The following is a 70,733-nucleotide window of genomic DNA, read 5'->3' as shown; positions in this document are numbered from 1 at the left end:
GAAGTACAGCTACCTATTTTTCTTCTGTAATAATATTCACAACCATAAATTCACAATATAACTGTTGTGGCATAGGAATCCTAACTTGGGGGTAAGACTGCTTTGTTTAAGGCAGTAGCACTCCCAAGGGTGTGTGACTGAGTAAGTCTTACACCATCTAGAAGCTGTCAGCCTGACTTCGTCAGCTAGCTAGCAGCCCCTTACCCAAACCTAGAAAGTAAAGGTGAATTGTGGCAGCTTAGAAACATGACAATCTCGCTCCTCAGGGAAGTCATGGTGGAGAAGTTCATACCTCTTTCTTTCATTACACAAAGTCTAACACATGACGAGGGAGACAATGAGATGAAGGATGAGTTGTAATATATTTATTGAAGTGATTGCATCCAATGATAAAAAGCATGAGCTGCGATTATTAGGCTGTTGAAACATAACACAGTGATGGCTGTGAACATTAGAGTAACACATTTAAACAGTGAGTGCCACCATCCAGATCTAATCATAAGATCTAGTGTTTCCTACCTACACCCTAATGTGTAAACCTGAGAGCTTGGTGGTGTTAGTCCTTCTGCCTGTCCCGCTCTATGGAAGGAGCCCTGACCCCATACCTAAAAGGCAGGCATTGTTCTGCCTGTTGACTGTTGGCAATCTTTCTGGTTGGCTGAAAGATGAGGCCAGGATCTGTGGAGCTGTCAATAGAATGATGCACTTTCCCAAGTGGCCATGGATGGAATGCCTTACACCCTCCTTAGACCTATGCAATGTTTATATAAGGAAACATATTGTGTTCTAAAAACATGCCTGGGGTGATGATATGTCTGTGTTTGGGGTTTGACTCTTGAAGTTACAATACTGGGTAAACTATTGTGTACAAAACATGAGAGCCTTAATCAGGGCACAGAGTGAAATGTGTGCAAATAACTGATAAATGTAGAACACGAACAACAAAGCTTTCTCAGAAAGGCAACTGATTAAAATATAAAACAGCCAAACTAAAAAGCAAGCTGTGCTAACATACAATAAAATGAATAAAATAAATAAAAGGATTTACTAAAAACAGAAAAATGCAATGCAGCAAGGGAATATGCTGTGCTCCGTTGTGTGACAAGGAGAGAGCAGAAATGTGTTATATTTTCTAAGATCAGACATATTTCTGCTCTCTCCTAGTACTGGTGCACTATGTGTTGCGTAGTGCCAATGCAGGCACCCTCACACAATGGTTATGAGTAGGATTGTTTTTCTGAAGGAAGGGATACCTTAATAAAAAAAAACAATCCTTAAAGGCATGTACCTCTTTGTTTGTGTGCTGCACAATGCAGCATACATACATAGGGGAAGTAATGAGGAGAAATAAAGATATTTCTCCTTGTCATGCCTGGGTCTGGGAGGCGCACCACTTTGACAATCCCAGGTTCACTGACCCTAGCAAATCTGGGATTGTGTCAAAACCCATGGGTAGATGGATGTGAACACCTATAATCCAACCATGAACTACCTGCTTTAAGCAGGGTTTGCAAGGCTGCAATATGAACTGCATTGCATTATTCTGGATTTACTAAATCACACCAGGTCACACAAGGTGGATTTGCGTGGCTAAGTAAATCCTATTGAAGGGATTGCATTGCCCGTTGTCTTGCATGACCAAAGGCAATGCAAGCCCTTAGTCAATCTTGCCCTTTTAAGGTAAAACTCTTAGAAATTAAGAGCCACATTTTTCAACATTTGGCGCAACGTAGAAAGACAACATGCTACACTGCATCAAATTGAGAGAGCAGGAATGAGCCTTAATTACTAACATATCTCACATTCCTGCTCACAAGAGTAGCAACAGGAATTCTCACTACAGCTTTATTAAAACCATCATTGTTTTAAATTACATGTTAGCATGCATGCCCTAAACATTGCTCCGTTTCCCACACAGTTCTCGTATTTTTAAGACATTCTAAAATATGAAATCAGTAGATTAAACACTACACATGTTTTTCAGTTTTACTGCCTTTAAGGTGGTAAAATATAGTGGTGGGCAGGGCTCACTGAGTTCTACTAATTAGAATTCCACAGAGCTGGGTAAAAACATAGTGGAATTCTGTGGAGTTCTGCATGTGGTGGAGTGCAACATGCCCTACTGTCCTGGCACTGAATTCACCCGATCTCAGAAGTACTAAGCAGGGTTGGACCCTGACCCCATACCTACTAATCAGGCCTGACCCTGCTTAGCACTTACAAGATTGGGCACATTAGGGCCAGGGTATGCCAAAACTGCAGTGAAAGCTGCTATTTCAGGCCTTTTGTGCAGACACAGCCTACTGGCCTGGAGCCTGCTGCTCTCAACCCCACCTGCTAACTTCCCTTCACCATCTGCCCTCCTTCACAAACTTGCTTCAAAGGGCCAAGCACATCCCTTATCTTGCACCATCCTTGTTATCGCTTCGTCTGCACTTACACTCAGTCTCAGTCCACCCTTTTTTTTTTACAGCCCAGCATTAGCAGCAGCAAACCAGCTCACCACCAGCAGCCTGGTATTTACACAAAGTGCCTAGCCTGCCTTGCCACTGGGCTCTAAGGCACTCTCTCAGGCCACACACATCTCTCTCTGGCAGGGGCTGCTGGACTACCACGCGGCAGCTAATACTCCCCAGTCTCCAGCTCTCCTTGCTGGCCTGAGCACGATATCCCAGAACACCACTTTCTTTCCCAGGGACTCTGGGGAGACAGGTTCTTTTCAAGTGGAGCTCTGACTGCAAGTTTCCTTTTTTCCAATCACAGACACCTCCACCCCCCCATGTGGAAATACTGTCCATCCCCAGTGCGGGTCCCCATGTGGACATAGAAGAGAAAGCAAAACAAGGGTCCTACCTGGGTCCAAGACTCCAGGTTCCCCGTTGCCACTTCCCAGTGGCCTGACTCTCTGCCTCTTTCTGCTCCCTTCTCCTGGGCTACTGCTGAGTGAGGACAGTGAAAGGAGGGAGGCCTGGATCCAATGTTGGCACCAGCTCAGCCCCTCACCAGCAGCTTGCAGCCACGCCACTCCCGGCCACTGCCCAAGCATGCACTACAGCCCAGTTATGGGCAACACAGCACAATCACAGACTGTCTGCACCGGAGCTAGCGTAGTTTTTTTGGCTGGATTCCATGCTCAAAGTGGACTGGGAAAAACTCTGTTAACTTCGCCAGCGTAGCAGGGCTCACAGCCCACCCCTAGTAAAATACCACTGCACTAGAAATACCCACAGACATGGCAGTGAGCTTTTGGGACAAAAACACAGTGGTGAGAAGTTGACCTTGGGACACCCAGAGACTTCAAAGAAGAAATGATCAGAGAAACTGAGAATAACATTCAAGGATGAATAGTAGAGAGGCACGGCAGGACTGCACTGATTTGCCTCAGCCTGTACAGCCCCCGTTGCACTTCAATCTGTATGACAAATGCCAGAAGTGTGCTGTATAAATGTCATGTAAAATAATATTATGTAAATCACAAAAAACTCCCTCCTGTTATTTTCTTTTTGTGGGGTGAGGATTTAACTCTCCACTCCACAGACAATTATTCTAGCACTTCAAGCTCTTAATGCAGAATTTCATCCTAGCAGTGGATTATCTGTTTTTGGACCCTAGAAACAATGTTTTTCTTCTCTTTTTTTCTGAATGATCTTCACCCAAAAGACTGTTTCAGTCTTGGGAAGGTGGAGACAAGTAATCTTTCCATGTTATCCCATCATTGTCATTGTAATTGCCGTTATAGAGCACCTGGTAACCCTGATTTGGTGTTAAAGCACTTTACCATGATTAGCAAGCAACTCTAGAACGTAGGTTAGTCGTTAAAACAGTGACCATTGGTTATTGCTAACTATTGTGATTAGTCATGTGGTCTCAGGAAACCTTCCCATGACAGACGTGACTGAGAGAAGGATATACACAGAAAGAGGTATCAAGCAGTTCAGTAAAGTAAGATTGCTTATATATGTGAGTCCAAGTGTACATATTCATTTATTAAGAACTTGTTGTGTGTTAAGCCTATGAAAGCCCATTTTAACACATATGGAGTATCTCAGACTTGGTGCAGGGTCTTTAATGGTGCATAATCCTTAGTTATGAAAAGTCTCACTTAATGATCTTCCCTCGCTGTTCTAACATCATCGTACTAAAGGTTGTTTCACTCACTGAAAATGTGTTATTGGCACTGGTTGAGAGCATCTTGCAAACACAAACTCAGGTTTATATTCAGTTATCTAATACCATTCTAGTTTATTTCTACAGTGGAGGAACTATAAATATGGAAGGTACCTAGTGCTAACCTCCCAAACATTTGTTGTATGTGTGTGTGTGTGGCCTGTGTGGTACATGCATTGTATATATGAGTGGCACAGAGTAATGGAGGCCTGCAGGTTCCAATTGGGAGTGTCTGAGCTGTTCCTGCGTACTCAATAGATGTGTTTGTTCTCCCAGAGACTGGAAGTGCATTGCTGACATTTCAGAACTGGAGGTAGAAGAACTAGACACTGAAGTGACAGCAGAGGTTACAGGGCTCCTTTAGAAACTCAAATAAACCCCTTAGTGAGATGAGATGATGATTAATCTTCTGTTTTGTGGATGGGCGTGATGATTGGGATTGCAATTCCTGTTGCCTGTATATGAATGATTATTCAGAAAAATGTCTGCCTTTTGTCTGTTTTCTGCTCGTTGTTAGTGTGGCTGTTGGTGAGACAGGAGAAGACAGCTCACACCTCTTTGCGCCTCTGCTCTCGGAACTTTATGTTAGAGATTACTTCACTGTGAGGAGTTTCACTCTACACAAAGGCTATGTCTGCAGAACAGCCTAGAGAGGACACATGAAGAACCACCCGAACGCTTCTGCATATCTAAAATATAATCATTTTTATCTTTATCTGTGTCCATACCATTTGAAATATTAATTTGTATTGACTGAAACAAAACTGAATATTTATAAGCACAATGTTGGACATGGCCCTTTTGACAGGGTTATCCCCAAACCTTTTGCCTCCTTCCTCCTATTTTTTCTGACCTGTTGTTGTTGGCTTTTGAACTCTGAGCACTTTACCACTGCTAACCAGAGTTAAAGTGCATATGCTCTCTGTGTAAATTGTACTGTTGATTGGTTTATCCATGATTGGCATATTTTATTTACTTATAAGTCCCTAGTAATGTGCACTGTATGTGCCTCTGGCCTGTAGATTAAATGCTACTAGTGGGCCTGCAGCACTGGTTGTGCCACCCACTTAAGTAGCCCTTAACCTTGTCTCAGGCCTGCCCTTGCAAGGCCTGTGTGTGCAGTTTCACCACCACTTCGACTTGGCATTTAAAAGTACTTGCTAAGCCTAAAACTCCCCTTTTTCTACTTATAAGTCACCCCTAATGTGTGCCCTAGGTAACCCCTAGAGCAGGGTGCTGTGTGGGTAAAAGGCAGGACATGCACCTGTGTAGTTTACATGTCCTGGTAGTGTAAGACTCCCAAATTCATTTTTAGACTACTGTGAGGCCTACTCCCTTCATAGGGTACCATTGGGGCTGCCTTCATACATTATTGAAGTGGCAGCTGCAGATCTGAAAGGAGTAGGAAGGTCATATTTAGTATGGCCAGCCTGGTAATACAAAATCCTGCTGATTGGTGAAGTTGGATTTAATATTACTATTCTAGAAATGCCACTTTTAGAAAGTGAGCATTTCTTTGCACTTAAATCTTTCTGTGCCTTACAATCCACGTCTGGCTGGGTTTAGTTGACAGCTCCTTGTGCATTCACTCAGACACACCCCAAACACAGGGTACTCAGCCTCACTTGCATACATCTGCATTATGAATGGGTCTTCCTGGGCTGGAAGGGTGGAGGGTCTGCTCTCACACAAAGGACTGCCACACCCCCTACTGGGACCCTGGCAGACAGGATTGAACTGAAACGGGGCCTGGTGCACTTCTTAGCCACTCTTTGAAGTCTCCCCCACTTCAAAGGCACATTTGGGTATAAAACAGGGCTTCTGCCCTACCACCTCAGACACTTGCTGGAGAAGAAACCTGAACCAGAACCTGCATCCTGCCAAGAAGAACTGCCTGGCTGCCTAAAGGACTCACCTGACTGCTTTCTATGGAGGACTGCTGCCTTGCTGTTGCCCTGCTGCCCTGCTGTACTCTTGCTGCAGAAGTGCTCTCCAAGGGCTTGGATAGAGCTTGCCTCCTGTTCCCTGAAGTCTCAGGACCAAAAAGACTTCTATGTTTCAACTGGAATCCTTGTGCGCCGAAAAATTTGACGCACAGCTTGCTCCGCAGTGAAAAATTCACTGCACGCCGATCTGGAAAGACGCTGCTCGACCCCGCAAGGAAAAGATCGACGCAACGCCTGCGGGTGACCGGAACTTTGATGCATGGCCCGTCTGGACAACGCCGCCCGACTTCCAGAGAGGAAATCAATGCAGCGCCTGCCGTGAGGAAGAAGATTTCATGCACAGCCCACTGGAACAATGCGCAGCCGGACTACAAGCCTAGGATTCCACGCACAGACCCCGGGCCGTCTGAAAACGACTCGACCCACAGAGGAGGAAATCAACACATGTCTTCCCCGTGTGGAAAATAACGACGCAAGTCCGTGTGTGAAGGGGCGAAACCGACGCACACAGCATTTTTCCACGCATCTCCTCATCTGCGGCCCTTTGCGGAGAATTTTCACTCCAAACCAGGTACGTGGTGCTTGAAAGAGACTTTGTTTGCTTTTTAAAGACTTAAGACACTTTGGGGGTCATTCTGACCTTGGCGGTCCATGACCGCCATGGCGGAGGGCGGCGGAAGCACCGCCAACAGGCTGGCGGTGCTTCCTGGGCGATTCTGACGGCGGCGGTAAAGCCGCGGTCAGAAAAGGGGAGCCGGCGGTTTCCCGCCGGTTTCCCGCTGGCCCAGGGAATCCGCCATGGCGGCGCTGCTTGCAGCACCGCCATGGGCATTCCGACCGCCTTCCCGCCAGCCTGTTTCTGGCGGTGTCCACCGCCAGAACCAGGATGGCGGGAACGGGTGCTGTGGGGCCCCTGGGGGCCCCTGCAAGGCCCATGCCACTGGCATGGGCAGTGCAGGGGCCCCCTAACAGGGCCCCACAAAGATTTTGTGAAAATCGCGATGGGTGCCACTGCACCCGTCGCACCCCTTCAACTCCGCCGGCTCCATTCCGAGCCGGCTTCATTGTTGAAGGGGCTGTCCCGCTGGGCCGGCCGGCGGTCTTCTGGCGGTCGCCCGCCGGCCCAGCGGGAAAGCCGGAATGGCCGCTGCGGTCTTTCTGCGGGAACCGCTTGGCGGGCGGTGACCGCCGACCGCCGCGGTCAGAATGACCGCCTTTATTTAACTTTCTAGTGATATCTTTACAATTTCTTATTGCATCTTTTATCGTTTTGACCTGCAAATATCCAGATAAATATTATATATGTTTCTAAACACTGTGTGGTGTATTTTTGTGGTGCTATATTGTGTTATTGTATGATTTATTGCACAAATACTTTACACATTGCCTTCTAAGTTAAGCCTGACTACTCAGTGCCAAGCTACCAGAGGGTGGGCACAGGATAATATGGATTGTGTGTGACTTACCCTGACTAGAGTGAGGGTCCTGGCTTGGACGGGGGTAACCTGACTGCCAGCCAAAGACCCCATTTCTAACACACATATATCCGAAGTCACAGAATCAAGTTACCTGTAGTCCCAGAAGATTGTAATCAAGCTAATTCAGAACCAAAAGGAAGTAACTGGAGAGTAATCTTACAAGTCGTCAGTCTGTTTCAGTGAGTTAGGTAGGAAATGGGCACAGTGAAAAAAACATTCTCTTTGCTTTGATTGGCTCTAGGGCTTGTTTGCATTGGGACCCACACAGAGCATCCAGGAGAACAGAATACAACAGCAGGAGATTCCAACTCCCAGAACCAATGCAGAAAAAGCACAGTCAACACCAGCACAAAGTCTGCAGCAGTACATGATGGGCCTCAGCCTCCGAGCCGGGCTGGAGGACCAATAAGGACTGATTTCAAAATCACCTTTCCTTATTAAAATGCAACAGAAAAATGTGCGGTATGTCAATGCCATTATATTACTGATGGTTACCATAGAAAACAAGCCTTTGGGGGTTCCTACAGGCCCCATTTTGTCTCCATCTTACTGCATTCCTTGTCCCTAGAAGGTCCTGTACAGTGTAAACACATTAGTCCCACAGAGTTATCTAGAATACTTTCAACAAAGCTATGCTTCCCACCCAGGTCTATTAAAAGGCCATACAAGCCCAAGCAAAATCAGGACTCTATCTTACCACATTATGGTCATGGTAGCACTTAAAAAACACGAACAGACACAAATGTATGCACACACGCACACACACACTTGTGGTTTCTTGATGCTCAATTGTAGCAACAGAACTCTGACAGACTTGAGTTTTTCAGAACCCTCCATTCACAGATGTACATAGTTTGCTTACATTGTGGAGACACTTTGGAAACTCTTGGCCCTCATGCTCGCAATGTGGTTCTGGTCCTTCCCTCTGTAACATAGTAGATGCCTTCAGCTTGTTCCACCTCAGCCTCTTCATGCCCTCTATCCTGCTGAGCAATGTCTCTCTCGTCCTAGGATACCTCCAATGCCCCTATTGAGCACTGGGTCAGCTCTCTCACTTGAAGCATGGTCTAGACAGACTCTCCTGGCAGTCTTGGTCAAAGATCCCAGGTGTGTAGTACTGAGCCTGTCAAGAGGAGTTGGCAGTAAATACCCCATCTGTCGAGCACAAGCAGTTTGTCATTGCTACTAATGTTGAGACCTGGAATTCAGGGACATTCTGGCAAACTGGCTGGAAGTTTCTCCCCTTCTTTATACTAAAGTTGGAAAGAATAGTTGTGTAACCCAACAATAAACTCTCAGACTGGTTCTGTGCAGTTCTGCTCATTTTATCAAATTCTTTGTCACAGGGTGCGATCAGGAAGATGTAGTGAAACTGGGCTTTTGGAATTTCAGGAAATACCTAAAACAAAGGAACAGATTACAGGGAGGCTTTCCTACATAGCTTCTTGTTAACTTGTGGGAGGTATCCAATTCAATGAACAAAGGTCCAGGAAATTACCGAGCAAAGTCGCTAAGGTTCAAAGGGACTCCTCTCCCCACCTTAAAGCCTGACCCACTTCAAAGGATCTCTGAATGTCCTGGGAGAGTCCTGCAATGCACATCTGCTGTCTGGACTCTCTTCAACCCTCTATTCTAATACTAACTTGGATGTAGCAAATTAAAAATGGATTCCAGTGTGGCTATAACTGTGGTAGTTTGACTCTTGCTCTAGGCAAGACTGCTGGTTTAGGGATGACAGCACTTTTGTTTGTAGGTGACTAGGCCAATCCTACAACAAGTCCCAACTGTCGGGCCAACCCTCCCGGGTCACAAGCAGTATCTCATCAAAACCCCAAAGAGTAAATGGTGATTTGTGGCAGCCTTTACACATGGACTCAAGAGTGCAACATTTCAGGGAGGTCCTGGTTAAACAGAAGTTACCCTTTTTCTCACATAAGCAACTTGTCTTAGTCACACACAGGCAATGAAGGAGATGCAGTAAAGTTTCAATAGGTTTTATTAACAAGAATGCAATCTACGAAAAAATTGCATGGCCTGCAATGATTAGGATAATGAACAATGCAAAAAACAGAATGGTAAAACCAAAAGTCATGAATACAAAGAACCCCACCATCTTGCAATAGCATGTAATGTAATGTAGATGTAAAGTATGCCCTAATACCCTAGCATGATGAACCAAATCTCTAACCTAAAGAGAGCTAGGTGTGTTAAACCGAATCTGCCAGTACCATGTCCATGAGAAGAGCTCCCAACCCTTGTTACCTTGGAAAGAGGTCTCTAGAGCAGACTCCATGGGGACATAAATGCTGGGTCAGCATCAACGTGCTGTGCAGCATGGATAGCATTGATGGCATCTGGTAGGAATCCCTCTGATTACGTTGTCTGTGTGAGATAAATACAGATCTTGTAGGACCCCTGACGCAGGTATGTTCCGAAACAATAGATAAAAAGGTATGCTTGGGGTGGCAATTATCTAACAATTCCCTGAAAAGGTACATTATGTTACTATCACACGAAAGTGGGAAACTACATGATGTAAATACCTACATACCTCATTTATCTTTGATGCTGATAGTGACGCCTTTGCAGAGTGGCACTGATAACGTGAAACTAAAACATCTTCGTAACTATAAACATAGCAGCCATCTTAGAAGAAATAATTAAATAAATGTGCTGAAACAGAGCAAACTAAGTAGATTACAAGTCATTAGGTGATGGGGACACAAGCCTGCAAGCCAGAAGGCTAAGCTAAACTCCTGATTCCGATTAAAACTAATTAGGATCCACTACATAACCACTGTCATATATGCTCCTTACTTGCATCCTCTATACATGCAAAAAGGTCATAAATGTTCCACATAAATAGGCAAAGGACCAGGTTACAGGGGACTGGTAGACCAATTAAAAAATATTATCAAGATAGCAGGCAACTCTCACTGGCAGGGACTAATAAAAAGGCCTACTTTGCCATTTTAATAATTATTGCTGACACCACTGTCAGTCCTCTCTAGGTTAGTGAGTTGGCAGTAATCATGGTTGGTGAGGAGGGTGCATGTGGTGTGCCCCTCTAAATTGAAGAGCCCCACTCAGGGCCTAAAACCCTCTCTCAAAAGCTTCTAGTGCACAGGCATGATTTTAGTGTGTCCTGGGGTAGTAGGAAAAAATCCACAGCTTGTTATGATGAACTTGTGACAAGAGTGAATACCATGTTTGGGACTTTTTTTCCATACCAACATTGGTCTAAATGCCTCCATATTAATATTTGACTAAACCAACGGAGCTTAAAATACAGATGTCACCTATGAATGCAATATATCATTTGAAGATCATCCATAATCAGGTTTTCAAAATGCTTCCCTTAGTAGAGTTTTAGAAAAGCCCAAGGCGTAAGAAGGTAGCCCATTCCAGAGAGTAGAGAATGGGTAGAACTGCAATGAAGACCATATAAAAAAGAATTTGTTTGTATGAGCCATCACTTTTAAAGACATATTTAGCTATTTGAAAAAAGTGACTTTTACGAACCTAAGTGCTATGATTTATTAAGTTAGGTTTTCTTATGTTATGTTATTGTTTATTTTAGGTTATGATATTATGCAATTTGTTACATTGCATTACATTATGTTATGTTATGTGTATTTGTAAAGCACACTATCACCACTGAGGGTGTCCTGGTGCTGGGCAGGTGTGTGTGCCTAGCCAAGCCTATGGTAGGTTGGTTAACTGAGAAGCTTGGTCCTCAGCTTTTTGCTGAGTTCAAGAAAGAGACTCATATGAAATGGGAGGTCATTCCATGCTTTAGGAGCAATATAAGAGAACGCCTCTTAGCCTGATCTGGTTCTGTGAATGCATAGGATGAGTATGAGTCATGTGCAGGGTAGGTGTCGGGGTGGAAGGAGATGCAACTGTTTAGGTACGTGGGACTTGAATTGTGTAGTGTCTGGTTTGCGTGTATGAGGAGTTTTAATTAAGCACATTTGTTTTTCATAAGCCAGTGTAGTACTCTTAGGTATGGTCTGGTGGGGTTTTTGCCTGGGTGGCTAACGATGAATCGGGCTGCTGGGTTATGGATGATTTGTAGTCTTCTAGTGGGCTGCTTTATGATTACGCTGTGAAGGATGTTACAGTAGCAGAACTTGCTGGTGTCTAGGGCATGATTGACAGTTTTTTCTAGGGTTGTTTGAGAGCCATTTGAGGATCTTTCTCAGCATCTTCTAGGTTTGGAGGCAGGAGGTAATAGCAGTGTTGCTCGCTCCATTATGTCTGGTTTGCTGTCAATCATTGTTCCTAGATTTCTGGTGTGGGTTATTTGTGGTTTTCTGAGTTTGGTTGACCACTAGTTGGAGTCTCATGGTGAGGTGTTACTACTGAAGATCACTACTTCTGTCTTGTTGGTGATAAGCCTGGCTAGAGGGATCATGTGAGCATTGAAGAGGGTGAGGCCGAGCAAAAAACCTTGAGACACTCCACAGATGAGTTTACGAGCTTCCAAGGAGTAAGGTGCCAGGGTGACAGCTTGTGTTCTATTCGTTAAAAAGGAGCAGATCTAGTGGAGAGCAGGTCCTTGCATGCCAATCTTTTGTAGGGATCTGATGAGATGGGAAATTAGACTATGCCAAATGCTTTCAGAAGTACAAGACAATGAGGACCTATGAGGACCATGCAAATGTTGTCTGTGGTAGTGGGGTGCTGTTGCTGTACTGTGGTTGGGCCTTAATCAGGACTGCAAAGTGTTAAGGAGCTGATGGTTGCTAAGGTGGGGGGTGAGGCATCAGATGGTTAGTTTTCCTGAGACCTTCATAAATCTGCCTTACGAGTTGCGTCGTGCATGCACCACATTGAGTGGTGCAAGCATGACGCAACTGGTATAGCATAAAGGCTTGAACCATGAGTTGGATTAGGAAAGTTTGACTCATGAGTAACTCAGATCTGCATGTAATCATGGTATTCTTCCTTTAACTCTATATCAATAATGCCCTGAAACCTGTGGATAAAGGTTTGGATATGTAAATTGTGCATAGGAAAAATATTACTAAAGACGTGATTGCATACAAGTAAATGAAATACATTTGTTATACCTGTTACTTAGACTGGTGCGATTATTAAAAGTCAATGAATTAGGTTTCCTATAATGAATCTCTTTTTTATATAATGATGGAATGGATTGCTAGAAATGTTCTTTCAGTATTTTTTATTAAAATGCATATTTATTGGTTTCTTTTCGTTTTTTGATTTTATAGCTCACACTGTGACATTTCCAATGAAATACATATATGTACATGTAGTACAGAAAAAAAAAATGTAGAATGTGAAGTGCATATGTTAATCATCATGTTGCGATTCTGATGTTTGTATTTATGTGTTTTTTTTTTTAGATTGAACAGCAATTGGAATTTTCACATCGCATTCATAGTGGTTTAGCTGTACATTTTGTGGAGCCCAACTACAGGTAATGTACCTTCTATTTTAACTCACAGTTTTTTTCCAGCACCTTGTCCCAGTAGTTCTTGGAGGTATTAATAACGTCTAGCTCTTGTGGCTTAAAACTGGGTCCTTACCTCATCCCTCCAGATAGAACCATCTACGTTTACACAGTCAGCATTGTGCTAAATTCCAATGTCATTTGACGAACTCGGTTTTTCCTAGGGGTTGGTGTTGTTTCACATAATTCTGTGTAGCAGATTCACGTGAAATTACCTAAAAATACAGAAAGATTACAAAAAAAACCTCTTCATTTAGCAATTGTTTCTCAGCATGAAAATGTGTATTTACATCCAAATGAAATTAGTACTAAATGCAGCAGAACATGAATAGCAGCATGAACAGCTGCTCAAACTCGCTAGACGTACACTTGAGGGTAGGATTTTTCCCCGACTTACTTCCAGCATTTAGGGCTAGTTTCTGAGTGCAAAAGGCACACTTGCATCCAAAATTGACAGAAGGATGCTTTTTATGCTACAAAAATAGTGCTTAATGTAACAAAACATAAACAGCAGCACAAGTTAAATGTGTTCTTGCAATAGGAGTTCTACACCTAACTACTCTTAATTATGTGAGTGGGCATAATCACATTATTATTGGTAATGCTGCATCAAAGAGTAATGTGGAATTACCGAAATTACTCTGATTCTTCTGGTGTCAATAAAATTACTCCCAGGCCTAGTTTTTTCCCCCAACCCAAAGATACTAATGTCAATTAAGCTGTAAGAATTTTATAACCTCTGCAGTGGTTCATGTTTTTAAGAGACAAAAATGTTGTTTAAATAAACAACCAGGAAATGTTTTTTTTTTCTAACTCCTCAAGAATACAGAGGGCAAGGTCCCTATAACACAGAGGTCAAAAGGATTGTAAGTGGTTTGGTTACATAAACAATGGACTTCTCATTTCACTCACAATTGAATTTTAAGAGTAGACCGTCTCCAAAATGTTTTTGCTCACCTCCCTCAGTTCCTCTAGAAGCATGTACCTTCAACAGCTCTTTCGACCAGTAACAGAGCCCTTGTATCATGGGCCCTTGTGCAAACAAGGAAGTACAGTCCCCTGCTCCCAGCTGCTGTTGGAATTATAAAAAGCGGCAATAATCAGTGTTGAATAGGCCCTTCCTTTCTACTGTTCAACTCATCAGACAAATGACAAGGAAGGCTGAATGAAGAATTTCTACTTAGGTCATAAGAAATATATTGGCGGGATAGATGGCTGGGCGCATTATTATTGTAATCCAAGTTCACACTGCTCTGTTCTTTGTCTTGATATGTCAAGAAAGGAGTGAGCTAATAAAGTAATATTAGTGTGAAACCTTGACATAGAGGAGACGGTTGCTAAGAAATAATATGTAAACTAATAGCTACACAGCAATGTGCAGTTAAACGAGAGCTACGCAAGGCGAGCCATGCTTTTAGTACAGTAGTGGAAGTAGGTCCAATGTCCTTACGCACAAATAAAAGTCAATAATAAGTGGCTTACCATGAACAGAGAGGGTAGACAAAATGCACTCATAACAGAAAAAAGCTTATAGTTAGAGGCTGAACTTAATCTGCTATGACATCAGAAAGCACTAAAGCAGTAAAAGTGCAGCGAAATCCAGTGTTTCCTGGTTTCATCTTGAATGAAAATATTCCCTTCGGTGGTGCTTTATTGGTTAGAATCTATTTTAATTGAAAGCTAGAAACCTTAAGTTTGTGCACATTTTGCACTTTGTAGGTGGCTCAATTGCTAATTTAAAATTACAAGACACAATTGTAGTCTAGGATCTTAGAATGCTAGTGCATAATTACACTGGCAACATCCAGTAATCTTGCCAGAGAAGCTACTTAAGCCAAACATTGTTCATGATACAAATTATGGAATGAAAACCAAGTAAGTGGTTTGTGCATTATCGCGAATCCATATTTTGCTAGCTCATCATGCCTTTCAATTAGGGAACATTTCTATATCTTAACACATTAGGAGGAATCATAAGTGCAGTCCATTTCTAAGTCACATTTTTAGATCACTACTCTGATTTAATCAAGAATAGTGAGAAAGAAGATTTGAGACCAGGAAGAGCCTTGTTGAGATGCTGAGGTCAGGGCCGGAAATGTTAATGTCTGGTTAACCAAAATGATGATGGTTGGTTTAAAAATAAGAATACAAAAACTGTTCAGACCCAGTATACTATAATGGGTGGGTTCTTGGGACGCTTCTACTAGCTCATGAGGTTCATTATTTAAAACATAACAAGATACATGATTTGTGTGTCCTTATTTCCATTCTGGGTGCAATGCTGATGTGGCTTCAAAGCAGAAGATATGTAGAGCCAGATTTATCATCACTTTGTGCCGGTTTAAAGTACCTAGAAGTGGCCCAGACCTTTGCAAAGTGTTGATTTTTTATATACTTTTCAGAGCAAAACTTGTTTTGGGCTGGGGATTTGCCTATTAGCAAAACAATGTAGTGCCTGAGATATGAGCATCTGGAAATGGTATCTGCTTCAGTGCTGAACCACAACAGGTAAAGGAGTCAGAAGTCATATTGTGACAGGAAAGTGAGCCACTGGTGTCCATTGATTTCCAACTTGGTTTCATTGTTTCAGTATGTTAACTGACTACTGGTAGGAAACTAATGGAATATAGTGTTGTAGGGGTAGTTATGAACCTTAACTGTCACTGACCACTTCAGTGTGAAGAGGTCAAGCTTGTAAACTGGATAAATGTTCTCAGTCCCTGATGAGTGCAGCTAGTATATGCTATCTGTTTAGCCACTTTCCCTGTCCCTGGTGCTGGACAGCACCCAAACCAATCATGCTAGTATCGTCAAGGAGCAGATAGGGCTTTGGTAGGTTGGCAAAGTTAAACATCAGTGCAATGGGCAAACTTTTATCAGTGTCTAAAAGTAGAGGACGATGACAGTGTTCCATCTTGATCTAAGAGCTCACAGTTGTTTCCATAATGCAATTGGGTAGAATCAATTGTTTGGTTCCCCTTTGTGAATCTTTGTTGGACTGGGTGCCTATTTCAGATCAGCAAGAATATTGCCAATCATTGTGAATCCTGGCACAAAGCATTATATTGAGGAATTTAAAAAAAGGTACATTTGCTTCAGGATACCGTAAAGGCATCTCATCTTGGGTGTGAATGTTGTTCCGCTGGCTTGCTTACGTTTTCAGTAATCGTCTCTGTTGACCCTTCTATGTTTTCTGTATTGAATATTGTTGGAAATGGCCTTTCTGCAGGGTCACCCCCAAACATTTTGCCTTCCTCTTTCTCTTTTTCTGACCTCATTTTTGCTGGCTTTAGGACTCTGCACACTTTACCACTGCTAATCAGTGCTAAAGTGCATATGCTCTCTCCTTAAAACATAATGACATTGGCTTATACCCAATTGGCTTGTTTAATTTACTTGTAAGTTCCTAGTCAAGTGCACTACATGTGCCCAGGGCCTGTAAATTAAATGCTGCTAGTGGGCTGAATCACTGGTTGTGCCACCGACATACGTAGCCCCCAACCATGTCTCAGGCCAGCCACTGCAGTACCTGTGTGTGCAGTTTCACTGCCACTTTGACTTGGCATTTAAAAGTAATTGCCAAGCCTTAAACCCCCCTTTTTCTACATATAAGTCACCCCTGGGTAGGCCCCAGGTAGCCCAAAGGGCAGGGTGCTATGTAGGTAAAGGGCAGGACAAGAACATGTGTGTTCTAAATGTCCTGATGGTGTAAAACTCCTAAATTCGTTTTACACTGCTGTGAGGCCTGCTCCTTTCATAGGATAGCATTAGGGCTACCCTCATATACTGTTTGAGTGGTAGATCCTGATCTGAAAGGAGTAGCCAGGTCATATTTAGGCCCATATTTATACTTTTTTAGCGCCACATTTGTGTCATTTTTTAACGCGAAAGCGGCGCAGACTTACAAAATACAGTTGTATTTTGTAAGTTTGCGCCACTTTTGCATCAAAAAGCAACGTAAATGCGGCGCTAAGAAAGTATAAATATGGGCCTTAGTATGGCCAGAATGTCGATACAAAATCCTGCTTAATGGTGAAGTTGGATTTAATATTGCTAATCTAGAAATGCCACTTTTAGAAAGTCAGCATTTCTCTACACTTAAATCCTTCTGTGCCTTACAATCCACGTCTGGCTAGGTTTAGTTGACAGCTCCCTTGTACATTCACTCAGACAAATCCGAAACACAGGATACTCAGTCACACTTGCATACATCTGCATATTGAATGGGTCTTCCTGGGCTGGGAGGGTGAAGGGCCTGACACTTACATGTCAAAAGGCAGTAGCCTGCCCTCACACAAAGGACTGCCACATCACCTACTGGGACACTGGCAGACAGGATGGAACTGAAAGGGGACCTTGTGCACTTCTAAAACATTCTTTGAAGTCTCCCCCACTTCAAAGGCACATTTGGATATTTAAGCAGGGCCTCTGACCCTACCAATTCTGAAGTAGACACTTCTACTTCCAGACACTTCTACTTCACAGACACTTCCTGGATAATAGAACCTGAACCAGAACCTGCAACCTGCCAAGAAGAACTGGCTGACTCCCCAAAGAACTCACCTGACTGCTTTCTGAGAAGGACTGCTGCCTTGCTGTTGTCCTGCTGCTTTGCTGCTCTCTGGCTGTGCTGAGAAGTGCTCTCCAAGGGCTTGGATAGAGCTTGCCTCGTGTTCCCTGAACTCTCAGGAGCAAAAAGACTTCATTTCTGCAAGAAGAACTCACTGTGCAGCGGAAATTGACACACAGCCAGCAGAAAACAAGGCACAGCCTGCATCGCAGTGAAAAAATCACTGCATGCCAAACCGGAATGACGCAGCCCGACTTTGCAAGGAGAAGATCAACGCAACGTCAGTGTAATGACCAGAAATTTGATGCACGGCCCACTGGATCGACGCAAAGCTGAGCCAGAACAACGCAGCCTGACTTCCTGAGAGGAATCGACGCAGCACCTGCCGTGCGGTAGAATTTTCCACGCAACTCCCACCAGATCGATGCAGCCCCTGTGACTTCGTCCTGCCAGTGCCGGATTTCAACGCATCGTCCCTGGGGCATCCAAAAACCCCACAACCTGAAGAGGATCCAAGACCGAGCTCCGGAAATCGATGCAAAGCCTTCCCTGTGTGAAAAATAAATGACGCATCGCCAAGCGCAGCCTGAAAAATTGAAGCACACCTCCCTGTTTTCCACCCATCTCCTCCTCTGTGGTTTCTTGCAGAGATTTTGAACGCAAACCATGTACTTTGTGCTTGCAAGAGACATTTGTTGCTTTCAAGAGACTGAAGACAATTTCTATAATTTCTACAGTGATATTTTCAACATATACTTATTGCATCTTAGGGCCGGATGTAGGTAGGTAAAATTTTGCGAATCGAAAATAGCGACTCCATGCGAATCAGTATTTCCGACTCGCAAAACCAAATTCAAGAAAGACTTGCGATACCAATTTGCGAGTCGCAGAGGTGTCGCACCGCATTTTGCGACCTTCGCTTTCAGCGAGGTTGCAATTTGCGACCTTGCTAAAAGCGAGATCGCAATTTGTGAGAAGGGTGTTGCAAATTGCGACTGACTCACAAATTGCCTGCAGGTGCACCACAACAGTTGGGAAACCCACTTCCTGGCTCTTGGTGATAACATCAGAACCAGGAAGTCATCAAATAGACCTGGGAGGAGGGAGGACCACACCCATTTCAAACTGCTGAGCCACACCCAGGGGAGAGGAGCTGCAGCAACCATGGAGGAGACAGGCAGTGCTGGCAGAAGGAGGACAATTAAATTTTCTGACAAGGAGTTGGAGGTGCTGACAGAAGAATGCTGCCTGCACCATGATGAACTTTTCGGAAAGGCAGCAATGAGTGGCCCAGACACTCAGAAGAAAAGATTATGGCAGCAGATACAGGAGAAAATCAATGCCATAGGGGTAAGCCACTGAACCCTCGAAGAAATCCGCAAAAGGTGGTATGGCCTGCGCTCCAGGACCAAGGAGAGGGTTGTGGAGCGCATGAGGGAGATGAGGGGCACCGGAGGAGGCCCTTCCACTGTACCACCACCCACAGCCCAGGAAAGCATGGTGGAGCATGCCCAGACGTGGGTCCCGGGCTCACTGTGCCACTGGATTCAAGCTAGCCTGGCTGATGAGGGGTGAAACCCCGATACCGGTCCCAGGATGCTTGTTTCCGGTCCAGGGAGAACCTGGCCTGGCAGTTCGGGCTGGACTCTTCCCATGAGGAACAGGGTCAAGACTGATTTGCATATGGCTGGGTTCAAACTGGGGTGGCATGGTGAGCAAAATAATGGATGGATTAAACCCAGATCTGTGACTGGGGGTGAATGTTTGATTGGTTCTGCATTCCGTCCATCCAGTTACGCTATCCCACAGCCTTTGTGTTTTGCTTTGCTTTTGCCGCCCTGAGCAGACACTGGAGCCAGAGGCCGTACTGGGCATTGGAGAACTGGACAGTTCAGCGCCTGGGACATCAAAAAGTGAGTACCATGAGATATGCTTTGACACCCACAAATGCAGTATACACACTATCCCAGTACACATCAGCAGGCAGCACCAGACTAGCTCCATTCCAGTCTAGCAACCTCTAGAATAGTGCATTATGGGCAATGTAGTACAGTAGTCCAAATATAGGCAAATGTTTATTATGAGGCATAAAACAGATGTGCGAGACTGACTGTTTATCCCCTATGTCCCACAGGTCTCCCACAAGACACCCCCAGCAGCGACATAAGGCAGGGAGAGGAACATGGGCCAGACCCACTGCAGGAGGCTGGCGGTGACATAGCAGGGCCCAGCAGAACACCACCAGAGTCCATGGAAGATCCAACACAGGACATGGGGGCAGCAGAAATAGCACCAGGGCCCAGCCCCACAGAGAGGCGCACAGAGCCACAAGCCGGAGCAGTGCGCAGACGCCGGCGCAGAGTTCAGTCGATGCCCCAGGATGATGTAGGAGAAGCAGAGTTTGAGGGCTTGGAGGCATCGCTCATTCAGACAATTAAGGTCCATCAACATAAACCTGAACAGACTGCAGACACAATGACACATGGGATGGCAAATGTGGACAGTCAGTTCAACCACATGAACCAACATCTGATGAACTTAACACATGCCATTGAACACTTGGTGACTGAACTTGTGGCAGACAGAGCACAGGCAAGGCGCAGGGAGCGCCACACTTCCGCACGCTTTGACAGACTGGCAGCATCTATTGGGCGTCTTGCCACTAATACAACATGCCTGTCAAGGCGTACAGTGATCATCCAGGTGGAACTTGGGCATTTCGCAGGGGATGTGGCGCGAGGACTTGGCCACATCAGCCATGTGGTGGAGCTTATGGAGAGCAGGCAGGCTGCAGGGGGCACAGGGGAGACCCCGCAGGAGAGCGAGGAGGGGTCGACCATTAGTAGTGTTTCTGCCAGCGAGTCCCGTGTGCTGTGGAGTAGCAGTGCATGGCAGGGGTCAGGGGACCCACCAGGAATGAGCCATGGTGGCCGCAATAGGAGGAGGGTGCGAGCCACCAAACTGTCCTGTGAATAAGGCACATGAATTTAATGTGTCTTACATGACATTTAACAAATCATGACTGTGACATACAGCAATATTTTTTCTTTTACATAGTTTAGAAATAAAAAGGTTTTGTTTGTTTCACTACATAACTGGGCTATGTATGTCTGACATTAGTGAATATGGTGGCGGTTGCCACGTACCTGCCAAAGTATTGGGTTGCAATGTGGTTCTGTCTCTGTCTGCTCTCATTTGTGATGCTTCTATCCCCAGGCTGTCGGTGTGGTAGCTCTTGCTCCTCATCCTCCGTGTCTGTGTCTTTAGGGGTGAGATGTAGCCCACGTCTGATGGCAATGTTGTGTAGGATGGCACAGGCAGCAACAATCTTACATGCTGTTTCTGGGGCATACTGGAGTGCACCTCCATTTTTGTGGAGGCATCTGAATCTTGCCTTTAAGAAGCCAAAGGTCCTCTCCACGACAGTTCTGGTCTACCGATGTGCACTGTTGTATTGCCTCTCATTCTGATTGCCAGGTGTTAGGTACGGGTGAGTATCCATGGTCTCAGGGCATATGTACTGTCACCTGTTTGACAAAAAAGGCAAATTTAGCAGGGCATCACAGGGTTACACAGTGACCTGTATGTATGGCTTCAGGGTGTAGTCACCAATACCTAATAGATATCTGTCTCCAAACTCCCCACGTTCTGGGCGTTGGTGTATCCCACTGTGCCTGAAAATGTATGAGTCATGTGTACTCCCTGGATATTTAGCCACAATGTCAGTAATGACATCATGGGCGTCACATACCACCTGGATGTTTAGTGAGTGGGCACATTTCCTACTGCGGAACACATATTCTAGTCAAATAGTATTAATTGTTCAAACAGTGTTTGTTTTACTGTGGACTAACCCCCCCCCCCTGCCCCCCTTTTTTTCACCCCTATTCTTAGTAAAAAGACTACATAGACCTTTCAGAGTGTGGTTTTAGGAGACTGTTTTTGAATCTGTTTGTGTGATTTAAATTGTGCTTACAAGCTGTCTGCCCCCCTGTCTTTTTTGCCTTAAAAAGCCCGATTTTTAGAGTGTGCGCCCAGAACTATTGCAGTGTTTGTCTCTTAAACAATCTCCCCCTTACCTGAAAAGTAGACTCTGCTAGCTTGAAAGTGTGGATTCAGCCTGTCTGTATCCAAGGAGATACTGAATAGAGCACCATTAGCCTCCCCCAGGCCCCAGGGACTGGACTTAGCTGATTGGCTCCCTGAATCTCTGCTGCACCTGAGGCCCGCCCCCCCCCACCTGCTCTGGCTCCTTAAGTTTGTGGAGGGAAGGCCAAAGACAGGCACCTCCATTTTGTGTTCCTCTGTGCATTCTCTCCTGTGTCCTGATACAGCCCAGTGTTCAAGGATTGCAAAGAGACCTAGGTAAGGAGCCCAAAGATATTTTCTAGTCAAATAGTATTAATTGTTCAAACAGTGTTTGTTTTACTGTGGACTCTCTGTGTTTTTCAGGCAGCTTGGCCTCTTTTAAAGTGGTGTTTGTTTCAAAATCGTTTTTTTGCTGTGACTGTGTGAATTCCCTTGCTAGTTTAGTGGCTCCCCCCCCCTGCCCCCCTTTTTTTCACCCCTATTCTTAGTAAAAAGACTACATAGACCTTTCAGAGTGTGGTTTTAGGAGACTGTTTTTGAATCTGTTTGTGTGATTTAAATTGTGCTTACAAGCTGTCTGCCCCCCTGTTTTTTTTGCCTTAAAAAGCACGATTTTTAGAGTGTGCGCCCAGAACTATTGCAGTGTTTGTCTCTTAAACAATCTCCCCCTTACCTGAAAAGTAGACTCTGCTAGCTTGAAAGTGTGGATTCAGCCTGTCTGTATCCAAGGAGATACTGAATAGAGCACCAGTAGCCCGCCCAGGCCCCAGGGACTGGACTTAGCTGATTGGCTCCCTGAGTCTCTGCTGCACCTGAGGCCCGCCCCCCCCCCCCACCTGCTCTGGCTCCTTAAGTTTGTGGAGGGAAGGCCAAAGACAGGCACCTCCATTTTGTGTTCCTCTGTGCATTCTCTCCTGTGTCCTGATACAGCCCAGTGTTCAAGGATTGCAAAGAGACCTAGGTAAGGAGCCCAAAGATATTTTCTAGTCAAATAGTATTAATTGTTCAAACAGTGTTTGTTTTACTGTGGACTCTCTGTGTTTTTCAGGCAGCTTGGCCTCTTTTAAAGTGGTGTTTGTTTCAAAATCGTTTTTTTGCTGTGACTGTGTGAATTCCCTTGCTAGTTTAGTGGCTCCCCCCCCCCCCCCTGCCCCCCTTTTTTTTCACCCCTATTCTTAGTAAAAAGACTACATAGACCTTTCAGAGTGTGGTTTTAGGAGACTGTTTTTGAATCTGTTTGTGTGATTTAAATTGTGCTTACAAGCTGTCTGCCCCCCTGTCTTTTTTGCCTTAAAAAGCCCGATTTTTAGAGTGTGCGCCCAGAACTATTGCAGTGTTTGTCTCTTAAACAATCTCCCCCTTACCTGAAAAGTAGACTCTGCTAGCTTGAAAGTGTGGATTCAGCCTGTCTGTATCCAAGGAGATACTGAATAGAGCACCATTAGCCTCCCCCAGGCCCCAGGGGCTGGACTTAGCTGATTGGCTCCCTGAATCTCTGCTGCACCTGAGGCCCACCCCCCCCACCTGCTCTGGCTCCTTAAGTTTGTGGAGGGAAGGCCAAAGACAGGCACCTCCATTTTGTGTTCCTCTGTGCATTCTCTCCTGTGTCCTGATACAGCCCAGTGTTCAAGGATTGCAAAGAGACCTAGGTAAGGAGCCCAAAGATATTTTCTAGTCAAATAGTATTAATTGTTCAAACAGTGTTTGTTTTACTGTGGACTCTCTGTGTTTTTCAGGCAGCTTGGCCTCTTTTAAAGTGGTGTTTGTTTCAAAATCGTTTTTTTGCTGTGACTGTGTGAATTCCCTTGCTAGTTTAGTGGCTCCCCCCCCCCCCTCTGCCCCCCTTTTTTTCACCCCTATTCTTAGTAAAAAGACTACATAGACCTTTCAGAGTGTGGTTTTAGGAGACTGTTTTTGAATCTGTTTGTGTGATTTAAATTGTGCTTACAAGCTGTCTGCCCCCCTGTCTTTTTTGCCTTAAAAAGCCCGATTTTTAGAGTGTGCGCCCAGAACTATTGCAGTGTTTGTCTCTTAAACAATCTTCCCCTTACCTGAAAAGTAGACTCTGCTAGCTTGAAAGTGTGGATTCAGCCTGTCTGTATCCAAGGAGATACTGAATAGAGCACCAGTAGCCCCCCCAGGTCCCAGGGACTGGACTTAGCTGATTGGCTCCCTGAGTCTCTGCTGCACCTGAGGCCCGCCCCCCCCCCCACCTGCTCTGGCTCCTTAAGTTTGTGGAGGGAAGGCCAAAGACAGGCACCTCCATTTTGTGTTCCTCTGTGCATTCTCTCCTGTGTCCTGATATAGCCCAGTGTTCAAGGATTGCAAAGAGACCTAGGTAAGGAGCCCAAAGATATATTCTAGTCAAATAGTATTAATTGTTCAAACAGTGTTTGTTTTACTGTGGACTCTCTGTGTTTTTCAGGCAGCTTGGCCTCTTTTAAAGTGGTGTTTGTTTCAAAATCGTTTTTTTGCTGTGACTGTGTGAATTCCCTTGCTAGTTTAGTGGCTCCCCCCCCCGCCCCCCTTTTTTTCACCCCTATTCTTAGTAAAAAGACTACATAGACCTTTCAGAGTGTGGTTTTAGGAGACTGTTTTTGAATCTGTTTGTGTGATTTAAATTGTGCTTACAAGCTGTCTGCCCCCCTGTCTTTTTTGCCTTAAAAAGCCCGATCTTTAGAGTGTGCGCCCAGAACGATCGCAGTGTTTGTCTCTTAAACAATCTCCCCCTTACCTGAAAAATAGACTCTGCTAGCTTGAAAGTGTGGATTCAGCCTGTCTGTATCCAAGGAGATACTGAATAGAGCACCAGTAGCCCCCCCAGGCCCCAGGGACTGGACTTAGCTGATTGGCTCCCTGAGTCTCTGCTGCACCTGAGGCCCGCCCCCCCCCCACCTGCTCTGGCTCCTTAAGTTTGTGGAGGGAAGGCCAAAGACAGGCACCTCCATTTTGTGTTCCTCTGTGCATTCTCTCCTGTGTCCTGATACAGCCCAGTGTTCAAGGATTGCAAAGAGACCTAGGTAAGGAGCCCAAAGATATTTTCTAGTCAAATAGTATTAATTGTTCAAACAGTGTTTGTTTTACTGTGGACTCTCTGTGTTTTTCAGGCAGCTTGGCCTCTTTTAAAGTGGTGTTTCTTTCAAAATCGTTTTTTTGCTGTGACTGTGTGAATTCCCTTGCTAGTTTAGTGGCTGCCCCCCCCCTGCCTCCCTTTTTTTCACCCCTATTCTTAGTAAAAAGACTACATAGACCTTTCAGAGTGTGGTTTTAGGAGACTGTTTTTGAATCTGTTTGTGTGATTTAAATTGTGCTTACAAGCTGTCTGCCCCCCTGTCTTTTTTGCCTTAAAAAGCCCGATTTTTAGAGTGTGCGCCCAGAACTATTGCAGTGTTTGTCTCTTAAACAATCTCCCCCTTACCTGAAAAGTAGACTCTGCTAGCTTGAAAGTGTGGATTCAGCCTGTCTGTATCCAAGGAGATACTGAATAGAGCACCATTAGCCTCCCCCAGGCCCCAGGGACTGGACTTAGCTGATTGGCTCCCTGAATCTCTGCTGCACCTGAGGCCCGCCCCCCCCCCCACCTGCTCTGGCTCCTTAAGTTTGTGGAGGGAAGGCCAAAGACAGGCACCTCCATTTTGTGTTCCTCTGTGCATTCTCTCCTGTGTCCTGATACAGCCCAGTGTTCAAGGATTGCAAAGAGACCTAGGTAAGGAGCCCAAAGATATTTTCTAGTCAAATAGTATTAATTGTTCAAACAGTGTTTGTTTTACTGTGGACTCTCTGTGTTTTTCAGGCAGCTTGGCCTCTTTTAAAGTGGTGTTTGTTTCAAAATCGTTTTTTTGCTGTGACTGTGTGAATTCCCTTGCTAGTTTAGTGGCTCCCCCCCCCCGCCCCCCTTTTTTTCACCCCTATTCTTAGTAAAAAGACTACATAGACCTTTCAGAGTGTGGTTTTAGGAGACTGTTTTTGAATCTGTTTGTGTGATTTAAATTGTGCTTACAAGCTGTCTGCCCCCCTGTCTTTTTTGCCTTAAAAAGCCCGATCTTTAGAGTGTGCGCCCAGAACGATCGCAGTGTTTGTCTCTTAAACAATCTCCCCCTTACCTGAAAAGTAGACTCTGCTAGCTTGAAAGTGTGGATTCAGCCTGTCTGTATCCAAGGAGATACTGAATAGAGCACCAGTAGCCCCCCCAGGCCCCAGGGACTGGACTTAGCTGATTGGCTCCCTGAGTCTCTGCTGCACCTGAGGCCCGCCCCCCCCCACCTGCTCTGGCTCCTTAAGTTTGTGGAGGGAAGGCCAAAGACAGGCACCTCCATTTTGTGTTCCTCTGTGCATTCTCTCCTGTGTCCTGATACAGCCCAGTGTTCAAGGATTGCAAAGAGACCTAGGTAAGGAGCCCAAAGATATTTTCTAGTCAAATAGTATTAATTGTTCAAACAGTGTTTGTTTTACTGTGGACTCTCTGTGTTTTTCAGGCAGCTTGGCCTCTTTTAAAGTGGTGTTTCTTTCAAAATCGTTTTTTTGCTGTGACTGTGTGAATTCCCTTGCTAGTTTAGTGGCTGCCCCCCCCCTGCCTCCCTTTTTTTCACCCCTATTCTTAGTAAAAAGACTACATAGACCTTTCAGAGTGTGGTTTTAGGAGACTGTTTTTGAATCTGTTTGTGTGATTTAAATTGTGCTTACAAGCTGTCTGCCCCCCTGTCTTTTTTGCCTTAAAAAGCCCGATTTTTAGAGTGTGCGCCCAGAACTATTGCAGTGTTTGTCTCTTAAACAATCTCCCCCTTACCTGAAAAGTAGACTCTGCTAGCTTGAAAGTGTGGATTCAGCCTGTCTGTATCCAAGGAGATACTGAATAGAGCACCATTAGCCTCCCCCAGGCCCCAGGGACTGGACTTAGCTGATTGGCTCCCTGAATCTCTGCTGCACCTGAGGCCCGCCCCCCCCCCACCTGCTCTGGCTCCTTAAGTTTGTGGAGGGAAGGCCAAAGACAGGCACCTCCATTTTGTGTTCCTCTGTGCATTCTCTCCTGTGTCCTGATACAGCCCAGTGTTCAAGGATTGCAAAGAGACCTAGGTAAGGAGCCCAAAGATATTTTCTAGTCAAATAGTATTAATTGTTCAAACAGTGTTTGTTTTACTGTGGACTCTCTGTGTTTTTCAGGCAGCTTGGCCTCTTTTAAAGTGGTGTTTGTTTCAAAATCGTTTTTTTGCTGTGACTGTGTGAATTCCCTTGCTAGTTTAGTGGCTCCCCCCCCCTGCCCCCCTTTTTTTCACCCCTATTCTTAGTAAAAAGACTACATAGACCTTTCAGAGTGTGGTTTTAGGAGACTGTTTTTGAATCTGTTTGTGTGATTTAAATTGTGCTTACAAGCTGTCTGCCCCCCTGTCTTTTTTGCCTTAAAAAGCCCGATTTTTAGAGTGTGCGCCCAGAACTATTGCAGTGTTTGTCTCTTAAACAATCTCCCCCTTACCTGAAAAGTAGACTCTGCTAGCTTGAAAGTGTGGATTCAGCCTGTCTGTATCCAAGGAGATACTGAATAGAGCACCAGTAGCCCCCCCAGGCCCCAGGGACTGGACTTAGCTGATTGGCTCCCTGAGTCTCTGCTGCACCTGAGGCCCGCCCCACCCCCACCTGCTCTGGCTCCTTAAGTTTGTGGAGGGAAGGCCAAAGACAGGCACCTCCATTTTGTGTTCCTCTGTGCATTCTCTCCTGTGTCCTGATACAGCCCAGTGTTCAAGGATTGCAAAGAGACCTAGGTAAGGAGCCCAAAGATATTTTCTAGTCAAATAGTATTAATTGTTCAAACAGTGTTTGTTTTACTGTGGACTCTCTGTGTTTTTCAGGCAGCTTGGCCTCTTTTAAAGTGGTGTTTGTTTCAAAATCGTTTTTTTGCTGTGACTGTGTGAATTCCCTTGCTAGTTTAGTGGCTCCCCCCCCCCCCCGCCCCCCTTTTTTTCACCCCTATTCTTAGTAAAAAGACTACATAGACCTTTCAGAGTGTGGTTTTAGGAGACTGTTTTTGAATCTGTTTGTGTGATTTAAATTGTGCTTACAAGCTGTCTGCCCCCCTGTCTTTTTTGCCTTAAAAAGCCCGATTTTTAGAGTGTGCGCCCAGAACTATTGCAGTGTTTGTCTCTTAAACAATCTCCCCCTTACCTGAAAAGTAGACTCTGCTAGCTTGAAAGTGTGGATTCAGCCTGTCTGTATCCAAGGAGATACTGAATAGAACACCAGTAGCCCCCCCAGGCCCCAGGGACTGGACTTAGCTGATTGGCTCCCTGAGTCTCTGCTGCACCTGAGGCCCGCCCCCCCCCCCCACCTGCTCTGGCTCCTTAAGTTTGTGGAGGGAAGGCCAAAGACAGGCACCTCCATTTTGTGTTCCTCTGTGCATTCTCTCCTGTGTCCTGATACAGCCCAGTGTTCAAGGATTGCAAAGAGACCTAGGTAAGGAGCCCAAAGATATTTTCTAGTCAAATAGTATTAATTGTTCAAACAGTGTTTGTTTTACTGTGGACTCTCTGTGTTTTTCAGGCAGCTTGGCCTCTTTTAAAGTGGTGTTTGTTTCAAAATCGTTTTTTTGCTGTGACTGTGTGAATTCCCTTGCTAGTTTAGTGGCTCCCCCCCCCTTGCCCCCCTTTTTTTCACCCCTATTCTTAGTAAAAAGACTACATAGACCTTTCAGAGTGTGGTTTTAGGAGACTGTTTTTGAATCTGTTTGTGTGATTTAAATTGTGCTTACAAGCTGTCTGCCCCCCTGTCTTTTTTGCCTTAAAAAGCCCGATTTTTAGAGTGTGCGCCCAGAACTATTGCAGTGTTTGTCTCTTAAACAATCTCCCCCTTACCTGAAAAGTAGACTCTGCTAGCTTGAAAGTGTGGATTCAGCCTGTCTGTATCCAAGGAGATACTGAATAGAGCACCATTAGCCTCCCCCAGGCCCCAGGGACTGGACTTAGCTGATTGGCTCCCAGAATCTCTGCTGCACCTGAGGCCAGCCCCCCCCCACCTGCTCTGGCTCCTTAAGTTTGTGGAGGGAAGGCCAAAGACAGGCACCTCCATTTTGTGTTCCTCTGTGCATTCTCTCCTGTGTCCTGATACAGCCCAGTGTTCAAGGATTGCAAAGAGACCTAGGTAAGGAGCCCAAAGATATTTTCTAGTCAAATAGTATTAATTGTTCAAACAGTGTTTGTTTTACTGTGGACTCTCTGTGTTTTTCAGGCAGCTTGGCCTCTTTTAAAGTGGTGTTTGTTTCAAAATCGTTTTTTTGCTGTGACTGTGTGAATTCCCTTGCTAGTTTAGTGGCTCCCCCCCCCCCCTGCCCCCCTTTTTTTCACCCCTATTCTTAGTAAAAAGACTACATAGACCTTTCAGAGTGTGGTTTTAGGAGACTGTTTTTGAATCTGTTTGTGTGATTTAAATTGTGCTTACAAGCTGTCTGCCCCCCTGTCTTTTTTGCCTTAAAAAGCCCGATTTTTAGAGTGTGCGCCCAGAACTATTGCAGTGTTTGTCTCTTAAACAATCTCCCCCTTACCTGAAAAGTAGACTCTGCTAGTTTGAAAGTGTGGATTCAGCCTGTCTGTATCCAAGGAGATACTGAATAGAGCACCAGTAGCCCCCCCAGGCCCCAGGGACTGGACTTAGCTGATTGGCTCCCTGAGTCTCTGCTGCACCTGAGGCCCGCCCCCCCCCCCCCACCTGCTCTGGCTCCTTAAGTTTGTGTAGGGAAGGCCAAAGACAGGCACCTCCATTTTGTGTTCCTCTGTGCATTCTCTCCTGTGTCCTGATACAGCCCAGTGTTCAAGGATTGCAAAGAGACCTAGGTAAAGAGCCCAAAGATATTTTCTAGTCAAATAGTATTAATTGTTCAAACAGTGTTTGTTTTACTGTGGACTCTCTGTGTTTTTCAGGCAGCTTGGCCTCTTTTAAAGTGGTGTTTGTTTCAAAATCGTTTTTTTGCTGTGACTGTGTGAATTCCCTTGCTAGTTTAGTGGCTCCCCCCCCCCCTGCCCCCCTTTTTTTTCACCCCTATTCTTAGTAAAAAGACTACATAGACCTTTCAGAGTGTGGTTTTAGGAGACTGTTTTTGAATCTGTTTGTGTGATTTAAATTGTGCTTACAAGCTGTCTGCCCCCCTGTCTTTTTTGCCTTAAAAAGACCGATTTTTAGAGTGTGCGCCCAGAACTATTGCAGTGTTTGTCTCTTAAACAATCTCCCCCTTACCTGAAAAGTAGACTCTGCTAGCTTGAAAGTGTGGATTCAGCCTGTCTGTATCCAAGGAGATACTGAATAGAGCACCATTAGCCTCCCCCAGGCCCCAGGGACTGGACTTAGCTGATTGGCTCCCTGAATCTCTGCTGCACCTGAGGCCCGCCCCCCCCCCACCTGCTCTGGCTCCTTAAGTTTGTGGAGGGAAGGCCAAAGACAGGCACCTCCATTTTGTGTTCCTCTGTGCATTCTCTCCTGTGTCCTGATACAGCCCAGTGTTCAAGGATTGCAAAGAGACCTAGGTAAGGAGCCCAAAGATATTTTCTAGTCAAATAGTATTAATTGTTCAAACAGTGTTTGTTTTACTGTGGACTCTCTGTGTTTTTCAGGCAGCTTGGCCTCTTTTAAAGTGGTGTTTGTTTCAAAATCGTTTTTTTGCTGTGACTGTGTGAATTCCCTTGCTAGTTTAGTGGCTCCCCCCCCCCCTCTGCCCCCCTTTTTTTCACCCCTATTCTTAGTAAAAAGACTACATAGACCTTTCAGAGTGTGGTTTTAGGAGACTGTTTTTGAATCTGTTTGTGTGATTTAAATTGTGCTTACAAGCGGTCTGCCCCCCTGTCTTTTTTGCCTTAAAAAGCCCGATTTTTAGAGTGTGCGCCCAGAACTATTGCAGTGTTTGTCTCTTAAACAATCTTCCCCTTACCTGAAAAGTAGACTCTGCTAGCTTGAAAGTGTGGATTCAGCCTGTCTGTATCCAAGGAGATACTGAATAGAGCACCATTAGCCTCCCCCAGGCCCCAGGGACTGGACTTAGCTGATTGGCTCCCTGAATCTCTGCTGCACCTGAGGCCCGCCCCCCCCCCCCACCTGCTCTGGCTCCTTAAGTTTGTGGAGGGAAGGCCAAAGACAGGCACCTCCATTTTGTGTTCCTCTGTGCATTCTCTCCTGTGTCCTGATACAGCCCAGTGTTCAAGGATTGCAAAGAGACCTAGGTAAGGAGCCCAAAGATATTTTCTAGTCAAATAGTATTAATTGTTCAAACAGTGTTTGTTTTACTGTGGACTCTCTGTGTTTTTCAGGCAGCTTGGCCTCTTTTAAAGTGGTGTTTGTTTCAAAATCGTTTTTTTGCTGTGACTGTGTGAATTCCCTTGCTAGTTTAGTGGCTCCCCCCCCCCGCCCCCCTTTTTTTCACCCCTATTCTTAGTAAAAAGACTACATAGACCTTTCAGAGTGTGGTTTTAGGAGACTGTTTTTGAATCTGTTTGTGTGATTTAAATTGTGCTTACAAGCTGTCTGCCCCCCTGTCTTTTTTGCCTTAAAAAGCCCGATCTTTAGAGTGTGCGCCCAGAACGATCGCAGTGTTTGTCTCTTAAACAATCTCCCCCTTACCTGAAAAGTAGACTCTGCTAGCTTGAAAGTGTGGATTCAGCCTGTCTGTATCCAAGGAGATACTGAATAGAGCACCAGTAGCCCCCCCAGGCCCCAGGGACTGGACTTAGCTGATTGGCTCCCTGAGTCTCTGCTGCACCTGAGGCCCGCCCCCCCCCACCTGCTCTGGCTCCTTAAGTTTGTGGAGGGAAGGCCAAAGACAGGCACCTCCATTTTGTGTTCCTCTGTGCATTCTCTCCTGTGTCCTGATACAGCCCAGTGTTCAAGGATTGCAAAGAGACCTAGGTAAGGAGCCCAAAGATATTTTCTAGTCAAATAGTATTAATTGTTCAAACAGTGTTTGTTTTACTGTGGACTCTCTGTGTTTTTCAGGCAGCTTGGCCTCTTTTAAAGTGGTGTTTCTTTCAAAATCGTTTTTTTGCTGTGACTGTGTGAATTCCCTTGCTAGTTTAGTGGCTGCCCCCCCCCTGCCTCCCTTTTTTTCACCCCTATTCTTAGTAAAAAGACTACATAGACCTTTCAGAGTGTGGTTTTAGGAGACTGTTTTTGAATCTGTTTGTGTGATTTAAATTGTGCTTACAAGCTGTCTGCCCCCCTGTCTTTTTTGCCTTAAAAAGCCCGATTTTTAGAGTGTGCGCCCAGAACTATTGCAGTGTTTGTCTCTTAAACAATCTCCCCCTTACCTGAAAAGTAGACTCTGCTAGCTTGAAAGTGTGGATTCAGCCTGTCTGTATCCAAGGAGATACTGAATAGAGCACCATTAGCCTCCCCCAGGCCCCAGGGACTGGACTTAGCTGATTGGCTCCCTGAATCTCTGCTGCACCTGAGGCCCGCCCCCCCCCCACCTGCTCTGGCTCCTTAAGTTTGTGGAGGGAAGGCCAAAGACAGGCACCTCCATTTTGTGTTCCTCTGTGCATTCTCTCCTGTGTCCTGATACAGCCCAGTGTTCAAGGATTGCAAAGAGACCTAGGTAAGGAGCCCAAAGATATTTTCTAGTCAAATAGTATTAATTGTTCAAACAGTGTTTGTTTTACTGTGGACTCTCTGTGTTTTTCAGGCAGCTTGGCCTCTTTTAAAGTGGTGTTTGTTTCAAAATCGTTTTTTTGCTGTGACTGTGTGAATTCCCTTGCTAGTTTAGTGGCTCCCCCCCCCTGCCCCCCTTTTTTTCACCCCTATTCTTAGTAAAAAGACTACATAGACCTTTCAGAGTGTGGTTTTAGGAGACTGTTTTTGAATCTGTTTGTGTGATTTAAATTGTGCTTACAAGCTGTCTGCCCCCCTGTCTTTTTTGCCTTAAAAAGCCCGATTTTTAGAGTGTGCGCCCAGAACTATTGCAGTGTTTGTCTCTTAAACAATCTCCCCCTTACCTGAAAAGTAGACTCTGCTAGCTTGAAAGTGTGGATTCAGCCTGTCTGTATCCAAGGAGATACTGAATAGAGCACCAGTAGCCCCCCCAGGCCCCAGGGACTGGACTTAGCTGATTGGCTCCCTGAGTCTCTGCTGCACCTGAGGCCCGCCCCACCCCCACCTGCTCTGGCTCCTTAAGTTTGTGGAGGGAAGGCCAAAGACAGGCACCTCCATTTTGTGTTCCTCTGTGCATTCTCTCCTGTGTCCTGATACAGCCCAGTGTTCAAGGATTGCAAAGAGACCTAGGTAAGGAGCCCAAAGATATTTTCTAGTCAAATAGTATTAATTGTTCAAACAGTGTTTGTTTTACTGTGGACTCTCTGTGTTTTTCAGGCAGCTTGGCCTCTTTTAAAGTGGTGTTTGTTTCAAAATCGTTTTTTTGCTGTGACTGTGTGAATTCCCTTGCTAGTTTAGTGGCTCCCCCCCCCCCCCGCCCCCCTTTTTTTCACCCCTATTCTTAGTAAAAAGACTACATAGACCTTTCAGAGTGTGGTTTTAGGAGACTGTTTTTGAATCTGTTTGTGTGATTTAAATTGTGCTTACAAGCTGTCTGCCCCCCTGTCTTTTTTGCCTTAAAAAGCCCGATTTTTAGAGTGTGCGCCCAGAACTATTGCAGTGTTTGTCTCTTAAACAATCTCCCCCTTACCTGAAAAGTAGACTCTGCTAGCTTGAAAGTGTGGATTCAGCCTGTCTGTATCCAAGGAGATACTGAATAGAACACCAGTAGCCCCCCCAGGCCCCAGGGACTGGACTTAGCTGATTGGCTCCCTGAGTCTCTGCTGCACCTGAGGCCCGCCCCCCCCCCCACCTGCTCTGGCTCCTTAAGTTTGTGGAGGGAAGGCCAAAGACAGGCACCTCCATTTTGTGTTCCTCTGTGCATTCTCTCCTGTGTCCTGATACAGCCCAGTGTTCAAGGATTGCAAAGAGACCTAGGTAAGGAGCCCAAAGATATTTTCTAGTCAAATAGTATTAATTGTTCAAACAGTGTTTGTTTTACTGTGGACTCTCTGTGTTTTTCAGGCAGCTTGGCCTCTTTTAAAGTGGTGTTTGTTTCAAAATCGTTTTTTTGCTGTGACTGTGTGAATTCCCATGCTAGTTTAGTGGCTCCCCCCCCCTTGCCCCCCTTTTTTTCACCCCTATTCTTAGTAAAAAGACTACATAGACCTTTCAGAGTGTGGTTTTAGGAGACTGTTTTTGAATCTGTTTGTGTGATTTAAATTGTGCTTACAAGCTGTCTGCCCCCCTGTCTTTTTTGCCTTAAAAAGCCCGATTTTTAGAGTGTGCGCCCAGAACTATTGCAGTGTTTGTCTCTTAAACAATCTCCCCCTTACCTGAAAAGTAGACTCTGCTAGCTTGAAAGTGTGGATTCAGCCTGTCTGTATCCAAGGAGATACTGAATAGAGCACCATTAGCCTCCCCCAGGCCCCAGGGACTGGACTTAGCTGATTGGCTCCCAGAATCTCTGCTGCACCTGAGGCCAGCCCCCCCCCACCTGCTCTGGCTCCTTAAGTTTGTGGAGGGAAGGCCAAAGACAGGCACCTCCATTTTGTGTTCCTCTGTGCATTCTCTCCTGTGTCCTGATACAGCCCAGTGTTCAAGGATTGCAAAGAGACCTAGGTAAGGAGCCCAAAGATATTTTCTAGTCAAATAGTATTAATTGTTCAAACAGTGTTTGTTTTACTGTGGACTCTCTGTGTTTTTCAGGCAGCTTGGCCTCTTTTAAAGTGGTGTTTGTTTCAAAATCGTTTTTTTGCTGTGACTGTGTGAATTCCCTTGCTAGTTTAGTGGCTCCCCCCCCCCCCTGCCCCCCTTTTTTTCACCCCTATTCTTAGTAAAAAGACTACATAGACCTTTCAGAGTGTGGTTTTAGGAGACTGTTTTTGAATCTGTTTGTGTGATTTAAATTGTGCTTACAAGCTGTCTGCCCCCCTGTCTTTTTTGCCTTAAAAAGCCCGATTTTTAGAGTGTGCGCCCAGAACTATTGCAGTGTTTGTCTCTTAAACAATCTCCCCCTTACCTGAAAAGTAGACTCTGCTAGTTTGAAAGTGTGGATTCAGCCTGTCTGTATCCAAGGAGATACTGAATAGAGCACCAGTAGCCCCCCCAGGCCCCAGGGACTGGACTTAGCTGATTGGCTCCCTGAGTCTCTGCTGCACCTGAGGCCCGCCCCCCCCCCCCACCTGCTCTGGCTCCTTAAGTTTGTGTAGGGAAGGCCAAAGACAGGCACCTCCATTTTGTGTTCCTCTGTGCATTCTCTCCTGTGTCCTGATACAGCCCAGTGTTCAAGGATTGCAAAGAGACCTAGGTAAAGAGCCCAAAGATATTTTCTAGTCAAATAGTATTAATTGTTCAAACAGTGTTTGTTTTACTGTGGACTCTCTGTGTTTTTCAGGCAGCTTGGCCTCTTTTAAAGTGGTGTTTGTTTCAAAATCGTTTTTTTGCTGTGACTGTGTGAATTCCCTTGCTAGTTTAGTGGCTCCCCCCCCCCCTGCCCCCCTTTTTTTTCACCCCTATTCTTAGTAAAAAGACTACATAGACCTTTCAGAGTGTGGTTTTAGGAGACTGTTTTTGAATCTGTTTGTGTGATTTAAATTGTGCTTACAAGCTGTCTGCCCCCCTGTCTTTTTTGCCTTAAAAAGACCGATTTTTAGAGTGTGCGCCCAGAACTATTGCAGTGTTTGTCTCTTAAACAATCTCCCCCTTACCTGAAAAGTAGACTCTGCTAGCTTGAAAGTGTGGATTCAGCCTGTCTGTATCCAAGGAGATACTGAATAGAGCACCATTAGCCTCCCCCAGGCCCCAGGGACTGGACTTAGCTGATTGGCTCCCTGAATCTCTGCTGCACCTGAGGCCCGCCCCCCCCCCACCTGCTCTGGCTCCTTAAGTTTGTGGAGGGAAGGCCAAAGACAGGCACCTCCATTTTGTGTTCCTCTGTGCATTCTCTCCTGTGTCCTGATACAGCCCAGTGTTCAAGGATTGCAAAGAGACCTAGGTAAGGAGCCCAAAGATATTTTCTAGTCAAATAGTATTAATTGTTCAAACAGTGTTTGTTTTACTGTGGACTCTCTGTGTTTTTCAGGCAGCTTGGCCTCTTTTAAAGTGGTGTTTGTTTCAAAATCGTTTTTTTGCTGTGACTGTGTGAATTCCCTTGCTAGTTTAGTGGCTCCCCCCCCCCTCTGCCCCCCTTTTTTTCACCCCTATTCTTAGTAAAAAGACTACATAGACCTTTCAGAGTGTGGTTTTAGGAGACTGTTTTTGAATCTGTTTGTGTGATTTAAATTGTGCTTACAAGCGGTCTGCCCCCCTGTCTTTTTTGCCTTAAAAAGCCCGATTTTTAGAGTGTGCGCCCAGAACTATTGCAGTGTTTGTCTCTTAAACAATCTTCCCCTTACCTGAAAAGTAGACTCTGCTAGCTTGAAAGTGTGGATTCAGCCTGTCTGTATCCAAGGAGATACTGAATAGAGCACCAGTAGCCCCCCCAGGTCCCAGGGACTGGACTTAGCTGATTGGCTCCCTGAGTCTCTGCTGCACCTGAGGCCCGCCCCCCCCCCCACCTGCTCTGGCTCCTTAAGTTTGTGGAGGGAAGGCCAAAGACAGGCACCTCCATTTTGTGTTCCTCTGTGCATTCTCTCCTGTGTCCTGATATAGCCCAGTGTTCAAGGATTGCAAAGAGACCTAGGTAAGGAGCCCAAAGATATATTCTAGTCAAATAGTATTAATTGTTCAAACAGTGTTTGTTTTACTGTGGACTCTCTGTGTTTTTCAGGCAGCTTGGCCTCTTTTAAAGTGGTGTTTGTTTCAAAATCGTTTTTTTGCTGTGACTGTGTGAATTCCCTTGCTAGTTTAGTGGCTCCCCCCCCCCGCCCCCCTTTTTTTCACCCCTATTCTTAGTAAAAAGACTACATAGACCTTTCAGAGTGTGGTTTTAGGAGACTGTTTTTGAATCTGTTTGTGTGATTTAAATTGTGCTTACAAGCTGTCTGCCCCCCTGTCTTTTTTGCCTTAAAAAGCCCGATCTTTAGAGTGTGCGCCCAGAACGATCGCAGTGTTTGTCTCTTAAACAATCTCCCCCTTACCTGAAAAGTAGACTCTGCTAGCTTGAAAGTGTGGATTCAGCCTGTCTGTATCCAAGGAGATACTGAATAGAGCACCATTAGCCTCCCCCAGGCCCCAGGGACTGGACTTAGCTGATTGGCTCCCTGAATCTCTGCTGCACCTGAGGCCCGCCCCCCCCCCCACCTGCTCTGGCTCCTTAAGTTTGTGGAGGGAAGGCCAAAGACAGGCACCTCCATTTTGTGTTCCTCTGTGCATTCTCTCCTGTGTCCTGATACAGCCCAGTGTTCAAGGATTGCAAAGAGACCTAGGTAAGGAGCCCAAAGATATTTTCTAGTCAAATAGTATTAATTGTTCAAACAGTGTTTGTTTTACTGTGGACTCTCTGTGTTTTTCAGGCAGCTTGGCCTCTTTTAAAGTGGTGTTTGTTTCAAAATCGTTTTTTTGCTGTGACTGTGTGAATTCCCTTGCTAGTTTAGTGGCTCCCCCCCCCTGCCCCCCTTTTTTTCACCCCTATTCTTAGTAAAAAGACTACATAGACCTTTCAGAGTGTGGTTTTAGGAGACTGTTTTTGAATCTGTTTGTGTGATTTAAATTGTGCTTACAAGCTGTCTGCCCCCCTGTCTTTTTTGCCTTAAAAAGCCCGATTTTTAGAGTGTGCGCCCAGAACTATTGCAGTGTTTGTCTCTTAAACAATCTCCCCCTTACCTGAAAAGTAGACTCTGCTAGCTTGAAAGTGTGGATTCAGCCTGTCTGTATCCAAGGAGATACTGAATAGAGCACCAGTAGCCCCCCCAGGCCCCAGGGACTGGACTTAGCTGATTGGCTCCCTGAGTCTCTGCTGCACCTGAGGCCCGCCCCACCCCCACCTGCTCTGGCTCCTTAAGTTTGTGGAGGGAAGGCCAAAGACAGGCACCTCCATTTTGTGTTCCTCTGTGCATTCTCTCCTGTGTCCTGATACAGCCCAGTGTTCAAGGATTGCAAAGAGACCTAGGTAAGGAGCCCAAAGATATTTTCTAGTCAAATAGTATTAATTGTTCAAACAGTGTTTGTTTTACTGTGGACTCTCTGTGTTTTTCAGGCAGCTTGGCCTCTTTTAAAGTGGTGTTTGTTTCAAAATCGTTTTTTTGCTGTGACTGTGTGAATTCCCTTGCTAGTTTAGTGGCTCCCCCCCCCCCGCCCCCCTTTTTTTCACCCCTATTCTTAGTAAAAAGACTACATAGACCTTTCAGAGTGTGGTTTTAGGAGACTGTTTTTGAATCTGTTTGTGTGATTTAAATTGTGCTTACAAGCTGTCTGCCCCCCTGTCTTTTTTGCCTTAAAAAGCCCGATTTTTAGAGTGTGCGCCCAGAACTATTGCAGTGTTTGTCTCTTAAACAATCTCCCCCTTACCTGAAAAGTAGACTCTGCTAGCTTGAAAGTGTGGATTCAGCCTGTCTGTATCCAAGGAGATACTGAATAGAACACCAGTAGCCCCCCCAGGCCCCAGGGACTGGACTTAGCTGATTGGCTCCCTGAGTCTCTGCTGCACCTGAGGCCCGCCCCCCCCCCCCCCCCCACCTGCTCTGGCTCCTTAAGTTTGTGGAGGGAAGGCCAAAGACAGGCACCTCCATTTTGTGTTCCTCTGTGCATTCTCTCCTGTGTCCTGATACAGCCCAGTGTTCAAGGATTGCAAAGAGACCTAGGTAAGGAGCCCAAAGATATTTTCTAGTCAAATAGTATTAATTGTTCAAACAGTGTTTGTTTTACTGTGGACTCTCTGTGTTTTTCAGGCAGCTTGGCCTCTTTTAAAGTGGTGTTTGTTTCAAAATCGTTTTTTTGCTGTGACTGTGTGAATTCCCTTGCTAGTTTAGTGGCTCCCCCCCCCTTGCCCCCCTTTTTTTCACCCCTATTCTTAGTAAAAAGACTACATAGACCTTTCAGAGTGTGGTTTTAGGAGACTGTTTTTGAATCTGTTTGTGTGATTTAAATTGTGCTTACAAGCTGTCTGCCCCCCTGTCTTTTTTGCCTTAAAAAGCCCGATTTTTAGAGTGTGCGCCCAGAACTATTGCAGTGTTTGTCTCTTAAACAATCTCCCCCTTACCTGAAAAGTAGACTCTGCTAGCTTGAAAGTGTGGATTCAGCCTGTCTGTATCCAAGGAGATACTGAATAGAGCACCAGTAGCCCCCCCAGGCCCAGGGACTGGACTTAGCTGATTGGCTCCCTGAGTCTCTGCTGCACCTGAGGCCCGCCCCACCCCCACCTGCTCTGGCTCCTTAAGTTTGTGGAGGGAAGGCCAAAGACAGGCACCTCCATTTTGTGTTCCTCTGTGCATTCTCTCCTGTGTCCTGATACAGCCCAGTGTTCAAGGATTGCAAAGAGACCTAGGTAAGGAGCCCAAAGATATTTTCTAGTCAAATAGTATTAATTGTTCAAACAGTGTTTGTTTTACTGTGGACTCTCTGTGTTTTTCAGGCAGCTTGGCCTCTTTTAAAGTGGTGTTTGTTTCAAAATCGTTTTTTTGCTGTGACTGTGTGAATTCCCTTGCTAGTTTAGTGGCTCCCCCCCCCCCCCACCCCCCTTTTTTTCACCCCTATTCTTAGTAAAAAGACTACATAGACCTTTCAGAGTGTGGTTTTAGGAGACTGTTTTTGAATCTGTTTGTGTGATTTAAATTGTGCTTACAAGCTGTCTGCCCCCCTGTCTTTTTTGCCTTAAAAAGCCCGATTTTTAGAGTGTGCGCCCAGAACTATTGCAGTGTTTGTCTCTTAAACAATCTCCCCCTTACCTGAAAAGTAGACTCTGCTAGCTTGAAAGTGTGGATTCAGCCTGTCTGTATCCAAGGAGATACTGAATAGAGCACCATTAGCCTCCCCCAGGCCCCAGGGACTGGACTTAGCTGATTGGCTCCCAGAATCTCTGCTGCACCTGAGGCCAGCCCCCCCCCACCTGCTCTGGCTCCTTAAGTTTGTGGAGGGAAGGCCAAAGACAGGCACCTCCATTTTGTGTTCCTCTGTGCATTCTCTCCTGTGTCCTGATACAGCCCAGTGTTCAAGGATTGCAAAGAGACCTAGGTAAGGAGCCCAAAGATATTTTCTAGTCAAATAGTATTAATTGTTCAAACAGTGTTTGTTTTACTGTGGACTCTCTGTGTTTTTCAGGCAGCTTGGCCTCTTTTAAAGTGGTGTTTGTTTCAAAATCGTTTTTTTGCTGTGACTGTGTGAATTCCCTTGCTAGTTTAGTGGCTCCCCCCTGCCCCCCTTTTTTTCACCCCTATTCTTAGTAAAAAGACTACATAGACCTTTCAGAGTGTGGTTTTAGGAGACTGTTTTTGAATCTGTTTGTGTGATTTAAATTGTGCTTACAAGCTGTCTGCCCCCCTGTCTTTTTTGCCTTAAAAAGCCCGATTTTTAGAGTGTGCGCCCAGAACTATTGCAGTGTTTGTCTCTTAAACAATCTCACCCTTACCTGAAAAGTAGACTCTGCTAGTTTGAAAGTGTGGATTCAGCCTGTCTGTATCCAAGGAGATACTGAATAGAGCACCAGTAGCCCCCCCAGGCCCCAGGGACTGGACTTAGCTGATTGGCTCCCTGAGTCTCTGCTGCACCTGAGGCCCGCCCCCCCCCCCCCCCCCACCTGCTCTGGCTCCTTAAGTTTGTGTAGGGAAGGCCAAAGACAGGCACCTCCATTTTGTGTTCCTCTGTGCATTCTCTCCTGTGTCCTGATACAGCCCAGTGTTCAAGGATTGCAAAGAGACCTAGGTAAGGAGCCCAAAGATATTTTCTAGTCAAATAGTATTAATTGTTCAAACAGTGTTTGTTTTACTGTGGACTCTCTGTGTTTTTCAGGCAGCTTGGCCTCTTTTAAAGTGGTGTTTGTTTCAAAATCGTTTTTTTGCTGTGACTGTGTGAATTCCCTTGCTAGTTTAGTGGCTCCCCCCCCCCCTGCCCCCCTTTTTTTTCACCCCTATTCTTAGTAAAAAGACTACATAGACCTTTCAGAGTGTGGTTTTAGGAGACTGTTTTTGAATCTGTTTGTGTGATTTAAATTGTGCTTACAAGCTGTCTGCCCCCCTGTCTTTTTTGCCTTAAAAAGACCGATTTTTAGAGTGTGCGCCCAGAACTATTGCAGTGTTTGTCTCTTAAACAATCTCCCCCTTACCTGAAAAGTAGACTCTGCTTGCTTGAAAGTGTGGATTCAGCCTGTCTGTATCCAAGGAGATACTGAATAGAGCACCATTAGCCTCCCCCAGGCCCCAGGGACTGGACTTAGCTGATTGGCTCCCTGAATCTCTGCTGCACCTGAGGCCCGCACCCCCCCCCACCTGCTCTGGCTCCTTAAGTTTGTGGAGGGAAGGCCAAAGACAGGCACCTCCATTTTGTGTTCCTCTGTGCATTCTCTCCTGTGTCCTGATACAGCCCAGTGTTCAAGGATTGCAAAGAGACCTAGGTAAGGAGCCCAAAGATATTTTCTAGTCAAATAGTATTAATTGTTCAAACAGTGTTTGTTTTACTGTGGACTCTCTGTGTTTTTCAGGCAGCTTGGCCTCTTTTAAAGTGGTGTTTGTTTCAAAATCGTTTTTTTGCTGTGACTGTGTGAATTCCCTTGCTAGTTTAGTGGCTCCCCCCCCCCCCTACCCCCCTTTTTTTCACCCCTATTCTTAGTAAAAAGACTACATAGACCTTTCAGAGTGTGGTTTTAGGAGACTGTTTTTGAATCTGTTTGTGTGATTTAAATTGTGCTTACAAGCTGTCTGCCCCCCTGTCTTTTTTGCCTTAAAAAGCCCGATTTTTAGAGTGTGCGCCCAGAACTATTGCAGTGTTTGTCTCTTAAACAATCTCCCCCTTACCTGAAAAGTAGACTCTGCTAGCTTGAAAGTGTGGATTCAGCCTGTCTGTATCCAAGGAGATACTGAATAGAACACCAGTAGCCCCCCCAGGCCCCAGGGACTGGACTTAGCTGATTGGCTCCCTGAGTCTCTGCTGCACCTGAGGCCCGCCCCCCCCCCCCCCCACCTGCTCTGGCTCCTTAAGTTTGTGGAGGGAAGGCCAAAGACAGGCACCTCCATTTTGTGTTCCTCTGTGCATTCTCTCCTGTGTCCTGATACAGCCCAGTGTTCAAGGATTGCAAAGAGACCTAGGTAAGGAGCCCAAAGATATTTTCTAGTCAAATAGTATTAATTGTTCAAACAGTGTTTGTTTTACTGTGGACTCTCTGTGTTTTTCAGGCAGCTTGGCCTCTTTTAAAGTGGTGTTTGTTTCAAAATCGTTTTTTTGCTGTGACTGTGTGAATTCCCTTGCTAGTTTAGTGGCTCCCCCCCCCCCTCTGCCCCCCTTTTTTTCACCCCTATTCTTAGTAAAAAGACTACATAGACCTTTCAGAGTGTGGTTTTAGGAGACTGTTTTTGAATCTGTTTGTGTGATTTAAATTGTGCTTACAAGCGGTCTGCCCCCCTGTCTTTTTTGCCTTAAAAAGCCCGATTTTTAGAGTGTGCGCCCAGAACTATTGCAGTGTTTGTCTCTTAAACAATCTTCCCCTTACCTGAAAAGTAGACTCTGCTAGCTTGAAAGTGTGGATTCAGCCTGTCTGTATCCAAGGAGATACTGAATAGAGCACCATTAGCCTCCCCCAGGCCCCAGGGACTGGACTTAGCTGATTGGCTCCCTGAATCTCTGCTGCACCTGAGGCCCGCCCCCCCCCCCCACCTGCTCTGGCTCCTTAAGTTTGTGGAGGGAAGGCCAAAGACAGGCACCTCCATTTTGTGTTCCTCTGTGCATTCTCTCCTGTGTCCTGATACAGCCCAGTGTTCAAGGATTGCAAAGAGACCTAGGTAAGGAGCCCAAAGATATTTTCTAGTCAAATAGTATTAATTGTTCAAACAGTGTTTGTTTTACTGTGGACTCTCTGTGTTTTTCAGGCAGCTTGGCCTCTTTTAAAGTGGTGTTTGTTTCAAAATCGTTTTTTTGCTGTGACTGTGTGAATTCCCTTGCTAGTTTAGTGGCTCCCCCCCCCCCGCCCCCCTTTTTTTCACCCCTATTCTTAGTAAAAAGACTACATAGACCTTTCAGAGTGTGGTTTTAGGAGACTGTTTTTGAATCTGTTTGTGTGATTTAAATTGTGCTTACAAGCTGTCTGCCCCCCTGTCTTTTTTGCCTTAAAAAGCCCGATCTTTAGAGTGTGCGCCCAGAACGATCGCAGTGTTTGTCTCTTAAACAATCTCCCCCTTACCTGAAAAGTAGACTCTGCTAGCTTGAAAGTGTGGATTCAGCCTGTCTGTATCCAAGGAGATACTGAATAGAGCACCAGTAGCCCCCCCAGGCCCCAGGGACTGGACTTAGCTGATTGGCTCCCTGAGTCTCTGCTGCACCTGAGGCCCGCCCCCCCCCACCTGCTCTGGCTCCTTAAGTTTGTGGAGGGAAGGCCAAAGACAGGCACCTCCATTTTGTGTTCCTCTGTGCATTCTCTCCTGTGTCCTGATACAGCCCAGTGTTCAAGGATTGCAAAGAGACCTAGGTAAGGAGCCCAAAGATATTTTCTAGTCAAATAGTATTAATTGTTCAAACAGTGTTTGTTTTACTGTGGACTCTCTGTGTTTTTCAGGCAGCTTGGCCTCTTTTAAAGTGGTGTTTCTTTCAAAATCGTTTTTTTGCTGTGACTGTGTGAATTCCCTTGCTAGTTTAGTGGCTGCCCCCCCCCTGCCTCCCTTTTTTTCACCCCTATTCTTAGTAAAAAGACTACATAGACCTTTCAGAGTGTGGTTTTAGGAGACTGTTTTTGAATCTGTTTGTGTGATTTAAATTGTGCTTACAAGCTGTCTGCCCCCCTGTCTTTTTTGCCTTAAAAAGCCCGATTTTTAGAGTGTGCGCCCAGAACTATTGCAGTGTTTGTCTCTTAAACAATCTCCCCCTTACCTGAAAAGTAGACTCTGCTAGCTTGAAAGTGTGGATTCAGCCTGTCTGTATCCAAGGAGATACTGAATAGAGCACCATTAGCCTCCCCCAGGCCCCAGGGACTGGACTTAGCTGATTGGCTCCCTGAATCTCTGCTGCACCTGAGGCCCGCCCCCCCCCCACCTGCTCTGGCTCCTTAAGTTTGTGGAGGGAAGGCCAAAGACAGGCACCTCCATTTTGTGTTCCTCTGTGCATTCTCTCCTGTGTCCTGATACAGCCCAGTGTTCAAGGATTGCAAAGAGACCTAGGTAAGGAGCCCAAAGATATTTTCTAGTCAAATAGTATTAATTGTTCAAACAGTGTTTGTTTTACTGTGGACTCTCTGTGTTTTTCAGGCAGCTTGGCCTCTTTTAAAGTGGTGTTTGTTTCAAAATCGTTTTTTTGCTGTGACTGTGTGAATTCCCTTGCTAGTTTAGTGGCTCCCCCCCCCTGCCCCCCTTTTTTTCACCCCTATTCTTAGTAAAAAGACTACATAGACCTTTCAGAGTGTGGTTTTAGGAGACTGTTTTTGAATCTGTTTGTGTGATTTAAATTGTGCTTACAAGCTGTCTGCCCCCCTGTCTTTTTTGCCTTAAAAAGCCCGATTTTTAGAGTGTGCGCCCAGAACTATTGCAGTGTTTGTCTCTTAAACAATCTCCCCCTTACCTGAAAAGTAGACTCTGCTAGCTTGAAAGTGTGGATTCAGCCTGTCTGTATCCAAGGAGATACTGAATAGAGCACCAGTAGCCCCCCCAGGCCCCAGGGACTGGACTTAGCTGATTGGCTCCCTGAGTCTCTGCTGCACCTGAGGCCCGCCCCACCCCCACCTGCTCTGGCTCCTTAAGTTTGTGGAGGGAAGGCCAAAGACAGGCACCTCCATTTTGTGTTCCTCTGTGCATTCTCTCCTGTGTCCTGATACAGCCCAGTGTTCAAGGATTGCAAAGAGACCTAGGTAAGGAGCCCAAAGATATTTTCTAGTCAAATAGTATTAATTGTTCAAACAGTGTTTGTTTTACTGTGGACTCTCTGTGTTTTTCAGGCAGCTTGGCCTCTTTTAAAGTGGTGTTTGTTTCAAAATCGTTTTTTTGCTGTGACTGTGTGAATTCCCTTGCTAGTTTAGTGGCTCCCCCCCCCCCCGCCCCCCTTTTTTTCACCCCTATTCTTAGTAAAAAGACTACATAGACCTTTCAGAGTGTGGTTTTAGGAGACTGTTTTTGAATCTGTTTGTGTGATTTAAATTGTGCTTACAAGCTGTCTGCCCCCCTGTCTTTTTTGCCTTAAAAAGCCCGATTTTTAGAGTGTGCGCCCAGAACTATTGCAGTGTTTGTCTCTTAAACAATCTCCCCCTTACCTGAAAAGTAGACTCTGCTAGCTTGAAAGTGTGGATTCAGCCTGTCTGTATCCAAGGAGATACTGAATAGAACACCAGTAGCCCCCCCAGGCCCCAGGGACTGGACTTAGCTGATTGGCTCCCTGAGTCTCTGCTGCACCTGAGGCCCGCCCCCCCCCCCCACCTGCTCTGGCTCCTTAAGTTTGTGGAGGGAAGGCCAAAGACAGGCACCTCCATTTTGTGTTCCTCTGTGCATTCTCTCCTGTGTCCTGATACAGCCCAGTGTTCAAGGATTGCAAAGAGACCTAGGTAAGGAGCCCAAAGATATTTTCTAGTCAAATAGTATTAATTGTTCAAACAGTGTTTGTTTTACTGTGGACTCTCTGTGTTTTTCAGGCAGCTTGGCCTCTTTTAAAGTGGTGTTTGTTTCAAAATCGTTTTTTTGCTGTGACTGTGTGAATTCCCTTGCTAGTTTAGTGGCTCCCCCCCCCTTGCCCCCCTTTTTTTCACCCCTATTCTTAGTAAAAAGACTACATAGACCTTTCAGAGTGTGGTTTTAGGAGACTGTTTTTGAATCTGTTTGTGTGATTTAAATTGTGCTTACAAGCTGTCTGCCCCCCTGTCTTTTTTGCCTTAAAAAGCCCGATTTTTAGAGTGTGCGCCCAGAACTATTGCAGTGTTTGTCTCTTAAACAATCTCCCCCTTACCTGAAAAGTAGACTCTGCTAGCTTGAAAGTGTGGATTCAGCCTGTCTGTATCCAAGGAGATACTGAATAGAGCACCATTAGCCTCCCCCAGGCCCCAGGGACTGGACTTAGCTGATTGGCTCCCAGAATCTCTGCTGCACCTGAGGCCAGCCCCCCCCCACCTGCTCTGGCTCCTTAAGTTTGTGGAGGGAAGGCCAAAGACAGGCACCTCCATTTTGTGTTCCTCTGTGCATTCTCTCCTGTGTCCTGATACAGCCCAGTGTTCAAGGATTGCAAAGAGACCTAGGTAAGGAGCCCAAAGATATTTTCTAGTCAAATAGTATTAATTGTTCAAACAGTGTTTGTTTTACTGTGGACTCTCTGTGTTTTTCAGGCAGCTTGGCCTCTTTTAAAGTGGTGTTTGTTTCAAAATCGTTTTTTTGCTGTGACTGTGTGAATTCCCTTGCTAGTTTAGTGGCTCCCCCCCCCCCCTGCCCCCCTTTTTTTCACCCCTATTCTTAGTAAAAAGACTACATAGACCTTTCAGAGTGTGGTTTTAGGAGACTGTTTTTGAATCTGTTTGTGTGATTTAAATTGTGCTTACAAGCTGTCTGCCCCCCTGTCTTTTTTGCCTTAAAAAGCCCGATTTTTAGAGTGTGCGCCCAGAACTATTGCAGTGTTTGTCTCTTAAACAATCTCCCCCTTACCTGAAAAGTAGACTCTGCTAGTTTGAAAGTGTGGATTCAGCCTGTCTGTATCCAAGGAGATACTGAATAGAGCACCAGTAGCCCCCCCAGGCCCCAGGGACTGGACTTAGCTGATTGGCTCCCTGAGTCTCTGCTGCACCTGAGGCCCGCCCCCCCCCCCCCACCTGCTCTGGCTCCTTAAGTTTGTGTAGGGAAGGCCAAAGACAGGCACCTCCATTTTGTGTTCCTCTGTGCATTCTCTCCTGTGTCCTGATACAGCCCAGTGTTCAAGGATTGCAAAGAGACCTAGGTAAAGAGCCCAAAGATATTTTCTAGTCAAATAGTATTAATTGTTCAAACAGTGTTTGTTTTACTGTGGACTCTCTGTGTTTTTCAGGCAGCTTGGCCTCTTTTAAAGTGGTGTTTGTTTCAAAATCGTTTTTTTGCTGTGACTGTGTGAATTCCCTTGCTAGTTTAGTGGCTCCCCCCCCCCCTGCCCCCCTTTTTTTTCACCCCTATTCTTAGTAAAAAGACTACATAGACCTTTCAGAGTGTGGTTTTAGGAGACTGTTTTTGAATCTGTTTGTGTGATTTAAATTGTGCTTACAAGCTGTCTGCCCCCCTGTCTTTTTTGCCTTAAAAAGACCGATTTTTAGAGTGTGCGCCCAGAACTATTGCAGTGTTTGTCTCTTAAACAATCTCCCCCTTACCTGAAAAGTAGACTCTGCTAGCTTGAAAGTGTGGATTCAGCCTGTCTGTATCCAAGGAGATACTGAATAGAGCACCATTAGCCTCCCCCAGGCCCCAGGGACTGGACTTAGCTGATTGGCTCCCTGAATCTCTGCTGCACCTGAGGCCCGCCCCCCCCCCACCTGCTCTGGCTCCTTAAGTTTGTGGAGGGAAGGCCAAAGACAGGCACCTCCATTTTGTGTTCCTCTGTGCATTCTCTCCTGTGTCCTGATACAGCCCAGTGTTCAAGGATTGCAAAGAGACCTAGGTAAGGAGCCCAAAGATATTTTCTAGTCAAATAGTATTAATTGTTCAAACAGTGTTTGTTTTACTGTGGACTCTCTGTGTTTTTCAGGCAGCTTGGCCTCTTTTAAAGTGGTGTTTGTTTCAAAATCGTTTTTTTGCTGTGACTGTGTGAATTCCCTTGCTAGTTTAGTGGCTCCCCCCCCCCCTCTGCCCCCCTTTTTTTCACCCCTATTCTTAGTAAAAAGACTACATAGACCTTTCAGAGTGTGGTTTTAGGAGACTGTTTTTGAATCTGTTTGTGTGATTTAAATTGTGCTTACAAGCGGTCTGCCCCCCTGTCTTTTTTGCCTTAAAAAGCCCGATTTTTAGAGTGTGCGCCCAGAACTATTGCAGTGTTTGTCTCTTAAACAATCTTCCCCTTACCTGAAAAGTAGACTCTGCTAGCTTGAAAGTGTGGATTCAGCCTGTCTGTATCCAAGGAGATACTGAATAGAGCACCAGTAGCCCCCCCAGGTCCCAGGGACTGGACTTAGCTGATTGGCTCCCTGAGTCTCTGCTGCACCTGAGGCCCGCCCCCCCCCCCACCTGCTCTGGCTCCTTAAGTTTGTGGAGGGAAGGCCAAAGACAGGCACCTCCATTTTGTGTTCCTCTGTGCATTCTCTCCTGTGTCCTGATATAGCCCAGTGTTCAAGGATTGCAAAGAGACCTAGGTAAGGAGCCCAAAGATATATTCTAGTCAAATAGTATTAATTGTTCAAACAGTGTTTGTTTTACTGTGGACTCTCTGTGTTTTTCAGGCAGCTTGGCCTCTTTTAAAGTGGTGTTTGTTTCAAAATCGTTTTTTTGCTGTGACTGTGTGAATTCCCTTGCTAGTTTAGTGGCTCCCCCCCCCCGCCCCCCTTTTTTTCACCCCTATTCTTAGTAAAAAGACTACATAGACCTTTCAGAGTGTGGTTTTAGGAGACTGTTTTTGAATCTGTTTGTGTGATTTAAATTGTGCTTACAAGCTGTCTGCCCCCCTGTCTTTTTTGCCTTAAAAAGCCCGATCTTTAGAGTGTGCGCCCAGAACGATCGCAGTGTTTGTCTCTTAAACAATCTCCCCCTTACCTGAAAAGTAGACTCTGCTAGCTTGAAAGTGTGGATTCAGCCTGTCTGTATCCAAGGAGATACTGAATAGAGCACCATTAGCCTCCCCCAGGCCCCAGGGACTGGACTTAGCTGATTGGCTCCCTGAATCTCTGCTGCACCTGAGGCCCGCCCCCCCCCCCACCTGCTCTGGCTCCTTAAGTTTGTGGAGGGAAGGCCAAAGACAGGCACCTCCATTTTGTGTTCCTCTGTGCATTCTCTCCTGTGTCCTGATACAGCCCAGTGTTCAAGGATTGCAAAGAGACCTAGGTAAGGAGCCCAAAGATATTTTCTAGTCAAATAGTATTAATTGTTCAAACAGTGTTTGTTTTACTGTGGACTCTCTGTGTTTTTCAGGCAGCTTGGCCTCTTTTAAAGTGGTGTTTGTTTCAAAATCGTTTTTTTGCTGTGACTGTGTGAATTCCCTTGCTAGTTTAGTGGCTCCCCCCCCCTGCCCCCCTTTTTTTCACCCCTATTCTTAGTAAAAAGACTACATAGACCTTTCAGAGTGTGGTTTTAGGAGACTGTTTTTGAATCTGTTTGTGTGATTTAAATTGTGCTTACAAGCTGTCTGCCCCCCTGTCTTTTTTGCCTTAAAAAGCCCGATTTTTAGAGTGTGCGCCCAGAACTATTGCAGTGTTTGTCTCTTAAACAATCTCCCCCTTACCTGAAAAGTAGACTCTGCTAGCTTGAAAGTGTGGATTCAGCCTGTCTGTATCCAAGGAGATACTGAATAGAGCACCAGTAGCCCCCCCAGGCCCCAGGGACTGGACTTAGCTGATTGGCTCCCTGAGTCTCTGCTGCACCTGAGGCCCGCCCCACCCCCACCTGCTCTGGCTCCTTAAGTTTGTGGAGGGAAGGCCAAAGACAGGCACCTCCATTTTGTGTTCCTCTGTGCATTCTCTCCTGTGTCCTGATACAGCCCAGTGTTCAAGGATTGCAAAGAGACCTAGGTAAGGAGCCCAAAGATATTTTCTAGTCAAATAGTATTAATTGTTCAAACAGTGTTTGTTTTACTGTGGACTCTCTGTGTTTTTCAGGCAGCTTGGCCTCTTTTAAAGTGGTGTTTGTTTCAAAATCGTTTTTTTGCTGTGACTGTGTGAATTCCCTTGCTAGTTTAGTGGCTCCCCCCCCCCCGCCCCCCTTTTTTTCACCCCTATTCTTAGTAAAAAGACTACATAGACCTTTCAGAGTGTGGTTTTAGGAGACTGTTTTTGAATCTGTTTGTGTGATTTAAATTGTGCTTACAAGCTGTCTGCCCCCCTGTCTTTTTTGCCTTAAAAAGCCCGATTTTTAGAGTGTGCGCCCAGAACTATTGCAGTGTTTGTCTCTTAAACAATCTCCCCCTTACCTGAAAAGTAGACTCTGCTAGCTTGAAAGTGTGGATTCAGCCTGTCTGTATCCAAGGAGATACTGAATAGAACACCAGTAGCCCCCCCAGGCCCCAGGGACTGGACTTAGCTGATTGGCTCCCTGAGTCTCTGCTGCACCTGAGGCCCGCCCCCCCCCCCCCCCCACCTGCTCTGGCTCCTTAAGTTTGTGGAGGGAAGGCCAAAGACAGGCACCTCCATTTTGTGTTCCTCTGTGCATTCTCTCCTGTGTCCTGATACAGCCCAGTGTTCAAGGATTGCAAAGAGACCTAGGTAAGGAGCCCAAAGATATTTTCTAGTCAAATAGTATTAATTGTTCAAACAGTGTTTGTTTTACTGTGGACTCTCTGTGTTTTTCAGGCAGCTTGGCCTCTTTTAAAGTGGTGTTTGTTTCAAAATCGTTTTTTTGCTGTGACTGTGTGAATTCCCTTGCTAGTTTAGTGGCTCCCCCCCCCTTGCCCCCCTTTTTTTCACCCCTATTCTTAGTAAAAAGACTACATAGACCTTTCAGAGTGTGGTTTTAGGAGACTGTTTTTGAATCTGTTTGTGTGATTTAAATTGTGCTTACAAGCTGTCTGCCCCCCTGTCTTTTTTGCCTTAAAAAGCCCGATTTTTAGAGTGTGCGCCCAGAACTATTGCAGTGTTTGTCTCTTAAACAATCTCCCCCTTACCTGAAAAGTAGACTCTGCTAGCTTGAAAGTGTGGATTCAGCCTGTCTGTATCCAAGGAGATACTGAATAGAGCACCAGTAGCCCCCCCAGGCCCAGGGACTGGACTTAGCTGATTGGCTCCCTGAGTCTCTGCTGCACCTGAGGCCCGCCCCACCCCCACCTGCTCTGGCTCCTTAAGTTTGTGGAGGGAAGGCCAAAGACAGGCACCTCCATTTTGTGTTCCTCTGTGCATTCTCTCCTGTGTCCTGATACAGCCCAGTGTTCAAGGATTGCAAAGAGACCTAGGTAAGGAGCCCAAAGATATTTTCTAGTCAAATAGTATTAATTGTTCAAACAGTGTTTGTTTTACTGTGGACTCTCTGTGTTTTTCAGGCAGCTTGGCCTCTTTTAAAGTGGTGTTTGTTTCAAAATCGTTTTTTTGCTGTGACTGTGTGAATTCCCTTGCTAGTTTAGTGGCTCCCCCCCCCCCCCCACCCCCCTTTTTTTCACCCCTATTCTTAGTAAAAAGACTACATAGACCTTTCAGAGTGTGGTTTTAGGAGACTGTTTTTGAATCTGTTTGTGTGATTTAAATTGTGCTTACAAGCTGTCTGCCCCCCTGTCTTTTTTGCCTTAAAAAGCCCGATTTTTAGAGTGTGCGCCCAGAACTATTGCAGTGTTTGTCTCTTAAACAATCTCCCCCTTACCTGAAAAGTAGACTCTGCTAGCTTGAAAGTGTGGATTCAGCCTGTCTGTATCCAAGGAGATACTGAATAGAGCACCATTAGCCTCCCCCAGGCCCCAGGGACTGGACTTAGCTGATTGGCTCCCAGAATCTCTGCTGCACCTGAGGCCAGCCCCCCCCCACCTGCTCTGGCTCCTTAAGTTTGTGGAGGGAAGGCCAAAGACAGGCACCTCCATTTTGTGTTCCTCTGTGCATTCTCTCCTGTGTCCTGATACAGCCCAGTGTTCAAGGATTGCAAAGAGACCTAGGTAAGGAGCCCAAAGATATTTTCTAGTCAAATAGTATTAATTGTTCAAACAGTGTTTGTTTTACTGTGGACTCTCTGTGTTTTTCAGGCAGCTTGGCCTCTTTTAAAGTGGTGTTTGTTTCAAAATCGTTTTTTTGCTGTGACTGTGTGAATTCCCTTGCTAGTTTAGTGGCTCCCCCCTGCCCCCCTTTTTTTCACCCCTATTCTTAGTAAAAAGACTACATAGACCTTTCAGAGTGTGGTTTTAGGAGACTGTTTTTGAATCTGTTTGTGTGATTTAAATTGTGCTTACAAGCTGTCTGCCCCCCTGTCTTTTTTGCCTTAAAAAGCCCGATTTTTAGAGTGTGCGCCCAGAACTATTGCAGTGTTTGTCTCTTAAACAATCTCACCCTTACCTGAAAAGTAGACTCTGCTAGTTTGAAAGTGTGGATTCAGCCTGTCTGTATCCAAGGAGATACTGAATAGAGCACCAGTAGCCCCCCCAGGCCCCAGGGACTGGACTTAGCTGATTGGCTCCCTGAGTCTCTGCTGCACCTGAGGCCCGCCCCCCCCCCCCCCCCCCACCTGCTCTGGCTCCTTAAGTTTGTGTAGGGAAGGCCAAAGACAGGCACCTCCATTTTGTGTTCCTCTGTGCATTCTCTCCTGTGTCCTGATACAGCCCAGTGTTCAAGGATTGCAAAGAGACCTAGGTAAGGAGCCCAAAGATATTTTCTAGTCAAATAGTATTAATTGTTCAAACAGTGTTTGTTTTACTGTGGACTCTCTGTGTTTTTCAGGCAGCTTGGCCTCTTTTAAAGTGGTGTTTGTTTCAAAATCGTTTTTTTGCTGTGACTGTGTGAATTCCCTTGCTAGTTTAGTGGCTCCCCCCCCCCCTGCCCCCCTTTTTTTTCACCCCTATTCTTAGTAAAAAGACTACATAGACCTTTCAGAGTGTGGTTTTAGGAGACTGTTTTTGAATCTGTTTGTGTGATTTAAATTGTGCTTACAAGCTGTCTGCCCCCCTGTCTTTTTTGCCTTAAAAAGACCGATTTTTAGAGTGTGCGCCCAGAACTATTGCAGTGTTTGTCTCTTAAACAATCTCCCCCTTACCTGAAAAGTAGACTCTGCTTGCTTGAAAGTGTGGATTCAGCCTGTCTGTATCCAAGGAGATACTGAATAGAGCACCATTAGCCTCCCCCAGGCCCCAGGGACTGGACTTAGCTGATTGGCTCCCTGAATCTCTGCTGCACCTGAGGCCCGCACCCCCCCCCACCTGCTCTGGCTCCTTAAGTTTGTGGAGGGAAGGCCAAAGACAGGCACCTCCATTTTGTGTTCCTCTGTGCATTCTCTCCTGTGTCCTGATACAGCCCAGTGTTCAAGGATTGCAAAGAGACCTAGGTAAGGAGCCCAAAGATATTTTCTAGTCAAATAGTATTAATTGTTCAAACAGTGTTTGTTTTACTGTGGACTCTCTGTGTTTTTCAGGCAGCTTGGCCTCTTTTAAAGTGGTGTTTGTTTCAAAATCGTTTTTTTGCTGTGACTGTGTGAATTCCCTTGCTAGTTTAGTGGCTCCCCCCCCCCCCTACCCCCCTTTTTTTCACCCCTATTCTTAGTAAAAAGACTACATAGACCTTTCAGAGTGTGGTTTTAGGAGACTGTTTTTGAATCTGTTTGTGTGATTTAAATTGTGCTTACAAGCTGTCTGCCCCCCTGTCTTTTTTGCCTTAAAAAGCCCGATTTTTAGAGTGTGCGCCCAGAACTATTGCAGTGTTTGTCTCTTAAACAATCTCCCCCTTACCTGAAAAGTAGACTCTGCTAGCTTGAAAGTGTGGATTCAGCCTGTCTGTATCCAAGGAGATACTGAATAGAACACCAGTAGCCCCCCCAGGCCCCAGGGACTGGACTTAGCTGATTGGCTCCCTGAGTCTCTGCTGCACCTGAGGCCCGCCCCCCCCCCCCCCACCTGCTCTGGCTCCTTAAGTTTGTGGAGGGAAGGCCAAAGACAGGCACCTCCATTTTGTGTTCCTCTGTGCATTCTCTCCTGTGTCCTGATACAGCCCAGTGTTCAAGGATTGCAAAGAGACCTAGGTAAGGAGCCCAAAGATATTTTCTAGTCAAATAGTATTAATTGTTCAAACAGTGTTTGTTTTACTGTGGACTCTCTGTGTTTTTCAGGCAGCTTGGCCTCTTTTAAAGTGGTGTTTGTTTCAAAATCGTTTTTTTGCTGTGACTGTGTGAATTCCCTTGCTAGTTTAGAGGCTCCCCCCCCCCCCTTGCCCCCCTTTTTTTTCACCCCTATTCTTAGTAAAAAGACTACATAGACCTTTCAGAGTGTGGTTTTAGGAGACTGTTTTTGAATCTGTTTGTGTGATTTAAATTGTGCTTACAAGCTGTCTGCCCCCCTGTCTTTTTTGCCTTAAAAAGCCCGATTTTTAGAGTGTGCGCCCAGAACTATTGCAGTGTTTGTCTCTTAAACAATCTCCCCCTTACCTGAAAAGTAGACTCTGCTAGCTTGAAAGTGTGGATTCAGCCTGTCTGTATCCAAGGAGATACTGAATAGAGCACCATTAGCCTCCCCCAGGCCCCAGGGACTGGACTTAGCTGATTGGCTCCCTGAATCTCTGCTGCACCTGAGGCCCGCCCCCCCCCACCTGCTCTGGCTCCTTAAGTTTGTGGAGGGAAGGCCAAAGACAGGCACCTCCATTTTGTGTTCCTCTGTGCATTCTCTCCTGTGTCCTGATACAGCCCAGTGTTCAAGGATTGCAAAGAGACCTAGGTAAGGAGCCCAAAGATATTTTCTAGTCAAATAGTATTAATTGTTCAAACAGTGTTTGTTTTACTGTGGACTCTCAGTGTTTTTCAGGCAGCTTGGCCTCTTTTAAAGTGGTGTTTGTTTCAAAATAGTTTTTTTGCTGTGACTGTGTGAATTCCCTTGCTAGTTTAGTGGCTCCCCCCCCCCCTGCCCCCCTTTTTTTCACCACCATTCTTAGTAAAAAGACTACATAGACCTTTCAGAGTGTGGTTTTAGGAGACTGTTTTTGAATCTGTTTGTGTGATTTAAATTGTGCTTACAAGCTGTCTGCCCCCCTGTCTTTTTTGCCTTAAAAGCCCGATTTTTAGAGTGTGCGCCCAGAACTATTGCAGTGTTTGTCTCTTAAACAATCTCCCCCTTACCTGAAAAGTAGACTCTGCTAGCTTGAAAGTGTGGATTCAGCCTGTCTGTATCCAAGGAGATACTGAATAGAGCACCAGTAGCCCCCCCAGGCCCCAGGGACTGGACTTAGCTGATTGGCTCCCTGAGTCTCTGCTGCACCTGAGGCCCGCCCCCCCCCCCCCACCTGCTCTGGCTCCTTAAGTTTGTGGAGGGAAGGCCAAAGACAGGCACCTCCATTTTGTGTTCCTCTGTGCATTCTCTCCTGTGTCCTGATACAGCCCAGTGTTCAAGGATTGCAAAGAGACCTAGGTAAGGAGCCCAAAGATATTTTCTAGTCAAATAGTATTAATTGTTCAAACAGTGTTTGTTTTACTGTGGACTCTCTGTGTTTTTCAGGCAGCTTGGCCTCTTTTAAAGTGGTGTTTGTTTCAAAATCGTTTTTTTGCTGTGACTGTGTGAATTCCCTTGCTAGTTTAGTGGCTCCCCCGACCCCCTGCACCCCCTGCCCCCCTTTTTTTTCACCCCTATTCTTAGTAAAAAGACTACATAGACCTTTCAGAGTGTGGTTTTAGGAGACTGTTTTTGAATCTGTTTGTGTGATTTAAATTGTGCTTACAAGCTGTCTGCCCCCCTGTCTTTTTTGCCTTAAAAAGCCCGATTTTTAGAGTGTGCGCCCAGAACTATTGCAGTGTTTGTCTCTTAAACAATCTCCCCCTTACCTGAAAAGTAGACTCTGCTAGCTTGAAAGTGTGGATTCAGCCTGTCTGTATCCAAGGAGATACTGAATAGAGCACCATTAGCCTCCCCCAGGCCCCAGGGACTGGACTTAGCTGATTGGCTCCCTGAATCTCTGCTGCACCTGAGGCCCGCCCCCCCCCACCTGCTCTGGCTCCTTAAGTTTGTGGAGGGAAGGCCAAAGACAGGCACCTCCATTTTGTGTTCCTCTGTGCATTCTCTCCTGTGTCCTGATACAGCCCAGTGTTCAAGGATTGCAAAGAGACCTAGGTAAGGAGCCCAAAGATATTTTCTAGTCAAATAGTATTAATTGTTCAAACAGTGTTTGTTTTACTGTGGACTCTCTGTGTTTTTCAGGCAGCTTGGCCTCTTTTAAAGTGGTGTTTGTTTCAAAATCGTTTTTTTGCTGTGACTGTGTGAATTCCCTTGCTAGTTTAGTGGCTCCCCCCCCCCCCCTGCCCCCCTTTTTTTCACCCCTATTCTTAGTAAAAAGACTACATAGACCTTTCAGAGTGTGGTTTTAGGAGACTGTTTTTGAATCTGTTTGTGTGATTTAAATTGTGCTTACAAGCTGTCTGCCCCCCTGTCTTTTTTGCCTTAAAAGCCCGATTTTTAGAGTGTGCGCCCAGAACTATTGCAGTGTTTGTCTCTTAAACAATCTCCCCCTTACCTGAAAAGTAGACTCTGCTAGCTTGAAAGTGTGGATTCAGCCTGTCTGTATCCAAGGAGATACTGAATAGAGCACCAGTAGCCCCCCCAGGCCCCAGGGACTGGACTTAGCTGATTGGCTCCCTGAGTCTCTGCTGCACCTGAGGCCCGCCCCCCCCCCCACCTGCTCTGGCTCCTTAAGTTTGTGGAGGGAAGGCCAAAGACAGGCACCTCCATTTTGTGTTCCTCTGTGCATTCTCTCCTGTGTCCTGATACAGCCCAGTGTTCAAGGATTGCAAAGAGACCTAGGTAAGGAGCCCAAAGATATTTTGTAGTCAAATAGTATTAATTGTTCAAACAGTGTTTGTTTTACTGTGGACTCTCTGTGTTTTTCAGGCAGCTTGGCCTCTTTTAAAGTGGTGTTTGTTTCAAAATCGTTTTTTTGCTGTGACTGTGTGAATTCCCTTGCTAGTTTAGTGGCTCCCCTGCCCCCCCTGCCCCCCTTTTTTTCCACCCCTATTCTTAGTAAAAAGACTACATAGACCTTTCAGAGTGTGGTTTTAGGAGACTGTTTTTGAATCTGTTTGTGTGATTTAAATTATGCTTACAAGCTGTCTGCCCCCCTGTCTTTTTTGCCTTAAAAAGCCCGATTTTTAGAGTGTGCGCCCAGAACTATTGCAGTGTTTGTCTCTTAAACAATCTCCCCCTTACCTGAAAAGTAGACTCTGCTAGCTTGAAAGTGTGGATTCAGCCTGTCTGTATCCAAGGAGATACTGAATAGAGCACCATTAGCCTCCCCCAGGCCCCAGGGACTGGACTTAGCTGATTGGCTCCCTGAATCTCTGCTGCACCTGAGGCCCGCACCCCCCCCACCTGCTCTGGCTCCTTAAGTTTGTGGAGGGAAGGCCAAAGACAGGCACCTCCATTTTGTGTTCCTCTGTGCATTCTCTCCTGTGTCCTGATACAGCCCAGTGTTCAAGGATTGCAAAGAGACCTAGGTAAGGAGCCCAAAGATATTTTCTAGTCAAATAGTATTAATTGTTCAAACAGTGTTTGTTTTACTGTGGACTCTCTGTGTTTTTCAGGCAGCTTGGCCTCTTTTAAAGTGGTGTTTCTTTCAAAATCGTTTTTTTGCTGTGACTGTGTGAATTCCCTTGCTAGTTTAGTGGCTCCCCCCCCCCTGCCCCCCTTTTTTTTCACCCCTATTCTTAGTAAAAAGACTACATAGACCTTTCAGAGTGTGGTTTTAGGAGACTGTTTTTGAATCTGTTTGTGTGATTTAAATTGTGCTTACAAGCTGTCTGCCCCCCTGTCTTTTTTGCCCTAAAAAGCCCGATTTTTAGAGTGTGCGCCCAGAACTATTGCAGTGTTTGTCTCTTAAACAATCTCCCCCTTACCTGAAAAGTAGACTCTGCTAGCTTGAAAGTGTGGATTCAGCCTGTCTGTATCCAAGGAGATACTGAATAGAGCACCATTAGCCTCCCCCAGGCCCCAGGGACTGGACTTAGCTGATTGGCTCCCTGAATCTCTGCTGCACCTGAGGCCCGCCCCCCCCCACCTGCTCTGGCTCCTTAAGTTTGTGGAGGGAAGGCCAAAGACAGGCACCTCCATTTTGTGTTCCTCTGTGCATTCTCTCCTGTGTCCTGATACAGCCCAGTGTTCAAGGATTGCAAAGAGACCTAGGTAAGGAGCCCAAAGATATTTTCTAGTCAAATAGTATTAATTGTTCAAACAGTGTTTGTTTTACTGTGGACTCTCTGTGTTTTTCAGGCAGCTTGGCCTCTTTTAAAGTGGTGTTTGTTTCAAAATCGTTTTTTTGCTGTGACTGTGTGAATTCCCTTGCTAGTTTAGTGGCTCCCCCCCCCCCTGCCCCCCTTTTTTTCACCCCTATTCTTAGTAAAAAGACTACATAGACCTTTCAGAGTGTGGTTTTAGGAGACTGTTTTTGAATCTGTTTGTGTGATTTAAATTGTGCTTACAAGCTGTCTGCCCCCCTGTCTTTTTTGCCTTAAAAAGCCCGATTTTTAGAGTGTGCGCCCAGAACTATTGCAGTGTTTGTCTCTTAAACAATCTCCCCCTTACCTGAAAAGTAGACTCTGCTAGCTTGAAAGTGTGGATTCAGCCTGTCTGTATCCAAGGAGATACTGAATAGAGCACCAGTAGCCCCCCCAGGCCCCAGGGACTGGACTTAGCTGATTGGCTCCCTGAGTCTCTGCTGCACCTGAGGCCCGCCCCCCCCCCCACCTGCTCTGGCTCCTTAAGTTTGTGGAGGGAAGGCCAAAGACAGGCACCTCCATTTTGTGTTCCTCTGTGCATTCTCTCCTGTGTCCTGATACAGCCCAGTGTTCAAGGATTGCAAAGAGACCTAGGTAAGGAGCCCAAAGATATTTTCTAGTCAAATAGTATTAATTGTTCAAACAGTGTTTGTTTTACTGTGGACTCTCTGTGTTTTTCAGGCAGCTTGGCCTCTTTTAAAGTGGTGTTTGTTTCAAAATCGTTTTTTTGCTGCGACTGTGTGAATTCCCTTGCTAGTTTAGTGGCTCCCCCCCCCCCCGCCTCCCTTTTTTTCACCCCTATTCTTAGTAAAAAGACTACATAGACCTTTCAGAGTGTGGTTTTAGGAGACTGTTTTTGAATCTGTTTGTGTGATTTAAATTGTGCTTACAAGCTGTCTGCCCCCCTGTCTTTTTTGCCTTAAAAAGCCCGATTTTTAGAGTGTGCGCCCAGAACTATTGCAGTGCTTGTCTCTTAAACAATCTCCCCCTTACCTGAAAAGTAGACTCTGCTAGTTTGAAAGTGTGGATTCAGCCTGTCTGTATCCAAGGAGATACTGAATAGAGCACCAGTAGCCCCCCCAGGCCCCAGGGACTGGACTTAGCTGATTGGCTCCCTGAGTCTCTGCTGCACCTGAGGCCCGCCCCCCCCCACCTGCTCTGGCTCCTTAAGTTTGTGTAGGGAAGGCCAAAGACAGGCACCTCCATTTTGTGTTCCTCTGTGCATTCTCTCCTGTGTCCTGATACAGCCCAGTGTTCAAGGATTGCAAAGAGACCTAGGTAAGGAGCCCAAAGATATTTTCTAGTCAAATAGTATTAATTGTTCAAACAGTGTTTGTTTTACTGTGGACTCTCTGTGTTTTTCAGGCAGCTTGGCCTCTTTTAAAGTGGTGTTTGTTTCAAAATCGTTTTTTTGCTGTGACTGTGTGAATTCCCTTGCTAGTTTAGTGGCTCCCCCCCCCCCCCCCTGCCCCCCTTTTTTTTCACCCCTATTCTTAGTAAAAAGACTACATAGACCTTTCAGAGTGTGGTTTTAGGAGACTGTTTTTGAATCTGTTTGTGTGATTTAAATTGTGCTTACAAGCTGTCTGCCCCCCTGTCTTTTTTGCCTTAAAAAGACCGATTTTTAGAGTGTGCGCCCAGAACTATTGCAGTGTTTGTCTCTTAAACAATCTCCCCCTTACCTGAAAAGTAGACTCTGCTAGCTTGAAAGTGTGGATTCAGCCTGTCTGTATCCAAGGAGATACTGAATAGAACACCAGTAGGCCCCCCAGGGACTGGACTTAGCTGATTGGCTCCCTGAGTCTCTGCTGCGCCTGAGGCCCGCCCCCCCCCCCCACCTGCTCTGGCTCCTTAAGTTTGTGGAGGGAAGGCCAAAGACAGGCACCTCCATTTTGTGTTCCTCTGTGCATTCTCTCCTGTGTCCTGATACAGCCCAGTGTTCAAGGATTGCAAAGAGACCTAGGTAAGGAGCCCAAAGATATTTTCTAGTCAAATAGTATTAATTGTTCAAACAGTGTTTGTTTTACTGTGGACTCTCTGTGTTTTTCAGGCAGCTTGGCCTCTTTTAAAGTGGTGTTTGTTTCAAAATCGTTTTTTTGCTGTGACTGTGTGAATTCCCTTGCTAGTTTAGAGGCTCCCCCCCCCCTTGCCCCCCTTTTTTTTCACCCCTATTCTTAGTAAAAAGACTACATAGACCTTTCAGAGTGTGGTTTTAGGAGACTGTTTTTGAATCTGTTTGTGTGATTTAAATTGTGCTTACAAGCTGTCTGCCCCCCTGTCTTTTTTGCCTTAAAAAGCCCGATTTTTAGAGTGTGCGCCCAGAAGTATTGCAGTGTTTGTCTCTTAAACAATCTCCCCCTTACCTGAAAAGTAGACTCTGCTAGCTTGAAAGTGTGGATTCAGCCTGTCTGTATCCAAGGAGATACTGAATAGAGCACCAGTAGCCCCCCCAGGCCCCAGGGACTGGACTTAGCTGATTGGCTCCCTGAGTCTCTGCTGCACCTGAGGCCCGCCCCCCCCCCACCTGCTCTGGCTCCTTAAGTTTGTGGAGGGAAGGCCAAAGACAGGCACCTCCATTTTGTGTTCCTCTGTGCATTCTCTCCTGTGTCCTGATACAGCCCAGTGTTCAAGGATTGCAAAGAGACCTAGGTAAGGAGCCCAAAGATATTTTCTAGTCAAATAGTATTAATTGTTCAAACAGTGTTTGTTTTACTGTGGACTCTCTGTGTTTTTCAGGCAGCTTGGCCTCTTTTAAAGTGGTGTTTGTTTCAAAATCGTTTTTTTGCTGTGACTGTGTGAATTCCCTTGCTAGTTTAGTGGCTCCCCCGCCCCCCCTGCCCCCCCTGCCCCCCTTTTTTTTCACCCCTATTCTTAGTAAAAAGACTACATAGACCTTTCAGAGTGTGGTTTTAGGAGACTGTTTTTGAATCTGTTTGCGTGATTTAAATTGTGCTTACAAGCTGTCTGCCCCCCTGTCTTTTTTGCCTTAAAAAGCCCGATTTTTAGAGTGTGCGCCCAGAACTATTGCAGTGTTTGTCTCTTAAACAATCTCCCCCTTACCTGAAAAGTAGACTCTGCTAGCTTGAAAGTGTGGATTCAGCCTGTCTGTATCCAAGGAGATACTGAATAGAGCACCATTAGCCTCCCCCAGGCCCCAGGGACTGGACTTAGCTGATTGGCTCCCTGAATCTCTGCTGCACCTGAGGCCCGCACCCCCCCACCTGCTCTGGCTCCTTAAGTTTGTGGAGGGAAGGCCAAAGACAGGCACCTCCATTTTGTGTTCCTCTGTGCATTCTCTCCTGTGTCCTGATACAGCCCAGTGTTCAAGGATTGCAAAGAGACCTAGGTAAGGAGCCCAAAGATATTTTCTAGTCAAATAGTATTAATTGTTCAAACAGTGTTTGTTTTACTGTGGACTCTCTGTGTTTTTCAGGCAGCTTGGCCTCTTTTAAAGTGGTGTTTCTTTCAAAATCGTTTTTTTGCTGTGACTGTGTGAATTCCCTTGCTAGTTTAGTGGCTCCCCCCCCCCTGCCCCCCTTTTTTTTCACCCCTATTCTTAGTAAAAAGACTACATAGACCTTTCAGAGTGTGGTTTTAGGAGACTGTTTTTGAATCTGTTTGTGTGATTTAAATTGTGCTTACAAGCTGTCTGCCCCCCTGTCTTTTTTGCCCTAAAAAGCCCGATTTTTAGAGTGTGCGCCCAGAACTATTGCAGTGTTTGTCTCTTAAACAATCTCCCCCTTACCTGAAAAGTAGACTCTGCTAGCTTGAAAGTGTGGATTCAGCCTGTCTGTATCCAAGGAGATACTGAATAGAGCACCATTAGCCTCCCCCAGGCCCCAGGGACTGGACTTAGCTGATTGGCTCCCTGAATCTCTGCTGCACCTGAGGCCCGCCCCCCCCCACCTGCTCTGGCTCCTTAAGTTTGTGGAGGGAAGGCCAAAGACAGGCACCTCCATTTTGTGTTCCTCTGTGCATTCTCTCCTGTGTCCTGATACAGCCCAGTGTTCAAGGATTGCAAAGAGACCTAGGTAAGGAGCCCAAAGATATTTTCTAGTCAAATAGTATTAATTGTTCAAACAGTGTTTGTTTTACTGTGGACTCTCTGTGTTTTTCAGGCAGCTTGGCCTCTTTTAAAGTGGTGTTTGTTTCAAAATCGTTTTTTTGCTGTGACTGTGTGAATTCCCTTGCTAGTTTAGTGGCTCCCCCCCCCCCCCCCCTGCCCCCCTTTTTTTTCACCCCTATTCTTAGTAAAAAGACTACATAGACCTTTCAGAGTGTGGTTTTAGGAGACTGTTTTTGAATCTGTTTGTGTGATTTAAATTGTGCTTACAAGCTGTCTGCCCCCCTGTCTTTTTTGCCTTAAAAAGCCCGATTTTTAGAGTGTGCGCCCAGAACTATTGCAGTGTTTGTCTCTTAAACAATCTCCCCCTTACCTGAAAAGTAGACTCTGCTAGCTTGAAAGTGTGGATTCAGCCTGTCTGTATCCAAGGAGATACTGAATAGAGCACCAGTAGCCCCCCCAGGCCCCAGGGACTGGACTTAGCTGATTGGCTCCCTGAGTCTCTGCTGCACCTGAGGCCCGCCCCCCCCCCACCTGCTCTGGCTCCTTAAGTTTGTGGAGGGAAGGCCAAAGACAGGCACCTCCATTTTGTGTTCCTCTGTGCATTCTCTCCTGTGTCCTGATACAGCCCAGTGTTCAAGGATTGCAAAGAGACCTAGGTAAGGAGCCCAAAGATATTTTCTAGTCAAATAGTATTAATTGTTCAAACAGTGTTTGTTTTACTGTGGACTCTCTGTGTTTTTCAGGCAGCTTGGCCTCTTTTAAAGTGGTGTTTGTTTCAAAATCGTTTTTTTGCTGCGACTGTGTGAATTCCCTTGCTAGTTTAGTGGCTCCCCCCCCCCCGCCTCCCTTTTTTTCACCCCTATTCTTAGTAAAAAGACTACATAGACCTTTCAGAGTGTGGTTTTAGGAGACTGTTTTTGAATCTGTTTGTGTGATTTAAATTGTGCTTACAAGCTGTCTGCCCCCCTGTCTTTTTTGCCTTAAAAAGCCCGATTTTTAGAGTGTGCGCCCAGAACTATTGCAGTGTTTGTCTCTTAAACAATCTCCCCCTTACCTGAAAAGTAGACTCTGCTAGCTTGAAAGTGTGGATTCAGCCTGTCTGTATCCAAGGAGATACTGAATAGAGCACCATTAGCCTCCCCCAGGCCCCAGGGACTGGACTTAGCTGATTGGCTCCCTGAATCTCTGCTGCACCTGAGGCCCGCCCCCCCCCACCTGCTCTGGCTCCTTAAGTTTGTGGAGGGAAGGCCAAAGACAGGCACCTCCATTTTGTGTTCCTCTGTGCATTCTCTCCTGTGTCCTGATACAGCCCAGTGTTCAAGGATTGCAAAGAGACCTAGGTAAGGAGCCCAAAGATATTTTCTAGTCAAATAGTATTAATTGTTCAAACAGTGTTTGTTTTACTGTGGACTCTCTGTGTTTTTCAGGCAGCTTGGCCTCTTTTAAAGTGGTGTTTGTTTCAAAATCGTTTTTTTGCTGTGAGTGTGTGAATTCCCTTGCTAGTTTAGTGGCTCTCCCCCCCCCCCCCCCCCTGCCCCCCTTTTTTTCACCCCTATTCTTAGTAAAAAGACTACATAGACCTTTCAGAGTGTGGTTTTAGGAGACTGTTTTTGAATCTGTTTGTGTGATTTAAATTGTGCTTACAAGCTGTCTGCCCCCCTGTCTTTTTTGCCTTAAAAAGCCCGATTTTTAGAGTGTGCGCCCAGAACTATTGCAGTGTTTGTCTCTTAAACAATCTCCCCCTTACCTGAAAAGTAGACTCTGCTAGTTTGAAAGTGTGGATTCAGCCTGTCTGTATCCAAGGAGATACTGAATAGAGCACCAGTAGCCCCCCCAGGCCCCAGGGACTGGACTTAGCTGATTGGCTCCCTGAGTCTCTGCTGCACCTGAGGCCCGCCCCCCCCCACCTGCTCTGGCTCCTTAAGTTTGTGTAGGGAAGGCCAAAGACAGGTACCTCCATTTTGTGTTCCTCTGTGCATTCTCTCCTGTGTCCTGATACAGCCCAGTGTTCAAGGATTGCATAGAGACCTAGGTAAGGAGCCCAAAGATATTTTCTAGTCAAATTTTATTAATTGTTCAAACAGTGTTTGTTTTACTGTGGACTCTCTGTGTTTTTCAGGCAGCTTGGCCTCTTTTAAAGTGGTGTTTGTTTCAAAATCGTTTTTTTGCTGTGACTGTGTGAATTCCCTTGCTAGTTTAGTGGCTCCCCCCCCCCCCTGCCCCCCTTTTTTTTCACCCCTATTCTTAGTAAAAAGACTACATAGACCTTTCAGAGTGTGGTTTTAGGAGACTGTTTTTGAATCTGTTTGTGTGATTTAAATTGTGCTTACAAGCTGTCTGCCCCCCTGTCTTTTTTGCCTTAAAAAGACCGATTTTTAGAGTGTGCGCCCAGAACTATTGCAGTGTTTGTCTCTTAAACAATCTCCCCCTTACCTGAAAAGTAGACTCTGCTAGCTTGAAAGTGTGGATTCAGCCTGTCTGTATCCAAGGAGATACTGAATAGAGCACCATTAGCCTCCCCCAGGCCCCAGGGACTGGACTTAGCTGATTGGCTCCCTGAATCTCTGCTGCACCTGAGGCCCGCCCCCCCCCACCTGGTCTGGCTCCTTAAGTTTGTGGAGGGAAGGCCAAAGACAGGCACCTCCATTTTGTGTTCCTCTGTGCATTCTCTCCTGTGTCCTGATACAGCCCAGTGTTCAAGGATTGCAAAGAGACCTAGGTAAGGAGCCCAAAGATATTTTCTAGTCAAATAGTATTAATTGTTCAAACAGTGTTTGTTTTACTGTGGACTCTCTGTGTTTTTCAGGCAGCTTGGCCTCTTTTAAAGTGGTGTTTGTTTCAAAATCGTTTTTTTGCTGTGAGTGTGTGAATTCCCTTGCTAGTTTAGTGGCTCTCCCCCCCCCCCTGCCCCCCTTTTTTTCACCCCTATTCTTAGTAAAAAGACTACATAGACCTTTCAGAGTGTGGTTTTAGGAGACTGTTTTTGAATCTGTTTGTGTGATTTAAATTGTGCTTACAAGCTGTCTGCCCCCCTGTCTTTTTTGCCTTAAAAAGCCCGATTTTTAGAGTGTGCGCCCAGAACTATTGCAGTGTTTGTCTCTTAAACAATCTCCCCCTTACCTGAAAAGTAGACTCTGCTAGTTTGAAAGTGTGGATTCAGCCTGTCTGTATCCAAGGAGATACTGAATAGAGCACCAGTAGCCCCCCCAGGCCCCAGGGACTGGACTTAGCTGATTGGCTCCCTGAGTCTCTGCTGCACCTGAGGCCCGCCCCCCCCCCACCTGCTCTGGCTCCTTAAGTTTGTGTAGGGAAGGCCAAAGACAGGCACCTCCATTTTGTGTTCCTCTGTGCATTCTCTCCTGTGTCCTGATACAGCCCAGTGTTCAAGGATTGCAAAGAGACCTAGGTAAGGAGCCCAAAGATATTTTCTAGTCAAATAGTATTAATTGTTCAAACAGTGTTTGTTTTACTGTGGACTCTCTGTGTTTTTCAGGCAGCTTGGCCTCTTTTAAAGTGGTGTTTGTTTCAAAATCGTTTTTTTGCTGTGACTGTGTGAATTCCCTTGCTAGTTTAGTGGCTCCCCCCCCCCCCTGCCCCCCTTTTTTTTCACCCCTATTCTTAGTAAAAAGACTACATAGACCTTTCAGAGTGTGGTTTTAGGAGACTGTTTTTGAATCTGTTTGTGTGATTTAAATTGTGCTTACAAGCTGTCTGCCCCCCTGTCTTTTTTGCCTTAAAAAGACCGATTTTTAGAGTGTGCGCCCAGAACTATTGCAGTGTTTGTCTCTTAAACAATCTCCCCCTTACCTGAAAAGTAGACTCTGCTAGCTTGAAAGTGTGGATTCAGCCTGTCTGTATCCAAGGAGATACTGAATAGAGCACCATTAGCCTCCCCCAGGCCCCAGGGACTGGACTTAGCTGATTGGCTCCCTGAATCTCTGCTGCACCTGAGGCCCGCCCCCCCCCACCTGGTCTGGCTCCTTAAGTTTGTGGAGGGAAGGCCAAAGACAGGCACCTCCATTTGTGTTCCTCTGTGCATTCTCTCCTGTGTCCTGATACAGCCCAGTGTTCAAGGATTGCAAAGAGACCTAGGTAAGGAGCCCAAAGATATTTTCTAGTCAAATAGTATTAATTGTTCAAACAGTGTTTGTTTTACTGTGGACTCTCTGTGTTTTTCAGGCAGCTTGGCCTCTTTTAAAGTGGTGTTTGTTTCAAAATCGTTTTTTTGCTGTGACTGTGTGAATTCCCTTGCTAGTTTAGTGGCTCCCCCCCCCGCCCCCCTTTTTTTCACCCCTATTCTTAGTAAAAAGACTACATAGACCTTTCAGAGTGTGGTTTTAGGAGACTGTTTTTGAATCTGTTTGTGTGATTTAAATTGTGCTTACAAGCTGTCTGCCCCCCTGTCTTTTTTGCCTTAAAAAGCCCGATTTTTAGAGTGTGCGCCCAGAACTATTGCAGTGTTTGTCTCTTAAACAATCTCCCCCTTACCTGAAAAGTAGACTCTGCTAGCTTGAAAGTGTGGATTCAGCCTGTCTGTATCCAAGGAGATACTGAATAGAGCACCATTAGCCTCCCCCAGGCCCCAGGGACTGGACTTAGCTGATTGGCTCCCTGAATCTCTGCTGCACCTGAGGCCCGCCCCCCCCCACCTGCTCTGGCTCCTTAAGTTTGTGGAGGGAAGGCCAAAGACAGGCACCTCCATTTTGTGTTCCTCTGTGCATTCTCTCCTGTGTCCTGATACAGCCCAGTGTTCAAGGATTGCAAAGAGACCTAGGTAAGGAGCCCAAAGATATTTTCTAGTCAAATAGTATTAATTGTTCAAACAGTGTTTGTTTTACTGTGGACTCTCTGTGTTTTTCAGGCAGCTTGGCCTCTTTTAAAGTGGTGTTTGTTTCAAAATAGTTTTTTTGCTGTGACTGTGTGAATTCCCTTGCTAGTTTAGTGGCTCCCCCCCCCTGCCCCCCTTTTTTTCACCCCTATTCTTAGTAAAAAGACTACATAGACCTTTCAGAGTGTGGTTTTAGGAGACTGTTTTTGAATCTGTTTGTGTGATTTAAATTGTGCTTACAAGCTGTCTGCCCCCCTGTCTTTTTTGCCTTAAAAGCCCGATTTTTAGAGTGTGCGCCCAGAACTATTGCAGTGTTTGTCTCTTAAACAATCTCCCCCTTACCTGAAAAGTAGACTCTGCTAGCTTGAAAGTGTGGATTCAGCCTGTCTGTATCCAAGGAGATACTGAATAGAGCACCAGTAGCCCCCCCAGGCCCCAGGGACTGGACTTAGCTGATTGGCTCCCTGAGTCTCTGCTGCACCTGAGGCTCGCCCCCCCCCCACCTGCTCTGGCTCCTTAAGTTTGTGGAGGGAAGGCCAAAGACAGGCACCTCCATTTTGTGTTCCTCTGTGCATTCTCTCCTGTGTCCTGATACAGCCCAGTGTTCAAGGATTGCAAAGAGACCTAGGTAAGGAGCCCAAAGATATTTTCTAGTCAAATAGTATTAATTGTTCAAACAGTGTTTGTTTTACTGTGGACTCTCTGTGTTTTTCAGGCAGCTTGGCCTCTTTTAAAGTGGTGTTTGTTTCAAAATCGTTTTTTTGCTGTGACTGTGTGAATTCCCTTGCTAGTTTAGTGGCCCCCCCCCCCCCTGCCCCCCTTTTTTTTCACCCCTATTCTTAGTAAAAAGACTACATAGACCTTTCAGAGTGTGGTTTTAGGAGACTGTTTTTGAATCTGTTTGTGTGATTTAAATTGTGCTTACAAGCTGTCTGCCCCCCTGTCTTTTTTGCCTTAAAAAGACCGATTTTTAGAGTGTGCGCCCAGAACTATTGCAGTGTTTGTCTCTTAAACAATCTCCCCCTTACCTGAAAAGTAGACTCTGCTAGCTTGAAAGTTTGGATTCAGCCTGTCTGTATCCAAGGAGATACTGAATAGAGCACCATTAGCCTCCCCCAGGCCCCAGGGACTGGACTTAGCTGATTGGCTCCCTGAATCTCTGCTGCACCTGAGGCCCGCCCCCCCCCACCTGCTCTGGCTCCTTAAGTTTGTGGAGGGAAGGCCAAAGACAGGCACCTCCATTTTGTGTTCCTCTGTGCATTCTCTCCTGTGTCCTGATACAGCTCAGTGTTCAAGGATTGCAAAGAGACCTAGGTAAGGAGCCCAAAGATATTTTCTAGTCAAATAGTATTAATTGTTCAAACAGTGTTTGTTTTACTGTGGACTCTCTGTGTTTTTTAGGCAGCTTGGCCTCTTTTAAAGTGGTGTTTGTTTCAAAATCGTTTTTTTGCTGTGACTGTGTGAATTCCCTTGCTAGTTTAGTGGCTCCCCCCCCCCCCGCCCCCCTTTTTTTTCACCCCTATTCTTAGTAAAAAGACTACATAGACCTTTCAGAGTGTGGTTTTAGGAGACTGTTTTTGAATCTGTTTGTGTGATTTAAATTGTGCTTACAAGCTGTCTGCCCCCCTGTCTTTTTTGCCTTAAAAAGCCCGATTTTTAGAGTGTGCGCCCAGAACTATTGCAGTGTTTGTCTCTTAAACAATCTCCCCCTTACCTGAAAAGTAGACTCTGCTAGCTTGAAAGTGTTGATTCAGCCTGTCTGTATCCAAGGAGATACTGAATAGAGCACCATTAGCCTCCCCCAGGCCCCAGGGACTGGACTTAGCTGATTGGCTCCCTGAATCTCTGCTGCACCTGAGGCCCGCCCCCCCCCACCTGCTCTGGCTCCTTAAGTTTGTGGAGGGAAGGCCAAAGACAGGCACCTCCATTTTGTGTTCCTCTGTGCATTCTCTCCTGTGTCCTGATACAGCCCAGTGTTCAAGGATTGCAAAGAGACCTAGGTAAGGAGCCCAAAGATATTTTCTAGTCAAATAGTATTAATTGTTCAAACAGTGTTTGTTTTACTGTGGACTCTCTGTGTTTTTCAGGCAGCTTGGCCTCTTTTAAAGTGGTGTTTGTTTCAAAATAGTTTTTTTGCTGTGACTGTGTGAATTCCCTTGCTAGTTTAGTGGCTCCCCCCCCCCCCCTGCCCCCCTTTTTTTCACCCCTATTCTTAGTAAAAAGACTACATAGACCTTTCAGAGTGTGGTTTTAGGAGACTGTTTTTGAATCTGTTTGTGTGATTTAAATTGTGCTTACAAGCTGTCTGCCCCCCTGTCTTTTTTGCCTTAAAAGCCCGATTTTTAGAGTGTGCGCCCAGAACTATTGCAGTGTTTGTCTCTTAAACAATCTCCCCCTTACCTGAAAAGTAGACTCTGCTAGCTTGAAAGTGTGGATTCAGCCTGTCTGTATCCAAGGAGATACTGAATAGAGCACCAGTAGCCCCCCCAGGCCCCAGGGACTGGACTTAGCTGATTGGCTCCCTGAGTCTCTGCTGCACCTGAGGCCCGCCCCCCCCCCACCTGCTCTGGCTCCTTAAGTTTGTGGAGGGAAGGCCAAAGACAGGCACCTCCATTTTGTGTTCCTCTGTGCATTCTCTCCTGTGTCCTGATACAGCCCAGTGTTCAAGGATTGCAAAGAGACCTAGGTAAGGAGCCCAAAGATATTTTCTAGTCAAATAGTATTAATTGTTCAAACAGTGTTTGTTTTACTGTGGACTCTCTGTGTTTTTCAGGCAGCTTGGCCTCTTTTAAAGTGGTGTTTGTTTCAAAATCGTTTTTTTGCTGTGACTGTGTGAATTCCCTTGCTAGTTTAGTGGCTCCCCCCGCCCCCCCTGCCCCCCCTGCCCCCCTTTTTTTTCACCCCTATTCTTAGTAAAAAGACTACATAGACCTTTCAGAGTGTGGTTTTAGGAGACTGTTTTTGAATCTGTTTGTGTGATTTAAATTGTGCTTACAAGCTGTCTGCCCCCCTGTCTTTTTTGCCTTAAAAAGCCCGATTTTTAGAGTGTGCGCCCAGAACTATTGCAGTGTTTGTCTCTTAAACAATCTCCCCCTTACCTGAAAAGTAGACTCTGCTAGCTTGAAAGTGTGGATTCAGCCTGTCTGTATCCAAGGAGATACTGAATAGAGCACCATTAGCCTCCCCCAGGCCCCAGGGACTGGACTTAGCTGATTGGCTCCCTGAATCTCTGCTGCACCTGAGGCCCGCCCCCCCCCACCTGCTCTGGCTCCTTAAGGTTGTGGAGGGAAGGCCAAAGACAGGCACCTCCATTTTGTGTTCCTCTGTGCATTCTCTCCTGTTTCCTGATACAGCCCAGTGTTCAAGGATTGCAAAGAGACCTAGGTAAGGAGCCCAAAGATATTTTCTAGTCAAATAGTATTAATTGTTCAAACAGTGTTTGTTTTACTGTGGACTCTCTGTGTTTTTCAGGCAGCTTGGCCTCTTTTAAAGTGGTGTTTGTTTCAAAATCGTTTTTTTGCTGTGACTGTGTGAATTCCCTTGCTAGTTTAGTGGCTCCCCCCCCCCCCCCCTGCCCCTCTTTTTTTCACCCCTAGTCTTAGTAAAAAGACTACATAGACCTTTCAGAGTGTGGTTTTAGGAGACTGTTTTTGAATCTGTTTGTGTGATTTAAATTGTGCTTACAAGCTGTCTGCCCCCCTGTCTTTTTTGCCTTAAAAAGCCCGATTTTTAGAGTGTGCGCCCAGAACTATTGCAGTGTTTGTCTCTTAAACAATCTCCCCCTTACCTGAAAAGTAGACTCTGCTAGCTTGAAAGTGTGGATTCAGCCTGTCTGTATCCAAGGAGATACTGAATAGAGCACCAGTAGCCCCCCCAGGCCCCAGGGACTGGACTTAGCTGATTGGCTCCCTGAGTCTCTGCTGCACCTGAGGCCCGGCCCCCCCCCCCCCCCCACCTGCTCTGGCTCCTTAAGTTTGTGGAGGGAAGGCCAAAGACAGGCACCTCCATTTTGTGTTCCTCTGTGCATTCTCTCCTGTGTCCTGAT

This window comes from Pleurodeles waltl, chromosome 2_2 (assembly GCF_031143425.1).
Source record: "Pleurodeles waltl isolate 20211129_DDA chromosome 2_2, aPleWal1.hap1.20221129, whole genome shotgun sequence".
In the NCBI taxonomy this organism is placed as follows: domain Eukaryota; kingdom Metazoa; phylum Chordata; class Amphibia; order Caudata; family Salamandridae; genus Pleurodeles; species Pleurodeles waltl.
The sequence above is the reverse complement of the archived record's forward strand: the minus strand, read 5'-3'. Positions refer to the sequence as shown.